We start from the raw sequence: 72,089 nt of genomic DNA, 5'->3' as shown, positions 1-72,089 counted from the left end.
GAAAACTTCCACATAATTGTAAATGGGACAATAGTAGTAAATTACTATTTGGATAAAGAAAAGATACAAGGTAGCACAACATAGTTTACCAACTTACAAACAGACACATTCAATTTGGTGCTAAGTCATGAAATATTCTTCTGCAATTTATGAAAAATATCCAATAGGCATGTAATGGCCAAAAAGTACAAATGATACAAATATCTATAGACATGACAATGTACAAATTGTGACATAAATCTATCAGAAACTAGAAAATCTATGTTGGTCTTATAGTTCCAGCTTGCTAAAAGATACAGGTTTTGGGTGGGAACACAGATAAATCCAGACCTGGCAGGGTTTCCAGAAAGTATGGGAACTAGCAAAGAGTATGCCTCTGGATGGCAGTGGGTCCAACATGAAATAAAACAGTGCCTTAATCGGTATGTTGTATGCTGGGATGGAAAATATAGGAGCAAGGGATATTTGGAGAATCAGACAGCTAAGTATTTGACACTAACAAAATCTACCAGTATCCCATAGGGCCTCAGGTACCATGCAAGGGTTTGAGGGATTCCAGTATTTAATTAAATCAAAATGTGACAATGGGAAGAATTAAGGACAGCCTCAGGGATAGATGAACTGGGGATGTTGCAACAGGACATGTCTCAGTTAACCTGATGGGTTCAAAATGCAGGAAGTGGGTATACGGGACAAGACAATACCCTAACTGTAAGAATAAAGGTTTCGGCAGGGTAGGGCCTCATGTTCCTAAGTGTTGAAATAGAGCTCTTTAGTTTCTTCCTCCTACATGTAAGATTCTTTTAGAGGTTAAGATGATGCTGGGCCTGCAAGCTAAATTTAAATGGCTGGAATTAGGGAGAGAAAATAAGTTACATAGGCTCGGAACCAGGAAAAGCCAAACTAACGGTTTGCCTAAATAGAATTGAATGTTGGAACTGAATATTTTAATATGTAAACATTTTACTGATACCAAAATGTGGCTTACCACACTCCCCCCAATCTCACACTGCCCACCCTAACCTGCAGTGGCTATGGGTCCCTTGATTTCCATGGAAATATAGAGAAAAGAGACACTGATCTGGCTTGCAGGTATTTAGTAAGTTGTTAGCCTCACATCACATACTAGTATCATGTAAGTAGTCCATCTGAAGTAGGAAGCTAAGGGGAAAAACCTTGAAAAACACTTAAAATCTTAAGCCACATCTCCATACTACACCACCTTTCACAATTTCTTCTCAGATAAGCATCATCCCCATCAGTGAAAAAACTTGTATTTCATAATAATAAAAACAGGCCTAAATATTAAATGTGTGTCTTTGGAGGTCCCATCTATGGGATATCTTCCTGGTACTAGAAAAGTCGCCAGAAAGATCAATCTTTGCACCCCTCCCTGAAAGCTTACCACCAAGGAAAATGACTTAGATCCATAGATTTCCTCCCTCAAACCAGCTTACCTCAAACATAAATCATTAGCAACTCAGCCTTTACTCACATTATCACAGTCACAAGAGTGGTTAGGGAGCAAAGCACTAACCACGGGAACTAAAACAGAGGTCACCCAGGCCAAGCTGGGCTGATGGCAGATATCTGCTCCTTACGCTTGGGTGCATAATGCGACTCGCCACAATGCCTTTTTCACAGACCCTTTTTAAAGTTTCTCCACAAAATCCAACAGGTCATGTTCGTTCATGATGCTTCGAGATAAACAATCGTCAAGAGAAAAACATGCAATATGTCTTACAATGTTGCAGTCCTTAAAAATATGACAAGGAGATAACCATGTAGACAAAACCAGAGCGTTTAAAATAATCTGTATTCTACAAACATACCAGTGAATGCTATTAATAAGGTAATATGACATAAAACAAAATGAGAAATATATGTAAGACTGTTCCCTTTAGTGTACAGAATTCATGGCAGTTGCTGCACTATCGAGCTACTTACATCTATGACTATCTGTTCTGGTAATACAAAATGAGGCCAAAGTGTGTCAACTTGTTTCCCACAGAAACCAAAAAATCTACATGAATCACTTTTCTCCTGTGCCCTTTCACCTTATCTGCTCCCAGTTCTCCACGAATGTCCTCTTCCTTCTCTAATTATTCTCCTCTTCATTTTGCTTGGCCTTGCACCCAAGCATGCAAGACAGAGAATCCTAGAGGTCCAAGATTCTAGAGTGGCTGTTTGCAAGGGGGAGGAGATTACAGTAACTGCCACACTGTATATACTTCTGTGCAAAGAAAAAGGGACAGTATTCAGAATGTCTCTCACATATAAAAGAGCTAGATGGCAGGATACCTGTGTGGCCCAAAGAATCAGAACAACCAAAGGCTGGAAGAGGAAAGGTCTGCAACCAGCTCTGTCTGCTAGCTCTCTGGTATTTGCTTCCAACAGGCAGAGTATATTTTGTGAAGCATCAAGCACTGAAAAGAAGACTCCTGCTGCTGGAAGATGACAGCAAGTAACATTCATGAGGGTAAGAATGCAAGATCAAGGTTTGTCCTAGACACAATGCCCATAATGGAAAAAAAAAAAAAAAAGAAAGAAAGCAGAAGAGAAATGTTAGTCCAACCTGGCCCATCCTCGCCCTGCCCAAGGAAGGTAGGAGTCAAGGAGACGAAACTAAAAAAGAGCCTTGGACCACAACATTCTCCACAAGGTACACTCAACAAACTTCACCCTACTCTTTAACCAAGTTACAAAAAGAGCTTCTTAATCCCTACACCTGCTCCTTAAAAGCTGCTATAAGTTCACTAATTAGACAGATACGATTTCAGAACAACTGTAATAGTTCAAACTAGATGGCTCTTTCCTTCCAAAGGATATTAATTAAGATATATATAGCTCTAAGTATATGATACATAAAATATTAATACTCTGTAGGATATAAGTAACTGTTAGTAAATTATATTAATGAATGTCTGTAAGAAATGTTGCAATGATTTTCCTAATGTAGGAGCCTGGGGGAGGTAAATTGGTCTTCTAGGATTTCCTCCCCAGAGCTCAGAAATTTAGGTGTTGTTTTAGCTATCCTACACTCTCTCCATCCACCCCCGCCTTCCTGTTGGGGATTAGACCTCCCTATTGGCTATATCATACCTTGAAACTGCCTGCTTTGTGACATCATTCTCCTACCAAACCCACTACCACTTGGTAGAGTCTTGGGGTTTCCGTTGAGTTGTCTGTAAATAAATTTGGATCATCACAAGTGACCAGTGACCAGTAACCAGTGACCTTTGTACTGGACACATGCGCCATTCAGCTGCAGCCACTCAGAAATGCTCTGGTGTTGTCTCCTCATCCCTTGTATCTGCAGTTGATGCTTCTTCTTCTTCTCTGACCATGTCAGGTAAGAAAAGAAACTTTTCAGTTTTTCATTAGATTTATTTTGCCCCTAAATTTACTAGTAGATTCAAAATAGCACGGAATAATGAGGGAAAGTATTGAACTAGAGCTCTGGAGACCTAATTTCAGTTTTGATTTTGGCATTTACTAACTGTGTGACTTTGGACAAATCATTGACTCTCTCAGAAAGCCTGATTTTTTCCTTATCTGTTACATTAGGATAATACATTGGTTGACCACTCTGATCCCTTTCTTTTCTAATATTGAGCCTTAAAGGGTACCCATGTAGAAAATGAAAGCAGGGACTTCTCAAGAGTGTTTCAACAGAAAGACAGAAAAGCCAGGTGACAAAGAAAACTAGCAATATATACCAAGATGTTTCATCTCTAATGGTCTCCCTCCACTAATATTTCGACTAGTTGAAAAGAGAAAACAGGGAGAGAGGATGGAGAGTACTCGGCTATAGGGAGGTCCAGAGTCAAATGTAAGGAAGTTTAGGATAGTTTTCATCAACTTTTCACCAGAAAAGTCATACTCTGTTCTTTTTCTTTTACTGCCTCTCTGAATACAGTTGGTACTTGACAGTTTTGAATATAAATATCTTAGAAATATGTTCTAGAAATGATGCTTCCTATATACAAGAAACCAAAGTGGTTATCTAAGGGTCTGCTTTTCAATGTTTTATTCTTTCTAATTTTTAAACTATGTAGATGTTTCTCCAATTAAAAATTTTAAACGATATCTTCTAAATTGAATCAGAAGGACTATTTCCTTTGTGTGATATGTAGGTTCTAAGGCAAGGTTGCTTTTCATCTTTACAGTTCTTTCCTTCCTAACACAGAGAGCACATTGATCAACAGCCATCATTCATTTTTAGATCTTAGCTACCTAAGAAGAAAAAGTCAAGCCCCACATCTCTAATTCCACATTGAGGGAATTCGCTGGCGGTCTAGTGGTTAGGACTCGGTGCTTTCACTGGCAGGGCCACGCGGCACGGCAAAAAAAAAAAAAAATTCCACATTTATCTAGAACAATATTGTGGAGTCCTTTCAATGTTCTTACGTTTGAAAATCTCTTTTAATTGGATTCTAGTGATGATGGTGTTTTTAGGTTTTGGGATGTCATCTTCTTGGATGCTGAAGATGATTATAATCTAAGCTCTAGGATAAATACAAAAACCTTCTTGATACTTTTTAAGCTTCCTTTCTGCTTATTATATATTTCTATTCTTTGAAACATATATTTCTACCAGGCTTAATACCTGTTACTTGCTGTGTAAAAATATGAATGAGCACAATAATGAAATTCTTTTACACTTATTATTTTGCTGTTTGCTTTGTACCAGTTTTCACTGAAATACTTGCCTGCATATATTGTGGCTACCTATACATTCACATTGATTGAATTTTGTTGCTTGTTATGCATTTTTACTGATATAGCTTCTCTGTCTGTATGTATTGGCTAGGAATTCATTCAAAATCACCTTCTATTGTGTTTTTTGGTTAATAGTATTCACTAAAATACAGTGGACAAAATTCACTTTCATAACATTGCACGTATGGTACAGAAGGTCATTTGTTAGTAAACTCATTATGCTTTGATACTTGCCACATACCCCAGTTTTCATAACTATGTATTTCGTCTTCATTATGTAATATGTTTTTCATGATTTTTCTTTGTCTTTCTAGAACTTATTGCATCTTCCTGCATATAAATCATACACAATATATCAGTTTATTCATGTATTAATTATTACTGCTATTATTATTGGTGGTGGTGTTATAACCACTTTATAGATGAGTAATCTGAAGTAATCAGATAACTTTTTTCTTTCCAAAAGCACTTAAGAAATTCACTTTCGGGTAATCATTTTGAGGTAGGGTGAGAAACCAGGCTTGAAGAGGGTAAAAATGACTCTTTAAATTTACCAGGTGGACTGAGCTATATGTGAACTCTAGGTAATAGCGTGGGAACTGCACAAGCAAAGTGAGACACTGAAGATTACAATGGTAATAGCTGTACTGTTTTCTAATGGACAAAAAAACTGCCTATAGTATAAGTTCTATTTCTCCTGCTTTCTGGCAGTATCATGCTCAGAGTAGCGTCCTGCCAAGGAAGTCAGGATACTTAGGTTCTGAAACCTGGCTAGGATACTAACATAATGAGAGAATTTGAACAAGTCAACCCGACCTCTCTGAGCCTCAGTTTCCTTCCTCATGACACTGTGAAAATAGAAGTTCTCTAAGGACCTCCTAGTTCTAAAATGCTTCCAGTCTAGGAAACAGCATAGAAGTCAATACTAGCGCAGGCTGAAGGGAAAGATAGGGTAGGGAGAAGGTTGCTTCCAGCCTAGAGAACAATGTCTGAACCATACCACTTGGGTCTTCTGCCCATCTGTGCCCAACATGGGAGCACAGGCAGTTAATACAGAAGAGTGTAAAACTGCTCAGTCCTTACAACCATCATAACGGTCTGAGTTTTGGTTTCTCAGTAAGTATTGACATTAGAGGTGTCCTGATAGCAAGAATCTTAAGATAATGCTGTTCCTCAAACATAGTGAGAATTTATCAATCTCCCTGATTTTTTCATTACCCTCTTGTTCTTACAGAAAATTTCCAAAATCCACCTGTACTTGGAACTCTAAATTCTCTGCAGCACTCTCTTCCTGTGGTGAGGAATGCAACTTCCCTAACAGGAAGTGTCTGCAACTTCTCCAGAGTCTCTGCTCCTGCCGTCAGTTCGGCATCAGCTACGGCTACCTCTTTCCAGACACTCATGGGTAGTGCCTACCTTCACCAACAGTCTAGCACAACTATGTTATCTGCAGTTACTGACCAGAGCCAGATCTCCACTTCAGCTGCTTCCTATCCAGGTGTTCTTGACTGGGACATCACAGGAAGCACTGAAAAGAATTCTTCTTCACTCGGAGACTTTACTCTGGCCATCACTGACCAGCACACAGCTGCTTCCTCCATGTTTATGGCAGCCCAGTATGATAAAACTGCAGACCCCAATAACATGGTCCCTCTATATCCATCACTTTCTGCCAGGCTTGCTCAGGGAACACCATCTCAAATTCCAAATCAGGGACACAGCCTGTCACTTCCCTACCAGGAAGGAAGCCAGGTATATTACTATAACTAAGGCACATTGGGGTCTTTACTGTATGGAGAACTTGGCTCCTGCATGCAATCCTATGGCTCTGTGTCATACACATGAAGTAGGGCCTCTGTGCAACCAGAAATGGTAATGGTACTAAAGGAGATTCAACCCACAAATATCCAACCACCAGCTTCCACCTCTGGAATCTACTACCCTGTGCCTGCTCAACCCATCACAGAAACAAGTTTTCAAGGTGAGTACAAACAGCAAGAAAGTTGAACAATGAGGTCAGCATTAAAAAATGGGATCAAGTCTACAGCTGGAAAGTGGTGTACAGACAGGTAGAATTTAGATCCTGAGCCTTTAATAACCACTACCTTCGCTCAGGGCTCTCTGTTTTTAGACTGTATATTAGAACACCTAGGGCTTCCCTGGTGGTGCGGTGGTTAAGAATCCGCCTGACAATGCAGGGGACACGGGTTCGAGCCTTGGTCTGGGAAGATCCCACATGCCGTGGAGCAACTAAGCCCATGTGCCACAACTACTGAGCCTGCATTCTAGAGCCCGTGAGCCACAACTACTGAAGCCCACGTGCCTAGAGCCCGTGCTCCGCAGCAAGAGAAGCCACCGCAATGAGAAGCCCGCACACTGCAACCAAGAGTAGCCCCCGCTAGCCACAACTAGAGAAAGCCCGTGTACAGCAATGAAGACCCAGTGCAGCCAAAAAAATTCATGCATAACATAAATAAGTGCAAAAAAAATAAATAAAAATAAATTAAAAAAAAAAGCACACCTAATTGAGGTGGGAAGGTGGGAGGGACTCTCTAAAGGTCATCTATGCTACATGTACAAGAACCCCGAGAACATACCAATAGGTACCACATTTTTCACTGTTGTAGCCGATCATTCCCCCTGTACTACCACAGTGTATCACTCCCTTCCCTGATCTACTGCTAGAGTCTCTTTGGAAGGTGTTTCAGATCTCTTATTATGATAGTGCCAGTTTACCTGTCCTCACTTCCTTAAATTATACGAGGATTTAAGACCTTGTGGTCCGGGATCCTGTCCAGAGCAAGTAGGCTAAGACTCTGTCTTTGTTTATATGTTTCATCAGGAAGGGCTCTACTCCCTCTCCTAGTTCATGGTGTGAAGTGTTCTTAGCCTTTCAGGAAAGTGGGGAGAATTGAAAGGACTCTATATGAGAATGCTAGGCTTTGTAAAACATTTCATTTTTAAAAAAATAAGACTCATTTTTTATTTGACTTCTAACAATCCTATGAAATACAAAGAAAGCCAAGAAATCAGTGACATGAAATGATCACCAGTAAGAATTACAACAGTCTCCGCTTATCTCGTAGCATAGGGCACTGTGATTCTTAAGAAGAGTTAGTAGAAATGCCTTGCCCATCTTGCCCCTAAGCACCAACACAGCAATCACGTACCTTGAAAGGTACGTGATTGCTGTGTTGGTGTTTAGGGGGAGCATCTCACTTACCAGGGAATGACTTCTACCTTGATTCCTTTGTAGGGATGGAGACTTCCCTGGTGATGAAAAATTCCCTGGGATTGCAGCCTCCAAGCCAGACATTTTGTGTGACACAAACTCAAGAACTCCCCAAGTCCTGCAGGGGCAGAAATATTCAGATAATTGAGAGTAACCCACCACCTGAACTTGGGGACATTTCAGGGACAGCTCCAGTCCAGAGTGCCAGTAGTCTCCTGGCCCTGCCTCCAGCTCCAAGCCAGGGAAAAATAGACAGGAAGCACTTGGAGGATATTACAACCAAGCTTTCAAAGCCTCTGGATGCCTACCAGATCCCAAGAGAAAACCAAGAGCCTCCACTACTCCCTTTAGATATGCCTGATATTCACCAGCTCCTGGCCTGCACGGATCCCCTCAGCCAAGAGGAGAAGCCTGGTTCTGAAAATGCTGATCTGGGAAAGAACAGCCTGAGTCTTGAGGACCGAGGGACAGTTGAAAATGGGATGGAATCTAGCAGTGGTTTTGCAGATATTACTACACTGGCGGAGGATATTCACCTTCCCCAGCTCTTTAATTCTTTGAAAGATCTTGATCAATCCAAAGGTCCCAACGTGATCAAAGCCAAAGACACCAGAGCCATTAAGGCAAATCAGGTGCAGGAAAAGACAAGTGTCATAAAGGTTCCCTCTGATCAACCCAGGAAGAACAAACATAAAGCCTCTGAGCCTATCAGTGGTGCTCCCAAGGCCAAAATCCAGCCAAAGAATCCAGAGGGGGAGAAGTGGTTCTATGCAATGCTGCAGTCAGTGACAGGGCTCCTGTGAACATGGTCAAGGATTCTAAAGGCAAACCTCAGAAAGCTGCATCCAGAAAGATCAGCAAAATGAAGAGCCATGGACAGGAAAGGACCACAAGGACCAGAGGAAGAAAGAAGGCTGAAGAGAATAAGCAGTCAGGGAACAAATTCAAGGCAGAAGAGAAGCCAACAATTCCCCAGACGAAGCGAAAGCAACACCAAACTGAGCTTATCCAAGAGAGCTTTAAAAAGCCTCGAACCTCCATAGGCATGCGCATGCTGGAGTCTGTGAAGGTTTTTCATGCACTGGAGAAGAAGAATGATAAGAGAACTGGGCTCTCCTCCTGTTGGGTCTTGGGAAATTCAAGCAAACCTAAAGACCCCCAGCCACCCCCAGCTATCCAGCCATGGCGGAATACCCCACGTGAGGGTAAGGGTCCTGAGAAAACTCAAGTCGAAGCTCAGAAACCAGACAGCAGTGCTGAAAGAGAGTGTCCGTCTCCACCCCAGTATGAGTTGCTGCCTCCTGGGAAGGTCAAGTTGATACCTCTGCCTTTTTCTGCCTGGGACAAGCCCCAAGGTCAACCTGCTCCTTGGAGGCCACAGTCTCTGGCCTCACATCAGCCTGCTGTTGCTGACCGTGCCCACCCTGCTTCTACTAACTCAGCTCAACCTGCTGCAGTCAGTTCTTCCCAGCCAGCTCCTGCCTCTTTGTCAGGTCCTGCCAAACCATCTCAGCCAACTGTGACCAACCCAACGTAACCAGGTTGGACCGACCGTACCCAGCCTAGTGTCCCTCAGTCTGCTGCTCCTAGGCCTGCACCCTACAAAACTTTATCTTGCACCTCTCTCCAGCGAGAGCCTGTTCCCCCTGCTGTGACTAAGCGCCAGTCCCCAGCCAAGCTCCAAACCCCATTTCTACTCCAAGACTTCAGCAAGCAACCAGTTCCATGGAGGGAACGCAATGTTCCTGAGGCAGTAATGTCAAAGCCCATCGAAAAAGAGCAGAGGCCAGAGCGGGAGGCCATGAAGAGGCGGGCCCAACAACAAGGTGAGAATGCTGCCAAATACACCTCTTTGGGGAAACTGCAATTTTTCATTGAGAGGGAAAAAGAAATGGAAATTGCTGACTACTACGGATATTTAAAGTAAGAGCTGCTAGGATTGTTGGTGCCACCTTGGGGACCAGCTGTTCTTCCATGTATAGATAAGATAGGTATAAATTTCTCTATTTATTTTGATGTATTTTCAAACAATAAAACTGAATAAATAAATGTAATAGAATTAATAGGTGAGTAATAAAATTTTTGAATTTTGAGATGCTAACTGTGGTGTGTGTTTGTTTTTTGTTTTTTTTTTTGATGGGGTTGGAATCAAAGTCTGCATGAGAAAGGAAGGACTGAAAGTTGGATGGGACAATGAAGGAAAGGGGTAAAAACTGAGGAAAGAAAAAGGAACTTGGCCCAGGGCTAGGAAGGCCAAAAGACATTTATGGATTTATGAAAGGAAGCAGGAGTGAGGATGAAATGGCAAAAGTAAAAAGCAGGGTCAGAGGTCAGGGTTGAAAGAACCAAATCTGAGTAGAGTTGAAGATGACAGAAAGTGACTCTAGGTTTACTAGGAGAAATAGAAAAGGTCTCTTGGGGAGGTTGGCCTTAAGTCTCACAACCACCAGATAGGTATTTAAGAAAACAGGAGGTTCAGGACACATCTCTGAAAGGTTTGAGTTGCCTTATTCAGGTGTGATTATAGTGGGGGGATAGGGAAATCTACGAGAGAGGTGGCTAGGGCTCAGAGTTATCCTAGGGGTAGCTGACAACAGGGGCAGAACCAAGCGAACTGCTGCATCAGGAGGCCCACGAATAGGGCCTGGTATGTACATCACCCTGTACTCAACACCTAAGCACCAGGGCAGCTAATGCACTATTCAGTTAATCCTGGCAACGACAGGCAAGGCCAGTATTCCTGTGCCACTTCACTTAGAGAGGTGCAGCAAAGGGCTGAGGTCACGTCGCATGTGGAGGTACAAGGCCTCAACTGGAGGCCCAAATGCCTCCGAAGTCCTCAGTATTTACAAGTGCCTGCAGGCGGCCAACCTGGCTTTCAGAGCACAGCATCCTGAGGTTACTGGTGGACGAGATCAAACTTCTGGACGGGCCTAAATATTATCTTGAGGGGCTTCCTCCATTGACCAGGGCGTGTGCCGCCTTCTGTAAACATCACCATCAACTGAAACGCACAAGAAAAATCCGACGGAAGCGTCCACTCTCACGGGTGCAAGCGGTGGAGGCACGCACACTGGGCAGTCGCTCCAACAGCCACAGGACCCAGATGCCCAGCGGTTCACGGGTTCCCTGGGAGGCCTTGTGGGGCAGGTTGAGGGAGTGAGGATGGGAGAGAGTGGCAGGGGTGGGCGTCAAAAGGAATATAGTGGGGAGAAGGGAGAGATGGAGACAGTGGATAGTGGATAGTGACCATGGGAAAACTGGCAATTTTCATTTTCAAAATTAATTTTTTGAGATGTTATTCACATGCCATAACATTCACCTTCTGAAACTGCAAATTCAGTGTCATTTCGTACATTCACAAGCCTATGCAACCATCACTGTCATCTAACCCATCACGTTTTCATCACCCCACAAAGAACCCCACGTAACCATCAGCAGGCCCTCTTCATCCCCTCCTCCTTCAGTCCCTGCAACCATTAATTTCCTTTCTGTCACTATAGTTTTGCCTTTTCTGGACATTTCATGAAATAATACAAATGTGACCACCGTGTGTGGCTTCTTTCACTTAGCATAATGTTTTCAAGTTCGTCCATGTCGTAGAATGTGTCAGTACTTCATTCCTTTTTATGACTGTATAATATTTCACATATACACCACATTTAAAAAATCCATTCATCCATTGATGGGCATTTGGTTTTTTTACACTAATAATCTCCATTTATTGACAGTTTATTCTGTGCCAGGCAGCACCAGGCTAAGTTACTGACCTTATTTCACAGATGAAGAGGCCTGGAGAGTGTGAAGAGTTTGCCCAAGATCAAGAGCTAGTAATTTGGGGAACTGGGGTTTGAACTCAGGCGAACTTCAGAGGTAATAAATTCACATGACAGAACATTAGAAAAGGTACACAAGGGTATTCAATGAAAAGTCACCCTTTTCCCCATGTTCCCCAGCCACACATTTCCCTCCTCAGAGACATCTGCTTTTGCCATGCTGTGGATCCTTCCAGAGAACAATTTATACCTCAACATGTATGTATCACAATTTATTGACTAACCTGTCCCACTGATTTGAAATGTCACTTTTATGGTATAATAGATTCTTTTTTTTTTTTTTTTTTTTGCGGTACGCGGGCCTCTCACTGTTGTGACCTCTCCCGTTGTGGAGCACAGGCTCCGGACGCGCAGGCTCAGCGGCCATGGCTCACGGGCCCAGCCGCTCCACGGCATGTGAGATCTTCCCGTACCGGGGCATGAACCCGTGTCCCCTGCATCGGCAGGCAGACTCTCAACCACTGCGCCACCAGGAAAGCCCTATAATAGATTCTTATACATATTTATATTACTCTTTTCAGAGCTGTCCTGACTCTTTTTTGCCTATCTTTTATGTTTTCCATTTCTCTAAAATTCTTTTTATCTTCAAAAATAATTTTTCGTTTTCCTGTTTGTTTCTCTTAAGGTATTATGTTCATTCACTCATATGATTTTATTTAAATTATTTACTTTTGGAGGTGTCGGGTATTAGTCACAGCATGTGGGCTCTTCGTTACAGTGCGTGGGCTCTTCCTTGCAGCTCGTGGGCTCTCTAGTTGTGGCGCGTGGGCTCCACAGCACGTGGGCTCAGTAGTTGCAGTGTGCGGGCTTAGTTTGTCTGCGGCATGGGGGATCTCAGTTCCTCAACCAGGGATCGAACCTGCATCCCCTGCATTGGAAGGCAGATTCTTAACTACTGGACAACCAGGGAAGTCCCCACTCTTGTATTATTTTAAATTTAGTCCTCATTTCTGAATTTTTTTCCTTTATTTTGAATTCTGTCCTGAGTTCTAACATCTTACCTAATTCTGGTTTATGCTGTTCGTTCACCTTTTTTTCATTATGGTAAAATATATATAAAACAAAATTTAGTATTTCAACCATTTTCAAGTATACAATTCAGTGACATTAAATATATTCACAATGCTGTGTGACCATCGCCACTATCCAAATTCAAAATAATTATGTCTAAAGATTGAGCAGGACCTCAGAAAGATGGAGGCAGAATCTCTCCAAACCCTTTCATGGAAGAAGATCAACTAAAACCAAACACCCGTTGGTGGCATTTATCAGCATTTACCGTTTCCAGAACTTTTTCACCATCCCAAACAGACTCTAGAGCCATTAAACAATAACTTCCCATTCCCTCTTCGATCCATGTTCTTTCATCTTTTCCACTGTTTTTCCTAACGTCTTTTAGCCCACTTTGAAATAATAGGTTACAGTTTTGATCTGTTTTGTGGACTTGTCTTTTCCAAATTTATTTTATTGTCTGAAGAGATGCTATTCTTATTCTCTTTTCCCTTACACTACCTCTGTACGGGATTTGATCCCAATCCTTTTCTTTTATTGATTTTTGGATGAAAATAGGTTTAAAGCACTTTGAAAAGGAGGTGCGAGGCCATGTGGAAACATGTTCCTCATGGCTGTTTCATCAATGCTTCACTTATTCTGGTGTTTTTTTTTTTTTTTTTTTTTTTGGTACACGAGCCTCTCACTGCTGTGGCCTCTCCCGTTGTGGAGCACAGGCTCCGGATGTGCAGGCTCAGTGGCCATGGCTCACTGGCCCAGCTGCTCCGCGGCATGTGGGATCTTCCCGGACCGGGGCATGAACCTGTGTCCCCTGCATCGGCAGGCAGACTCTCAACCACTGTGCCACCAGGGAAGCCCTACTTATACTGTTTTGAAATAACTGTTTTCCAGGAGGCATAAACCAGTGGGCTTTATCATTGGACAGAGTGCAGAGAAAGGACCCCACGAAAGCTGATCACCTTAGCAAAAATGATTTAGTTATGGTTTCACCCAAGATTGGTCACAAACCAGCCTGGGAAACTCAATGAACCAGAGACAAGGTATAATGCCATCTTTCCTTCTCTCTGCCTCAGCTCTCAAGGATTGGTCACCTACATGTTATTAGTAATTATTAGTTGGTTTCTGTTCATAATTACTATCAGAAGACACAGCACTTATGGGCCTAATTATACTGCCCAGCTACGCACTATTCTTCTTCATTTTGGCTTCCTGTCCACCAGCAGGAACCTGATTTATTTTTGTTCTCCCTTCACCACAGCCCAGTAATTTCTGTGAATGACTCTCTGTCTCACCAGAATCTGTATCTCTCACTCTGCCCCAACATCCCACCCCATCATTCGTTCCCCGAAGTGTACTCTAGAAATTTAGGTAAACTGGATATTTTACCACTGTTCACCATCTCTTATGAAACCAGAAGAAGAGCAGCTTTCTTAGGGAATGATGGAGAACTTGTAAAGATAAAACACCAGTCTGCAGGAGAAAGGGGAGAAGAGAATGATGGAAATAGTTTCCGGAAAACTATTTTTACATTTTGTTTTGTTTGTTCCTGGTAAATAAATTGAAATCTTCTAAACATTAAAAGAAAATCTAAACCACTAAATTCAATAATACAGGAATATAACTTTTTAAAAAAATTTCTTTGGCTACGCAGCATGTGGGATCTTAGCTCCCCAACTAGGGATTGTACCCATGCCTGCTGCACTGGAAATGCAGAGTCTTAACCACTGGACCACCAGGGAAGTCCCAGGAATATAACTTTTAGAGGAGAAGTTATAAACCCCTTGGTTATATGAACTGGAGATTTTTAGTAAGAAGTCAGATATTTTAAATGACTTGGAGCTTTAAAGAAAGGAAGAAAGGAAGGAAGGAAGGAAGGAAGAAAAAGGGACTTCCTTGGTGGTGCAGTGGATATAGTATCAAAAATAAAGTAATTAATTAAAAAAGAAAAAAAAATGCTGAAATCCACTGACTAATTATTCAGGCTGTTATATCCCGCTATTTCCAGATACATCCCTTTAAAAACTTTTGGTAAAAGGTTATCTTATGTCAGAACAAATGAATTACAAACTTTTCTTTTTGTCCAAAATTTGAGAAATTCCCCTACACTTCTACCTTCAAATTTTATAAAAAGGGAAAAGTAGTGACAACCGTTATACTTACATCCAATTGCATCATCTGGCCACATACCTTCTACATCAATCAAATATCTACAAAACAACAAAATTTGAGTTATTTGTAAATAAAAAGAAAAGAAAATCAAGGTTTTGCAAAAAAAGGTCCAATTTCACTTTACAAATATAGATATAAAAATCGTAAGAAACTATCAGCACATCTAATCAATAATTATTAAAGAATGATATACACCAGGACTACAAAAAGGCATTATTCCAAGGATGCAAGGCTAACGCAACTTTAGAAACTCTATTAATATAATTATTTACATTAATACAACAACTTAACTAATAAATGAAAGAGAATAAAATACAGGACCAAACTGGCAGATGTTAAAAAGTTATCTGATAACATGCAACAGTTTCGGTGAAAATGCTCTGTACGCTAAAAAGAGGAGACTTAATATGACAGAGTATTCATCAAGAACCAACAAATAACAAAAGACAAATTAGGATAAATATTAACATCATATCTAAAAAACCCTATCTAACCAACCATAGGAGCCAGAAACTTAGGAATCACCATCACTGACAGCTATTTCTCCCTCACCCTCATCCTCAACCCACCACCAGTGCTAACAATGATACTGCCTACATACCTCTAGAATCTATCCACATCTTTCCACCAAAATGACCACCATACCCTGGTTCAAGCCACCATTATGCCCAATTTCTACAAAAGTCTCCTAACTTGTTTCCTCACTTCCATTCTTTTTCCCTGCAGTGTATTCTCCACTCGGTAGCAAAATGATAGGTTGAAAATGCAATTGGGTATGTTCCACACACTCATCTTCAACAAAAAAAGTTCAATGGTTTCTTATTACTCCTAAAGTCTGAAACCTTAAACATAAGCCTGCACGATTGAGCTCCTACCCTCACTTGTAGCTCCATTATAATCACATGCTCCCCCAACAGCCCCACCTTCCTGGCCAGTTCCTTCAACACAACATATGCTTTCCTCTTATAGGGTCTTTTGTTATTCCTTATGCTCAGAAATCTCTCCGAAACGTCCCTATCTGCTTAATACCTACTCATCCTTCAGATATCAGCTGAAACATCCCTAAATAAACCTTCTCTAATCTCCATGATGAGATCAAATCCTCCCTAAAATATGCTCTCATGGTACCATGTTCCTCTCCTTGGCACTTGTCAGAGTTGTAATTCTACATGCAGAGTATGATTCTTGAATATCTATTCTTCCCTCTCTGGACTGTTAGAATTCACAAAGGACAGGTCAAGTCTCTTCACTCACAAAATTTCACAAGTCTTTTTGCTAGCAACCAGCACAGTGTTTAAACATAACACATGCTCAATAAGTATTTCCTGCATGAACCACCATAAATTGGTACAGTGTAGCAACATCCACAAAAAGCATAAGGGCATCAATTCTTTGATGCAGAAGTCCCATTCTGAGTGAAGTTAACTGAGATAAAGCATATATATTCAAAGGTGTTCACACAGCAATGTTCATTACTATGACGTTTTATAATATCAAAAACTTCGGACTTTTATATGTTCATCAGTGAGCAAAGCAACAATGCAGCCTTAAAAAAAAATAAACAAATGGGACCTAATGAAACTTAAAAGCTTTTGCACAGCAAAGGAAAGTATAAACAAGACAAAAAGACAACCCTCAGAATGGGAGAAAATATTTGCAAACGAATCAACAAAGGATTAATCTCCAAAATATATAAATAGGTCATGCAGCTCATTATTAAAAAAACAAACAACCCAATCAAAAAATGGGCAGAAGACCTAAATAGACATTTCTCCAAAGAAGAATACAGATGGCCAAGAGGCACATGAAAAGCTGCTCAACATCACTAATTATTAACGAAATGCAAATCAAAACTACAATGAGGTATCTCCTCACACCAGTTAGAATGGGCATCATCAGAAAATCTACAAACAACAAATGCTGGAGAAGGTGTGAGGAAAGGTAACCCTCTTGCACTGCTGGTGGTAATGTAAACTGATACAGCCACTATGGAGAACAGTATGCAGGTTCCTTAAAAAATAAAAATAGAATTACCATGTGACCCAGCTATCCCAGTACTGGGCATATACCCAGAGAAAACCATAATTCTAAAAGACATATGCACCCCAATGTTCAATGCAGCACTACTCACAATAGCTAGGTCATGGAAGCAACCTAAATGCCCATTGACAGATGAAAGGCCAAAGAAGATGTGGTGCGTATATGCAATGGAATATTACTCAGAGATAAAAAAGAATGAAATTGGGTCATTTGTAGAGACGTGGACGGACCTAGAGACTGTCATACAGAGTGAAGTAATTCAGAAAGAGAAAAACAAATATTGTATATTAATGCATAAATGTGGAATCTAGAAAAATGGTACAGATGAACCGGTTTGCAAGGCAGAAATAGAGACACAGATGTAGAGAACAAACGTATGGACACCAAGGGGGGAAAGCGGGGCAAGGCGGGGGTCAGTGGTGGTGAGATAAATTGGAAGATTGGGATTGACATATATACACTAATATGTATAAAATAGATAACTAATAAGAACCTGCTGTATAAAAAATAAATAAATTTTTAAAAGTCAAAAATAAATAAATAAAAAATTAATTAATTAATTAATAATTAAAAAAAAAAAGAATGAGGTTGGAAGACTGTCAAAACAGCACACAGATCACATACTCAAGCCCCGGAAGATGGGGAAGTGCCGTAAGTCCCCCACTTTGGATGACATCTCCCTGCCTCACAAGTCTCAGTCTGACTGGGCTAGCTTTGGCAAGGGGACGGAGCTGGATCAGGAGCCGCTGCTGCCATATCTGGATCAAGTTCCAGTTTTAGTCTATCATCCAACACCTAGCCAGACTTGCCTAGCAACTCAGCTGAGAGGAACAAAATAGGATAGCTCAAAAGAACAGGCCTCATACAGCATCAGCCTAAAGCAGTTTATGACCCTGGAAGAAATGGATCAGAAAAAATGATCTGGGGGACTTCCCTGGTGGTGTACTGGATAAAGACTCTGCACTCCCAATGCAGGGGGCCCGGGTTCATTCCCTGGTCATGGAACTAGATCCCACACGCATGCCGCAACTAAGAGTTTGCATGCCACAACAAAGGAGCCCACTGGCTGCAACTAAGACCCAGCACAACCAAAAAAAAAAAAATCAATCAATAGAATAAAACAAATATTATAAAAAAAGATCCGGGAGTGTGTGATCTGTATGATGGACTTTGTTTATGAGAACCCAATTTGATTTCTGCTGTGTATGCAGATCACCTGGGCTGTACAGATGACTGGCTGATGAGATCCTTCACGTGCCCCTCCTGCATGGAGACAGTTGATGCAGCACTGCTTTTGTCCTACGAGACTAACTGAGCCAGTGTCTCTCACCTGACTTCAAGAGAACCATCATTTTTGGTGGTTTTGATCTTTTGTCATTGAGCCCAAAGAGCGGGGGATTAGGAATAAGATCATGCATGAAAGTTTCCTAAAAATTCCTGAACGGCTGCAGATGTTGGGGAAAAGTACGTAATAGTTCAGAAATTTAGGGGGAAAAGTAGGATGCTATTTTTATGTAAAGCCTTCGCTCAGTGTTTAAAAATATAATTGTATTTAGATCTTGTTATTGCTCCAGTACATACGATTTGTGTAAAGTGTTACAGCAGCTATATATGTTTCAGTTGTGTGTCGAAGATTAGGATAAAGATAGTGGTTGTTTTTCCTAAGTGAGATATCTTTCTTCTTTCCCCTACCCAAATTCTTTTCTGAAGTTGCTGGCATTTAGGTCAAGGTTTTATTTAAAGCTACATTTTATAACACTGGCACAAAAAAAGTAGTTTTAAGCTTTTCTGCATAGTTCTTTTTTTTTTTAGAATAAACATAGAGCATTTATTTTTTACTTTATAGGAACTCCACAAGTTAAGGTCCCATTGTTCTTTTGCTGTGATTGTTGTTCCTATTGATGCTGCTGTTTTCTGTCTTTGCTGGTTCTTTCTAATCTACCATTTGTCATTATTGGCATACGATCATCTCAGGGTCACAAGATGGCTGCTGTAAAACCAAGTATCATATTCTAACAAAACAAGGAGGAAACAGAAAAAGAGTCCCAACGGTCATTTTCCTAATGCATATTTATCTTTCTTCAGAGAAAAATATCATTCTCATAAGCACAATAACAGTCTTCCCCTAATTACTCATTTGCCAAAACAGATTGATATGACCATTCATAAGACAATTCATGGCAAGGAGGGATATGATAATGATTGCCTCAGTCTAACAAGGATTTATCCACGAAAGCTGAATTCTTCTCTCCTCAAAGAAATCAACACTTTTCTACATACAAAACACAAGTCTCTTGAAGGGTTCTTCATAAGTGCATTATAGAAGAATTTAGTATGTCATAAGCACTTAAGGATTTGACATTCAACTGTAGTAGTATCCATGTTGGTTAATTTTCTTACAAGTCCCATGATGAGTTTGAGAAAACCTGAAAGAATTAGAGTATCAGGTTCTATTAAATCCTTACATGTATCTTGCTTAAGTTTTGGTTCATTAATTTATATCCAACTACATAAAGCAAATTTGGAGGGAAATAAATAAATAAATAAATAAATAAGATTGAGGTCTCCAAATATTTTCATAGGAAGATGTCCACCATATATTAAATTATAAACCAGAATGTCTAAATACTATACCATTAAATCAAATGTACAGTCAGTGCTGTATATCCAACAGTTCCATATCCTGCAGATATGGAAGGCCGACAATACTACATCATTTTACATATGGGACTTGAACATCGGAGGATTTTGGTATCCATGGGAAGTCCTAAAACCAAACCCCTGCAGATACCAAGGGACCACTGTATATGCTTCTATCTGCATTTTTTACATCTGAAAAAATATGTGCTAAATTATTACTGGTGGTAACCTCTGAGTAGGGGGCACAATTGCCTTCCACTTCATACATTTCTATGACTGCATTTTTTGCATTCAGCTTACATTAGCTTACCTTACTGCTGTAAACAGAACAATTTAAACATGGTCTGCCTCTTGGGGTTGGCAACTCACCTGCAGATATGGTAGCCAGCCCTGTTTAAATTATGGGTACAGTGGACACCAATAAGTCTGTCTATAAAACAGGGAATATGGAATTAAGTAAGCAAAGTAAATACACTAAAACCAAGTTATACAATTTTCTGAAGAGTAGCCTTTATTAGTTACCACAACACTACCACTATCCTGAAAAGGAAAAACTCTGAAGAAAAGAGTGTTTTTGCAGGAATGTACTATCAAGAATTAACTACTATATGTCAAAATTCATTGTCTCTGGGAAATTTTGCATAGCCTCCAATCAGATGCAGTAGCGTGGACTGGAGAATGCCCATCAGGAATTTATGTGACTATAGAAAAAGGGAGTGGATAAAAAAAAAAAACAGGTTACCAGAAGAATAGCATCTGTTTTTGAGTGAAACAGATGGAATGCCTTCACTTTCATGCTCAATATTAAAAAGAACAAACGGTTTCTGAAGGGCTCTTGGGGTCCCAAAGCACTTCCATTCCTTCTCTCATTCAGTGCTCCTCACATGCCACGGGTCTATGTGCTTGTGGAGTTCCCAGGTTAACTAGTACCGTTTTTGTTTCACAATGAAAAAGTAAGGCTTGAGACGTAAGCCCAAGCTGCACAGCAGGCAAACAGAAAAAAGACTAGAATTGAGTCTCAGGTTTTCCCAACTATGCCACAGTATTTCGTGGTCCAGCACTTAAAAAAATTATATGAGAAAGTAAATAAAACACAACAACACGTAGCTGATCTCTGCAAAAGATATGTCTGTGACTATGTGGTGATTGGCATTCGTCATCTCCTGCCTGGATTACTATCGCCCTACAATTCTAAAAATCTCTTCTATTTCAACTAATCCACAACATGGAAGATGTTATCTTTCTAAAATATAAACTTGGCTGGATTGCTCTGTTGCTTAAACATCTTCACTTAGCACAGAATAAAGCCCAAGTTTTTAGCACAGCATTGAGAACTCTTTACAAACAAGTATCAGTCTCTCTCTCCAACTGCATTATAAGTTCAAACTATGACTTACGGGCTTCACTGGTGGCGCAGTGGTTGAGAGTCCGCCTGCCGATGCAGGGGACACGGGTTCGTGCCCCGGTACAGGAGGATCCCACATGCCACGGAGCGGCTGGGCCCATAAGCCACGGCCACAGAGCCTGCACGTCCGGAGCCTGTGCTCCACAACGGGACAGGCCACAACAGTGAGAGGCCCGCGTACTGCAAAAAAAAACCCACAAAAAAACCACGACTTACAAGGACCTACATCATCCACCTCCCTCCTTTGCCCTGCCAGCCTCCCTGATCTCATTCTCTACTGCCCTGCCCTCACTCACTTTCCCCTGTCCAGCCACACTGGCTTCCTTACTATTCCTCAAATATGCCAAGCACAGTTGTGCCTCAGGGACTTTGCACCTACTATTCCTTCTGCTTCAGAACACACCCTCCCACCCCATCTCCACTCTCCCAGAACACACCCTCCCACTCCATCTCCACTCTCCCACATAACCAATGGCTTGTTTCTCACTTCAAGGCTCTGCTCAACCGACATCTTATTAGAGGGGACTTCCCTGATCACCTAACACATTCCCTTACCTCTTCATCTTGTTTTGTTATTCTCCAAAGCATTTACCACCACTTGACAATCCATATATTGACTTATTTATTCATCTCTCTCCCCCACTAGAAAGTAAAGTACGTAAGGGAAAGAACTTTGTTCTCTTCCTACTTCCTAGAACAGTGCCTTCAACTTAGAAGGTGTTATACAAATATTTGCTGAAAATGAATGTATGGATTCTTTGCCCTTTCACATTACCCTCTAGTCACACCAGAGGCTGCCCTTCCAGAGCGCAAGTTCAAGCCCTGTGCCTTTTGTACCTGTTCCCAATACCTGGGCTGTCCTTTCCTCATTCCGCAAAATCCTCTTACCCCAAGCCCAGCTCAAACGCTGTCTCCTCAGTCAGGCCTTCCTCAATTTCTCCTCTATATTCCTGATGCACTTGATTCTTTTATCATAATTAACCCACTTATAGTCACTACATGTTTATCTTCCTAGATAACTGTAAGTTGCTACTGAACAAAGACTTCTACTCACCTCTGTATCCCTGTGCCGTAACAACAAACCTATAAGGCTCTCGGTGTTTACTGAAACAATTTATTTTCTGAGTCTCTACCAATTCTAGGGAGTAGATAGTATAGTCTCCTCATTATCAATGAGCCTGGCATCTGTGGGAGGGGCTTATAGCAGAGGAAGTCACCAAAGGATCATAACTAAGGTCCTGAGACTGCAATGGCAGAGAGTATGGTGAAGTTAGCTCACTGGAGGCAGAAGACCCACAGAGGAGTCAGCATATGCAATGGACTACACTTGGTATAACATGTGAACAATCAAGGTTTACAAACGTGTTCTCATGCACTTGTAAGGATCTTCTAGCCCATGGGGAACAGACAGAACACACACACAAAGGAGCCTGGAGGAAGCAAGTTCGCCAGCAGCTGCACCCTAACATCTTAAGAGGTAACATTTCTGTGACTACAGCTTACACAAATCAGATAATTTGCCTCCTTTCTAGACACCCTGGTTATCACACGCAAGGCCAAGCCTGTAAAGTTTTAAAGCTAAAGTACAGGGACAATCTGTGAATAGGGCTTAAGATATTTAAGAGCTAGTACCTGCATTAAGCCACCAGGTTATAGAATGAAAATTTATCTTGAAATTCCAGTCTCTTCCTCTCTCTCTCACCTCCTTTCCCCTATCTTCCCACCTCCATCTCTATTCCTTCTCCCCTACTCCCTGTTTTATGTATATATGTGCATCATTTTATATATACACGGAATATTTACTGTCTGTTAGATTTATTTAATAAAGTGCACACTCCTCAGGCTCAATTTAGAAAGAGGACAAAATGAACACTTTCTCATGGGGGTGAGTGGCATTCCAAAGACAAAAGATTCCTCAGTCTTAAAACATGGCAAACACCATGTTCCTTCTGATAGATAGATGCTAGAAAAAGGCATGTGGATCCTTAAAATTCACATGCTTTTAAGACCTACTATCAACAGAGTAGATCCTAAAGCAGAAACAATAAAACACCAGCCTTTTAAGTTCTTCCTGCCTGAAGATGAGAATAAGAGGTGGTAGTGTACTTCCTCACTTGCACCCAAAGTGTAAAGGCAGCAAAAATATCTTAAACAAGTATGATGAGGAAGCCACTCTTCTGGTCCACTTGTTTTGCTTTGCCTCTAGGGATCTGTCTCACTGCAAACCTTTGCTTTATGTTTTCTCTTTTATATACGCTAAGAACCTGAGAGTCTTAACCTTTTCTTCCACCGCTCAACCAATAAATAGGACAAAAGAACATTTTTATTTTTTTATGTATTTTCCATTCAAATTTTTAAAAAAGAGATAAGTAAGCTAGTTCAGTTCATATTTCTCACAAAATCACTTTCCAAACTAAATTGTTTGTGACCATGAACAGGAAAAACACCGTCCTCTATTAGCACCATCTGACATTTCCACCTTAATGTTACCAAGCACAACAGGCCTAATGTCAGAAGTATTAAAAATGTTAAAAATCCCCAACCCCACTCAAAATGCATACCAAAGTTCTGGTAAAGGAAAACAAAAACAAAAACAACTCACCATTATCTTTATTTTCTTTCAGAAACCCATTAACAGCACACTGGAATTTAAAACTAGTGTCGTCATCTGGCACCTGATACCCAATTGTACAAATTTCTAAATAAGGAATAGTTTCTGGTAAGTCCTATAAGGCAAAACCATGAAAGTATGTATTATTTCCTTTGTAGGGAAAGAATAAAATATTCATTAGAGAAGGCAGAATATAAACCAGGAGAGTACATTAAACTTAGTATGTCAGTCATTCTGATAAGAGCCATTTTTTCCAAAGCTGTTTTAACCAGTAATTATCACTTGATTTTCATTAAAACTGCAGAATGGACAGTTACTAGGCATGCAAAAGGAAAAGCAAATCTATGTGAATGAATGCACATGTAACTCAAAATGATATAAACAGTTCTACTTACATTTATGTTCTATCTTACATTTCAAGGGCCATAAAGCAGCTGTGATTTAAGTAGAATAGTAGAATAGAGTCAGAAGAACTTGGATTCGAATTAGGAAATAGAGCAAATTTCAGGCATTGTTGACAAATGGTATGCCTGGCATGGGAGAAATAGACTATCAATAGAAGACAGAAAAGGATAAGTGAAAATTCTCTAGTTCTGAATTTAAATGGAAAGTAGCAGTATGAACCTATGACATATTTTAAAAATATTAAAAACAAACATACATATTTCCTAGCTCTGACCACTGAAAAAGTCTAGAAAAAACTGATGTCATGTCAAAAGGACTCAGGAGTCACTGAGAAGCTCCAACTGGCCAAAGATAGGGTCTCAGTTAGAATAATAACTGTAACAGAGTCCACGGTGATATGAATAAATAAATTTTACAAAACTGGTCACCACTGGAGGATATTTGTGAATCAACTCATTATTTTGAAAACTGTTAAACAAAAGAAGAGAATCATGCCTCTACAACTGGGCAACCAAATAGCTGATGAGGGGAATCTTCTCCCCATAGAAATATACCCAGCTAATAAGTGAAAAAAAGAACAACAGAATTCACCAACATTTGAAGCCTCAAGTGAATTAATGGATGTAGGTATGAATCATCAGTGACTGCTAATATCACAGAAAGAGACAATTATATGTCTCCATGGAAGAAAACATCATCACCTACGAAACTGTCTTGCCAAAACAAAACATGCAAGCTTCATTCTGATCAACTACCAATTTACAGGAAATAAAAGGATTGAAGAATATGTTAACAACACATGGAATATAATCATCAAAATCTAGATCGGACAAATTACCTGGTTTCTTTAAAAATAAAATTCAAGGAGGAAAAAAAAAGTGAGAGAGATATGGAGGGAGAACCAAGAGATTAAACAAGACTTAAGAGACCTAACAATCAAGGCAATGTGTGGACCTTATTTGGATCTAATTCAAAATTCTTAAAGACAATTTTTTATGACATTGAGGAGACAACTGCAAATTTGAGCAGTCACTGGGTATTTAATATTAAAAAATGATATTAAGGAATAAAAGTCCGATATTTTAAATACACATACCCAAAATGTATAGCTGGGGCTTCCCTGGTGGCGCAGTGGCTGAGAATCTGCCTGCCAATGCAGGGAACACAGGTTCGAGACCTGGTCTGGGAAGATCCCACATGCCACGGAGCAACTAGGCCCCTGAGCCACAACTACTGAGCCGGCGCGTCTGGAGCCTGTGCTCCACAACAAGAGAGGCCTCAATAGTGAGAGGCCCGCGCACCGTGATGAAGACTGGCCCCCGCTTGCCGCAACCAGAGAAAGCCCTCTCACAGAAACGAAGATCCAACATAGCCAAAAAATAAATAAACTAAATAATTAATTTTAAAAAATGTATAGGTGTAATTACATGTTGTCTCGGAGCTGCTTCAAGATAATATGGAATGGGGTGAAACAGGTGGGGATATAGATAAAACATGACAGCCATCAGTTGGTAAATAATAAAGCTGGATGAGTTCGTGGGTATACAAGGAACACTCACAGTATTTTGTATACTTTTGTATATGTTTAAAATTTGTGATAATTGTTTAAAATCAAGACGACACTGTAGAAAACAGTTTGGCAGTTTCTCAAAGTTTAAACGTAGAGCTACCGTATGATTCAACAACTCTGCTACTACCTACACTGCCCATCTAAAAGAACTGAAAGCAGGGGTTTGAGCAAATATTTGTACACCAATGATCATAGCAGCAAGATTCACAATAGCTACAAGGTGGAAACAACCCAAGTGTCAATCAACCGATGAATAACAAAATATGGTATATACACACAGTGGGATTTATTAAGCCAAAATAGGAATGGTATTTTGTTACATGCTATAACATGGATGAACCTTGAAAACAATAGGTTTAGTGAAATAAGCCAGACATAGAAGGATAAATATTGTAGATTCCACTTATACGAGGTACCTAGAATAGGCAAATACATAGAGACAGAAAATAGAAGAGCGGTTACTAAGGGCTGGTGGGAGGGAAAATGGGGTTGTTACTTTTTGATGGTTACAGAGTTTTTGTTGAGGATGATGAAAACGTTTTGGTTATAGACAGTGGTGACAGTTACACAACACTGTGACTGCATTTAATGCCACTGAACTGCATATTTATAAATGGTTAAAATAAATATGATTTATGTATATTTTACCACAGTAAAAGAAAGAGGAAAACTCAGTTGAAATTTCAATTCTTCCTTGTCCGAGAGTCCGTTTCATCATCTTTAAAATTAGTAATTGTAGTTGTCTATCCTCTGAGTTTAGTGCAGAGTAAGCACTCAGTAGGAGGTATCAGTACTACTTCCACTTCAACAGCAAAGAACTCTTGTGAAGAGTAACTAAGTCAATGGATATGAAAGAACCTTATAAATGGCAAACTGCTATACAAATGTTAACAAACATTAGGTGTTACTGTCTCCCAAGGCCATGGAACAGGTCAGGAGAAGGATAATTCTTTTGCATTGGTATGTCCTACATGGGCCAAGAGAACACATGGGTTTCTGTATTATATCAGAAGATATTAGGAAAAGAAAGCATAAAACGTAGAGAACAATTGTCTTTAACAGTGATGCTTAAACATGCTCAGGCAACAGCTTAAAATAAGTGCTAAAGACATAATGGACATACTTTTCTTTCCTTTTAGGCTACTACTATTCTTACTAAAAGTTTACTTCATTTTCAAAATATAGAACATGGAAGCTTATAGACTTTCTTAAGCATCTCTAGAGGCTACTGCTGAAGACTATAGTTCAATTCATATCTTTAATCTAATTTTGAAACAGCAATTACAAATGCGTATTTAAGGAAACGACTAGCTTCCCTTTTTGAACCCATGAAAGAAGGTCAGGATTCACCTTAGCATAAGATGATAACTACTGAATTACTATGAATTTTTACAGTATCAGAAAGAAGGTCATTTTCAATTACGGGTTCCATTTACCTCTGGCTTAAAATAGCGGCGAGTATATGTTAAGTCAATAATCAGCCCAAGTTCTTCATTGTGTTCTTGGAGTTTGTTAAGGGGGGAAAAAACGTTCTTCTGGAGCAAGATTCTTTTCAAAACTCTGTCAGAAAGAATAAAATAAGAAAGAACATGCGTTTAAAATCCTTTATTATATTATCCATTTATTCAAACCCTGTGATGCTAACATATGAGATTCAAAGTAAAGTTTTTTCCTCTGGAGTTTACAAGCAGTATTACGATCCTTTCTTCCAGAGAGATTAGATGGAAGAAAATAAGCTCACTTCTATATAGTTATTTCTATATCTGTTTATTTCATGTTGGTCTCCTAACCAGACTGTAAACTCCCAGAAGGCAGGGACTACATCAATTTTGCCTACCGCTGTACTGCCAGCTCCAAGCAGAGTGCCTGTAAATAGACACGTAAATAAATACTTCTTGAATATCTACCTATATCAAGGATGGTTTTCACTGCTAAATAATCTTTTATGTATTTGGCTTATTTATGTACTCTGTTCGATTGATCTGTTTGGTTATTCAAGTGCCAGCAACACACTTTTCTTTTTAAATTAGGAGACTATCTTTAGAGCAGTTTGAGATTCACAGAAAAACTGAGCAAAATGTACACAGTTCCCACTTATACCCTCTCTCCTTCATCCCACACAGCCTTCCCCATTATCAACATGCCATACCAGTGTGCTTCATTTGTGAGAATTCATGAACCAACACTGACACATCAGTATCAATCAAAATCCATAGTTTATTGCATTCATGGTACAAGTAACTGACTATTTCTTTATTTCTAGTATAGTCATCCCCAAACATTTACATACTGAGATACATATTACTCTCTTATTAATTACATTATTCTTTACTTATAGTTAGGGCATTCCACTGGTTTTGTTTTTTTTAAATTAAGTACAAAAGTAGGTTGTATTTATCTATGAATTCCATTTCTGGATAGTAAAGGCGGTATTAAAAAGTATTTGCTATAAAAAGGGAAAATGGAGTACGATGGGGTTGAGAGTCAGGGCTCTATATGGTGAATTCAGATTTCTGGAAGAATACGGTATTAACTTTTGCTTACCTTTTTTAAAGGAACTTTGAATGCAGTGAAACGAGTCCCAGGCATCCGCTGTCCAACTGGGAGATAGTCTTTCCACCTATTTATATATATTTTGTTAGGCAAATTTTATGTTTGGCTGTCTCCTTGCATAGGATGAATGCGCCTTGAAAATGGAAATCATATCCCTCTATAGTAGGTCCCTCTTCTTTCTGCTTTGCACTTTGCTGCTCCACTTATTCAACCCCACCTTGTAATAAGCTATACTTCCCTCGTTCCTGTTTTCCCATCTTGAAAACAGATAAAAGGCAACAAAACAATGCAAAGGTCTCAAAAAATTAGGGATATCTAAAACCAGAGATGCCCAGAACTTCTGTATCTCTAATAAAACCTAGCCCGGTGTTGACTACTATGGTATCATTAACACATACATGTTGACTGAAATAGTTTGAACTCAATTCTTCCCCTTCACAGTTTAGTTTTAGTCCTCACACAAAACATGATAATAAAATTCTTTAATGCTAGGAATCACAGTGAAAAATAATATCTGAACTGACTTTTGTAAGATGAGTTAGAACTAAGGTTAATTCAGTATATCTGAAGCATAGAAAGTGAGGGCAATAGTGGCACAAGATAGGGCTAGAGAAGCAGAGAGGATTCTAGACCACGCAGAGTCTTAAAGGCCAACAGTTTGTATTCTATTCTCATACAATGCTTTTGAGCGATGTCTATGAGCAATGTTCCAACTTGCTTTTAAGGTTTCTTGTGTGAAGAATGGATTGGAAGGAAACAAGAAATATGGACAGTACTTAGGACCTAATTGCAGCACACAGGCAAGTTCAGTATTAGGATGCTGAGGAAAAGGTGACAGATTCGGAAGAAATTCAGGAGATAAACTGAAGCGGGTTTAATGGGGTATGAGATGGAGGAAAGGAAGGTCTTAGGGAATTAAAGGGTTTACTGCACACATGAGCAAAGTCTCAAAATTAATCATTTGAACGTACAGAGGTAGATCTCTCAAATGACACTGGTTAGGAAGCAACAGTACGGCCTTTATAATTCCTAGAGACAACACAAATCAACCCTTTCGATGGAAAATTCGGCAGTACCCGTGCGTATTTTCACTCAACCTTAGTTCCAGGTCCTCTTACTCACGTTTTCTGTGCCAAAACAACACAGCTTGAGGAATTGAAGGGGATTCCATCCTGGTAATTAAGGAGTGTCCCCAACACTGACAGTCCCATCTTAAAAAGCAGTCCCTCTGCATTTTACCCGAGGAGCTATGGCCAGAGCCTCCCTTTGAAAACGATGAGGGGAAATCAGAACATCACACACTGTCCCTTTCAGCTACTGTGAACTGAGCCGCGAGACGACCAATACCCCCTAGCACAGCGCGGACGGGGCAGCGCGCGGGGGCAACAGTCACAGGTGACGGCACAGGAGACGAAGCCCAGGCCCAGGGGCTCTGAGCTCCACCAGCAACGCCCAGTGGCCAAGGCGTATTACCTTTCCGGGATGTGCTTTCCGCCCTTCCTCCTGGCCGACGAACCTCCGGAAAAGCCACGACGCTGACACCAGCGCCCACGGGCATGATGCCACTGGCTCACGTGACCCCCAAGACGCCGCCCACCCAACGCCAAGAGTGCTGAAGTCGCCAACCCGGCGCACTCGGTGCCAGCACAAGGCCCCGAACCACAAGCGCCAAGGCACAAGCCCACACAGCTCGCGGACCTCCTTCTACTGCGCATGCGTCACCGCCCGTCCAGATGACGTCCTCACGCCGAGACACTTCATTAGTAAAGAGGAGTCTGACGCCTGCAATTCCCTCCTTAGCCGGAAGATGGTAGCAGAGGTCCATTAGTTCGTGTGTGCACCCCTCAGAACTCCAATCATATGGGACATGGAAAGTTGTCCCACTCTCCCAGTATCTTGTGTGGTTCTTTCAGATATTTCCGAAGTGCTTACGTTCACACTTGTATCTTGTATGTAAGTATTTCTACGTAATGGAGATCCTGTATTTTATACAAGAGCAGCATACTATACATAGTCTACAATCTGTCTTGGATAGTGATTTTGCCAGTCAATTTTTGCGTACACCCATTCGATTCTCTTTAATAGCTGCGTCACATTACATACTTTACATGGCCAGTCCAATATTGACGGACTTTTAGTTGTTATCAGTTTGGGGGTATTTTGTTTGTTTGTTTTGTTTGTTTGTTTTTGTCCTCTGTTATAGATAGGCTGCAATGTGAACCTCTTTATACATGTGTATAGCTATATACAAATTTCTAGACATAGAAATTCTGGAATGAAAGAGATGCAAACTTAAAATATTGAAAGATTTTCAATCCATCTAATCTGCCTAATCAACCTTCAAAAATACTCTATCAACTTATACTCCACTCACAGTGAAACATTTATTGGGTTTCTATTATGTGCCTGGTATCATGCTGGAGGTTGACAGTATGGATTTACATTTTAGACAATACCAAAATATGCCTGAGAGAGATAAGAGTGGAGCTCAAGTATAACATTTCCTCACAGTATCAGGCATAGGGATCTGTACCTGTTAGAAAAACTATGAATCCTGCCACAAGTGGAACAGCAAAGAACAGCATGTCCTACAGTAGGTCCGAAGGTATAATAGCATACTAAATTCCATTGTTATTTATAATAACCTATGTTTTTTGTTAGTTTTACTTTTCAGTTTCTAATTTCTGAAAGTATCTGACATACACTGTTAGTAATCTTCTTCACAACCATTTGAGCTGGGTAAACTGAGTCAGGAAGGTCAGAATTATTGAATGAATGAATGAATGAGTAAAAAGTTCAGTGGCTTTAATGTATCTGGGACAGTCCATAGTCTAACCAAGTTTCAATCCACAAGCATTTATTTACAATTCTGAAAACTTCCACATAATTACAAATGGGACAATAGTAGTCAATTACTACTTGGATAAAGAAAAGATACAAGTTAGCACAACCTAGTTCACAAACTTACAATTAGGCACATTCAATTTGGTGCTAAGTCATAAAATATTCTTTTGCAATTTATGAAAAATATCCAATAGGCATGTAATGGCCAAAAAGTACAAATGATACAAATATCTATAGATATGACAATGTACAAATTGTGACATAAATCTATCAGAAACTAGAAAATCTATGTTGGTCTTATAGTTCCAGCTTGCTAAAAGATACAGGCTTTGGGTGGGAACACAAAAAAATCCAGACCTGGCCATAACGGGGTTTCCAGAAAGTATGGGAACTAGCAAAGAGTAGGCCTCTGGATGGGAGTGGGTCCAACATGAGATGAAATAATGCCTTAATGGGTATGTAGTATGCTGGGATGGAAAATATAGGAACAAGGGATATTTGGAGAATCAGACAGCTAAGTATTTGACACTAACAAAATCTACCAGTATCCCATAGGGCCTCAGGTACCATGCAAGGGTTTGAGGGATTCCAGTATTTAATTAAATCAAAATGTGACAATGGGAAGAATTAAGGACAGCCTCAGGGGTAGACGAACTGGGGATGTTTACACCAAGACATGTCTCAGTTAACCTGATGGGTTCAAAATGCAGGAAGTGGGTATACGGGACAAGACAATACCCTAACTGTAAGAATAAAGGTTTCGGTCAGGGTAGGGCCTATGTTCCTAAGTGTTGAAATAGAGCTCTTTAGTTTCTTCCTCCTACATGTAAGATTCTTTTAGAGGTTAAGATGATTCTGAGCCTGCAAGCTAAAGTTAAATGGCTGGAACCAGGGAGGGAAACTAAGTTACATAGGCTCGGAACCAGGAAAAGCCTAACTAATGGTTTGCCTGACTAAATAGAATTGAATGTTGGAACTGAATATTTTAATATGTAAACATTTTACTGACCCCAAAATGTGGCTTACCACACTCCCCCCAATCTCACACCGCCCACCCTAACCTGCAGTGGCTATGGGTCCCTTGATTTCCATGGAAATATAGAGAAAAGAGACACTGATCTGGCTTTCAGGTATTTAGTAAGTTGTTAGGCTCACATCACATACTAGTATCATGTAAGTAGACCATCTGAAGTAGGAAGCTTAGGGGAAAAACCTTGAAAAACACTTAAAAGCTTAAGCCACATCTCTATACTACAACGCCTTTCACAATTTCTTCTCAGATAAGCATCATCCCCATCAGTGAAAAAACTCGTATCTCATAATAATAAAAACAGGCCTAAATATTAAATGTGTGTCTTTGGAGGTCCCATCTATGGGATATCTTCCTGGTACTAGAAAAGTCGCCAGAAAGATCAATCTTTGCACCCCTCCCTGAAAGCTTACCACCAAGGAAAATGACTTAGATCCATAGATTTCCTCCCTCAAACCAGCTTACCTCAAACATAAATCATTAGCAACTCAGCCTTTACTCACATTATCACAGTCACAAGAGTGGTTAGGGAGCAAAGCACTAACCACGGGAACTAAAACAGAGGTCACCCAGGCCAAGCTGGGCTGATGGCAGATATCTGCTCCTTACGCTTGGGTGCATAATGCGACTCGCCACAATGCCTTTTTCACAGACCCTTTTTAAAGTTTCTCCACAAAATCCAACAGGTCATGTTCGTTCATGATGCTTCGAGATAAACAATCGTCAAGAGAAAAACATGCAATATGTCTTACAATGTTGCAGTCCTTAAAAATATGACAAGGAGATAACCATGTAGACAAAACCAGAGCGTTTAAAATAATCTGTATTCTACAAACATACAAGTGAATGCTATTAATAAGGTAATATGACATAAAACAAAATGAGAAATATATGTAAGACTGTTCCCTTTAGTGTACAGAATTCATGGCAGTTGCCGCACTATCGAGCTACTTACATCTATGACTATCTGTTCTGGTAATACAAAATGAGGCCAAAGTGTGTCAACTTGTTTCCCACAGAAACCAAAAAATCTACATGAATCACTTTTCTCCTGTGCCCTTTCACCTTATCTGCTCCCAGTTCTCCACGAATGTCCTCTTCCTTCTCTAATTATTCTCCTCTTCATTTTGCTTGGCCTTGCACCCAAGCATGCAAGACAGAGAATCCTAGAGGTCCAAGATTCTAGAGTGGCTGTTTGCAAGGGGGAGGAGGAGATTACAGTAACTGCCACACTGTATATACTTCTGTGCAAAGAAAAAGGACAGTATTCAGAATGTCTCTCACATATAAAAGAGCTGGATGGCAGGATACCTGTGTGGCCCAAGGAACTAGAGGTAGCAAATTATGGGGAAAACAACTGTAACCAAAGGCTGCAAGAGGAAATGTTTGCAACCAGCTCTGTCTCCTAGCTCTCTGGTATTTGTGTCCAACGGGCAGAGTCTATTTTGTGAAGCATCAAACACTGAAAAGAAGACTCCTGCTGCTTGAAGTTGACAGGAAGTAACATCCATGAGGGTAAGATCAAGGCTTGTCCTAGAAACAATGCCCATAATGGAAAAAAAAAAAAAAGAAAGCAGAAGAGAAATGTAAGTCGCAAGTCCAACCTGGCCCAGCCTGGCCCAGCCCAAGGAAGGTAGGAGTCAAGGAGACGAAATTAAAAGAGAAGAGCCTTGGACCACAACACTCTCCACAAGGTACACTCAACGAACTTCACCCTACGCTTTAACCAAGTTACAAAAAGAGCTTCTTAATCCTTACTTTTGCTCCTTAAAAGCTGCTATAAGTTCACTAATTAGACAGATATGATTTCAGAGCAACTGTAATAGTTCAAACTAGATGGCTCTTGCCTTCCTAAGGATATTAATTAAATAAGATATATATAGCTCTAAGTATATGATACATAAAATATAATACTGTGTAGGATATAGGTAACTGTTAGTAAATTATATTAATGAACGTCTGTAAGAAATGTTGCAATGATTTCCCTAATGTAAGAGCCTGGGGGAGGTAAATCTGTCTTCTAGGATTTCCTCCCCAGAGCTCAGAAATTTAGGTGTTGTTTTAGCTCTCCTACACTCTGTCCACCCAACCCCACCTTCCTGTTTGGGATCGGACCTCCCTATTGGCTATCTCATACCTTGAAACTGCCTGCTTTGTGACATCATTCTCCTATATCATATAAGTGACCAGTGAGTAGTAACCAGTGACCTTTGTACTGGACAGATGCGCTGTTCAGCTGCAGCCACTCAAGACATCCTCTGGTGTTGCCTCCTCATCCCTTGTATCTGCAGTTGATGTTTTCTCTTCTTCTCTGACCATGTCAGGTAAGAAAAGAAACTTTTAAAAGTTTTTCATTAGATTTATTTTGCCCCTAAATTTACTAGTAGATTCAAAATAGCATGGAATAATGAGGGAACGTATTGCACTAGAAGTCTGGAGAACTAATTTCAGGTTTGATTTTACTATCTGTGTGACTTTGGACAAATCAGTGACTGTCTCACAAAGCCTGATATTTTCCTTATCTGTTACGTTAGGATACTACATTGGTTGATCACTCTGATCCCTTTCTTCTCTAATATTGAGCCTTAAAGGGTACCCATGTAGAAAATGAAAGCAGGGACTTCTCAAGAGTGTTTCAACAGAAACACAGAAAAGCCAGGTGACATAGAAAACTAGCAATATATACCAAGATGTTTCATCTCTACTGGTCTCCCTCCACTAATATTTCGACTAGTTGAAAAGAGAAAACAGGGAGAGAGGATGGAGAGTACTGGGCTATATAGGGAGGCACAGAGACAAACGTAAGGAAGTTTAGGATTGTTTTCATCAGCACAGACCAACAGGAACCAAGAGATAGGAAACAATATAAGAATGAAGAGGGAAAGCATTGAGGAGCTCTCCAGAAAAACGTAGTTTGCAATGGAATGTTGATGGGAACCAAAGATTTTAAATTAAAGCAGAAACAGCATAGAGTGAATTCTGCTCAGAGCAGGGCAAAACAAAGTTGATTGTAGCAAATCCTTATTTTAACAGACTAAGAGGAAAGTAAGGACAGAAGAGGGTATCACCAGGAAAGGCAGCCTACCAGAAAAGTCATACTCAGTTTTTTTTCTTTTATTGCCTCTCTGAATACAGCTGGCACTTGACAGCTTTCAATATAAACATTTTAGAAATATGTCCTAGAAATGATGCTTCCTATATACAAGAAACCAAAGTGGTTATCTAGGGGTCTGCTTTTCAATGTTTTATTCTTTCTAATGTTTAAACTATGTAGACGTTTTACCAATTAAACATTTTAAATGATATCTTCGAAATTGAATCAGAAGGACTATTTCCTTTGTGTGATATGTAGCTTCTAAGGCAAGGTTGCTTTTCATCTTTACAGTTCTTTCCTTCCTAACACAGAGAGCACATTGATCAACAGCCATCGTTCATTTTTACATCTTAGCTACCTAAGAAGAAAAAGAAAAAGTCAAGCCCCACATTTCTAATTCCATATTGAGGGAAATCGCTGGGGGTCTAGTGGTTAGGACTCGGTGCTTTCACTGCCAGGGCCACGCGGCGTGGCAAAAAAAAAAAAATTCCACATTTATCTAGAACAATATTGCGGAGTCCTTTCGATGTTCTTAAATTTGAAAAATCTTTTTTAATTGGACTCTAGTGATGATGGATTTTTTAGGTTTTGGGATGTCATCTTCTTGGATGCTGAAGATGATTATAATCTAAGTTCTAGGATAAACACAGAAACCTTCTTGATACTTTTTAAGCTTCCTTTCTGCTTATTATATATTTCTATTCTTTGAAACATATATTTCTACCAGGCTTAATACCTGTTACTTGCTGGGTAAAAATATGAATGAGCACAATAATGAAATTCTTTTACACTTATTATTTTGCTGTCTGCTTTGTACCAGTTTTCATTGAAATACTTGTCTGCATATATTGTGGCTACCTATACTTTCACATTGATTGAATTTTGTTGCTTTTTATGCATTTTTACTGATATAGCTTCTCTGTCTGTATGTATTGGCTAGGAATTCATTCAAAATCACCTTCTATTGTGTTTTTTGGTTAATAGTATTCACTAAAATACAGTGGACAAAATTCACTTTCATAACATTGCACGTATGGTACAGAAGGTCATTTGTTAGTAAACTCATTATGCTTTGATACTTGCCACATACCCCAGTTTTCATAACTATGTATTTCGTCTTCATTATGTAATATGTTTTTCATGATTTTTCTTTGTCTTTCTAGAACTTATTGTATCTTCCTCCATATAAATCATATACAATATAACAGTTTATTCATGTATTAATTATTACTGCTATTATTATTGGTGGTGGTGTTATAACCACTTTATAGATGAGTAATCTGAAGTAATCGGATAACTTTTCTCTTAAGAAAAGAAATTCACTTTCTTAAGAAATTCACTTTCAGGTAATCATTTTGAGGTAGGATGAGAAACCAGGCTTGAAGAGGGTAAAAATGACTCTTTAAATTTACCAGGTGGACTGAGCTATATGTGAACTCTAGGTAATAGCGTGGGAACTGCACAAGCAAAGTGAGACACTGAAGATTACAATGGTAATAGCTGTACTGTTTTCTAATGGACAAAAAAACTGCCTATAGTATAAGTTCTATTTCTCCTGCTTTCTGGCAGTATCATGCTCAGAGTAGCGTCCTGCCAAGGAAGTCAGGATACTTAGGTTCTGAAACCTGGTAAGGATACTAACATAATGAGAGAATTTGAACAATTCAACCCGACCTCTCTGAGCCTCAGTTTCCTTCCTCATGAAATGAGACTGTGAAAATAGAAGTTCTCTAAGGACCTCCTAGTTCTAAAATGCTTCCAGTCTAGGAAACAGCATAGAAGTCAATACTAGCGCAGGCTGAATGGAAAGATAGGGCAGGGAGAAGGTTGCTTCCAGCCTAGAGAACAATGTCTGAACCATACCACTTGGGTCTTCTGCCCATCTGTGCCCAACATGGGAGCACAGGCAGTTAATACAGAAGAGTGTAAAACTGCTCAGTCCTTACAACCATCATAACGGTCTGATTTTTGGTTTCTCAGTAAGTATTGACGTTAGAGGTGTCCTGATAGCAAGAATCTTAAGATAATGCTGTTCCTCAAACATAGTGAGAATTTATCAATCTCCCTGATTTTTTCATTACCCTCTTGTTCTTACAGAAAATTTCCAAAATCCACCTGTACTTGGAACTCTAAATTCTCTGCAGCACTCTCTTCCTGTGGTGAGGAATGCAACTTCCCTAACAGGAAGTGTCTGCAACTTCTCCAGAGTCTCTGCTCCTGCCGTCAGTTTGGCATCAGCTACTGGTACCTCCTTCCGGACACTCATGTGTAGTGCCTACCTTCACCAACAGTCTAGCACAACTATGTTATCTGGAGTCACTGACCAGAGCCAGATCTCCACTTCAGCTGCTTCCTATCCAGGTGTTCTTGACTGGGACATCACAGGAAGCACTGAAAAGAATTCTTCTTCACTCGGAGACTTTACTCTGGCAGTCACTGACCCACACACAGCTGCTTCCTCCATGTTTATGGCAGCCCAGTATGATAAAACTGCAGGCCCCAATAACATGGCCCCACTATATCCATCACTTTCTGCCAGACTTGCTCAGGGAACACCACCTCAAATTCCCAATCAGGGACACAGCCTGTCACTTCCCTACCAGGAAGGAAGGCAAATATATTACTATAACCAAGGAACATTGGGGTCTTTACTGTATGGAGAACGTGGCTCCTGCCTGCAATCCTATGGCTCTGTGTCATACACAGGAAGTAGGGCCTCTGTGCAACCAGAATTGGTAATGGTACTAAGGGAGATTCAGCCCACAAATATCCAACCACCAGCTTCCACCTCTGGAATCTACTACCCTGTGTATGCTCAACCCATCACAGAAACAAGTTTTCAAGAAATCCCTGATACTCACCAGCTCCTGGCCTGCACTGATCCCCTCAGCCAAGAGGAGAAGCCTGGTTCTGAAAATACTGATCTGGGAAAGAACAGCCTGGGTCTTGAGGACCAAGGGACAGTTGAAAATGGGATGGAATCTAGCAGTGGTTTTGCAGACATTACTACATTGGCAGAGGATATTCACCTTCCCCAGCTCTTTAATTCTTTGAAAGATTTTGATCAATCAAAAGGTCCCAACGTGATCAAAGCCAAAGGCAACAGAGCCATTAAGGTGAATCAGGTGCAGGAAAAGACAAGTGTCATAAAGGTTCCCTCTGATCAACCCAGGAAGAACAAACATAAAGCCTCTGAGCCTATCAGTGGTGCTCCCAAGGCCAAAATCCAGCCAAAGAATCGAGTGCCTGTTAGGGGGAGAAGTGGTTCTATGCAATGCTGCAGTCAGTGACAGGGCTCCTGTGAACACGGCCAAGGATTCTAAAGGCAAACCTCAGAAAGCTGCATCCAGAAAGATCAGCAAAACGAGCGAGCCATGGGCAGGAAAAGACAAAAAGCACCAGAGGAAGAAAGAAGGCTGAAGAGAAAAAGCAGTCAGGGAACAAATTCAAGGCAGAAGAGAAGCCAACAATTCCCCAGACGAAGCGAAAGCAACACCAAACTGAGCTTATCCAAGAGAGCTTTAAAAAGCCTCGAACCTCCATAGGCATGCGCATGCTGGAGTCTGTGAAGGTTTTTCATGCACTGGAGAAGAAGAATGATAAGAGAACTGGGCTCTCCTCCTGTTGGGTCTTGGGAAATTCAAGCAAACCTAAAGACCCCCAGCCACCCCCAGCTATCCAGCCATGGCGGAATACCCCACGTGAGGGTAAGGGTCCTGAGAAAACTCAAGTCGAAGCTCAGAAACCAGACAGCAGTGCTGAAAGAGAGTGTCCGTCTCCACCCCAGTATGAGTTGCTGCCTCCTGGGAAGGTCAAGTTGATACCTCTGCCTTTTTCTGCCTGGGACAAGCCCCAAGGTCAACCTGCTCCTTGGAGGCCACAGTCTCTGGCCTCACATCAGCCTGCTGTTGCTGACCGTGCCCACCCTGCTTCTACTAACTCAGCTCAACCTGCTGCAGTCAGTTCTTCCCAGCCAGCTCCTGCCTCTTTGTCAGGTCCTGCCAAACCATCTCAGCCAACTGTGACCAACCCAACGTAACCAGGTTGGACCGACCGTACCCAGCCTAGTGTCCCTCAGTCTGCTGCTCCTAGGCCTGCACCCTACAAAACTTTATCTTGCACCTCTCTCCAGCGAGAGCCTGTTCCCCCTGCTGTGACTAAGCGCCAGTCCCCAGCCAAGCTCCAAACCCCATTTCTACTCCAAGACTTCAGCAAGCAACCAGTTCCATGGAGGGAACGCAATGTTCCTGAGGCAGTAATGTCAAAGCCCATCGAAAAAGAGCAGAGGCCAGAGCGGGAGGCCATGAAGAGGCGGGCCCAACAACAAGGTGAGAATGCTGCCAAATACACCTCTTTGGGGAAACTGCAATTTTTCATTGAGAGGGAAAAAGAAATGGAAATTGCTGACTACTACGGATATTTAAAGTAAGAGCTGCTAGGATTGTTGGTGCCACCTTGGGGACCAGCTGTTCTTCCATGTATAGACAAGATAGGCATAAATTTATTTATATTGGTATATTTTAAAACAATAAAACTGAATAAATAAATGTAATAGAATTAATAGATGAGTAATAAACCTTTTGAATTTTGAGATGCTGCTAACTGTGGCGTGTTTTTTTGTTTTGTTTTTGATGGAGTTGGAGTCAAAGTCTGCATGAGAAAGGAAGAACTGAATGTTGGATAGGAGAATGAAGGGGTAAAAACTGAGGAAAGAGGAAGGAACTTGGCCCAGGGCTAGGAAGGCCAAAAGAGATTTATGGATTTATGAAAGGAAGCAGGAGTGAGGATGAAATGGCAGAAGTGAAAAGCAGGGTCAGAGGTCAGGGTTGAAAGAACCAAATCTGAGTAGAGTTGAAGATGACAGAAGGTGACTCTAGGTTTACTAGGAGAAATAGAAAAGGTCTCTTGGGGAGGCTGGCCTTAAGTCTCACAACCACCAGATAGGTATTTAAGAAAACAAGAGGTTCAGGACACACCTCTGAAAGGTTTGAGTTGCCTTATTCAGGTGTGATTATAGTGGGGGGATTGGGAAATCTACCAGAGAGGTGGCTAGGGCTCAGAGTTATCCTAGGGGTAGCTGACGACAGGGGCAGAGCCAAGGGAACTCCTGCATCAGGAGGCCCACGAATAGGGCCTGGTATGTAAATCACCATGTACTCAACACCTGAGCACCAGGGCAACTAATGAACTATTCAGTTAATCCTGGCAATGACAGGCAAGGCCAGTATTCATGTGCCACTTCACTTAGAGAGGTGAATATAATCATCAAAATCTAGATGGGACAAATTACCTGGTTTGTTTAAAAATAAAAGTCAAGGAGGAAAAAAAAAAAGTGACAGAGACATGGAGGGAGAGCCTAGAGATTAAAGAAGACTTCAGAGACCTAACAATCAATGGCAAAGTGTGGACCTTATTTGGATCTAACTCAAAATTCTTAAAAACAATTTTTATGACATTTAGGAGACAACTGCAAATTTGAGCAGTCACTGGGTATTTACTATTAAAAAATGATATTAAGGAATAGAAGTCCTAGATTTTAAATATACATACCAAAAATATATAGCTGGGGCTTCCCTGGTGGTGCAGTGGTTGAGAATCTGCCTGCCAATGCAGGGGACACAGGTTCGAGACCTGGTCTGGGAAGATCCCACATGCCGTGGAGCAACTAGGCCCCTGAGCCACAACTACTGAGCCTGCACGTCTGGAGCCTGTGCTCCACAACAAGAGAGGCCGCGATAGTGAGAGGCCCACGTACCGCGATGAAGACTGGCCCCTGCTTGCCGCAACTAGAGAAAGCCCTCTCACAGAAACGAAGATCCAACACAGCCAAAAAATAAATAAACTAAATAATTAATTTTAAAAAATGTATAGGTGTAATTACATGTTGTCTCGGAGCTGCTTCAAGATAATATGGAATGGGGTGAAACAGGTGGGGGTACAGATAAAACATGACAGCCATCAGTTGGTAAATATTAAAGCTGGATGAGTTCATGGGTATACAAGGAACACTTACAGTATTTTGTATACTTTTGTGTATGTTTAAAATTTGTGATAATTGTTTAAAATCAAGATGACACTGTAGAAAACAGTTTGGCAGTTTCTCAAAGATTAAACGTAGAGCTACCGTATGATTCAACAACTCTGCTACTACCTACGCTGCCCATCTGAAAGAACTGAAAGCAGGGATTTGAGCAAATATTTGTACACCAATGATCATAGCAGCAAGATTCACAATAGCTACAAGGTGGAAACAACCCAAGTGTCAATCAACCGATGAATAACAAAATATGGTATATACACACAGTGGGATTTATTAAGCCAAAATAGGAATGGTATTTTGTTACATGCTATAACATGGATGAACCTTGAAAACAATAGGTTTAGTGAAATAAGCCGGACATAGAAGGATAAATATTGTAGATTCCACTTACACGAGGTACCTAGAATAGGCAAATTCATAGAGACAGAAAATAGAATAGAGGTTTCTAAGGGCTGGTGGGAGGGATAATGGGGTTGTTCTTTTTGATGGTTACAGAGTTTTTGTTGAGGATGATGAAAATGTTTTGGTTATAGACAGTGGTGATAGTTACACAACACGGTGACTGTATTTAATGCCACTGAACTGCATATTTATAAATGGTTAAAATAAATATGATTTATGTATATTTAACCACAATAAAAAAGAGGAATAACTGAGTTGAAATTTCAATTCTTCCTTGTCCGAGACTCAGTTTCATCGTCCATAAAATTCGTAATTGTAGTTGTCTATCCTCTGAGTTTAGTGAAGAGTAAGCATTCAGTAGGAGGTATCAGTACTACTTCCACTTCAACAGCAAAGGACTCTTGTGAAGATTAACTAAGTCAATGGATATGAAAGAACCTTATAAATGGCAAACTGCTATACAAATATTAACAAACATTAGGTGTTACTGTCTCCCAAAGCTATGGAACAGGTCAGAAGAAGGATAATTCTTATGCACTGGTATGTCCTACATGGGCCAAGAGAATATATGGGTTTCTGTACTATATCAGAAGGTATTAGGAAAAGAAAGCATAAAACGTAGAGAACAATTGTCTTTTACCCCGATGCTTAAACATGCTCAGGCAACTGCTTAAAATAAGTGCTAAAGACATAATGGACATACCTTTCTTTCCTTTTAGGCTACTACTATTCTTACTAAAAGTTTACTTCATTTTCAAAATATAGAACATGGAAGCTTATAGCACTTCTTAAGCATATCTAGAGCCTACTGCCAAATACAATAGTGCAATTCATATCTTTAATCTCATTTTGAAACAGCAATTACAAATGTGTATTTAAGGAAACGACTAGCTTCCCTTTTTGAACCCATGAAGGAAGGTCAGGATTCACCTTAGCATAAGATGATAATTACTGAACTACTATGAATTATTACAGTATCAGAAAGAAGGTCATTTTCAATTACGGGTTCCATTTACCTCTAGCTTATAATAGCGGCGAGTATATGTTAAGTCAATAATCAGCCCAAGTTCTTCGTTGTGTTCTTGGAGTTTGTTAAAAAAAAATCCAAGGTGGAAATACATTCTTCTGGAGCAAGATTCTTTTCAAAACTCTGTCAGAAAGAATAAAGTAAGAAAGAACATGCGTTTAAAATCCTTTATTATATTATCCATTTATTCAAACTCTGTGATGCTAACATATGAGATTCAAAGTAAAGTTTCTTCCTCTGGAGTTTACAAGCGGTATTACGATCCTTTCTTCCAGAGAGATTAGACGGAAGAAAATAAGCTCACCTCTATATATTTATTTCTCTGTTTCTTTATTTCACGTTGGTCTCCTAACCAGACTGTAAACTCCCAGAAGGCAGGGACTACATCAATTTTGCCTACCGCTGTACTGCCAGCTCCAAGCAGAGTGCCTGTAAATAGACACATAAATAAATACTTCTTGAATATCTACCTATATCAAGGATGGTTTTCACTGCTAAATAATCTTTTATGTATTTGGCTTATTTATGTACTCTGTTCGATTGATCTGTTTGGTTATTCCAAGTGCCAGCAACACACTTTTCTTTTTAAATTAGTAGACTAGTTTTAGAGCAGTTTGAGATACACAGAAAAACTGAGCTAAAAGTACACAGTTCCCACTTATACCCTCTCTCCTTCAAACCACACAGCCTTCCCCATTATCAACATGCCATACCAGTGTGCTTCATTTGTGAGAATTCATGAACCAACACTGACACATTAGTATCAATCAAAGTCCATAGTTTATTGCATTCCTGATACAAGTAACTGACTATTTCTTTATTTCTAGTATAGTCATCCCCAAGCATTTACATACAGAGATACATATTACTTTCTTATAAATTACTATATTCTTTATTTATAGTTAGGGTATTCCATTGTTTTTGTTGTTTTTTTAAATTAAGTACAAAAGTAGGTTGTATTTATCTATGAATTCCATTTCTGGATAGCAAAAGTGGTAGTAAATAACTTGCTATATAAAGGGAAAATGGAGTACGATGGGGTTGAGAGTCAGGGCTCTATATGGTGAATTCAGATTTCTGGAAGAATACGGTATTAACTTTTGCTTACCTTTTTTAAAGGAACTTTGAAAGCAATGAAACGAGTCCCAGGCATCCACTGTTCAACTGGGAGATAGTCTTACCGCCTGTTAATATATTTTTTGTTAGGCAAATTTTACGTTAGGCTGTCTCCCTGCATAGGATGAATGCGCCTTGAAAATGGAAATCATATCCCTCTATAGTAGGTCCCTCTTCTTTCTGCTTTGCACTTTGCTGCTCCACTTATTCAACCCCACCTTGTAATAAGCTATACTTCCCTTGTTCCTGTTTTCCCATCTTGAAAACAGATAAAAGGCAACAAAACAATGCAACGGTCTCAACAAATAAGGGATATCTAAAACCAGAGGTGGCCAGAACTTCTGTATCCCTGATAGAACCTAGCCTGGTGTGGACTACTAAGGTATCATTAATACATGCGTGTTGACTGAAATAGTTTAAACTCAATTATTCCACTTCATAATTTACTTTTAGTCCTTATACAAAACCTGAATAATAAAATTCCTTGATGCTAGGAATCACAGTGAAAAATAATATCTGAACTGACTTCTGTAAGATGAGTTAGAACTAAGGTTAATTCAGTATATCTGAAGCATAGAAAGTGAGGGCAATAGTGGCACAAGATGGGGTTAGAGAATCAGAGAGGATTCTAGACCACACAGAGTCTTAAAGACCAACAGTTTGTTTTCTATTCTCAAAAGAATGTTTTTGAGCGATGTTTATGAGCAATGTTCCAACTTGCTTTTATGGTCTCTTGTGTGCAGGATGGATTGGAAGGAAACAAGATATATGGACACTAGTTAGGACCTAATTGCAGCACACAGGCAAGTTCAGTATTAGGATGTTGAGGAAGAGGTGACAGATTCGGAAGAAATTCAGGAGATAAACTGAAGCGGGCTTAATGGGGTATGAGATGGAGGAAAGGAAGGTCTTAGGGAATTTCAGGGTTTACTATACACATGAGCACAGCCTCAAAATTAATCATTTGAACGTACAGAGGTAGATCTCTCAAATGACACTGGTTAGGAAGCAACAGTACGGCCTTTATAATTCCTAGAGACAACACAAATCAACTGTTTCGATGGAAAATTCGGCGCTACCGGTGCGTTTTTTCACTCAAACTTAGTTCCAGTAACTATTACGCACGTTTTCTGTGCCAAAACAACACAGCTTGAGGAACTGAAGGGGATTCCATCCTGGTAATTAAGGAGTGTCCCCAACACTGACAGTCCCATCTTAAAAAGCAGTCCCTCTGCATTTTACCCGAGGAGCTATGGCCAGAGCCTCCCTTTGAAAACGATGAGGGGAAATCAGAACATCACACACTGTCCCTTTCAGCTACTGTGAACTGAGCCGCGAGACGACCAATACCCCCTAGCACAGCGCGGACGGGGCAGCGCGCGGGGGCAACTGTGACAGGCGACAGCACAAGAGACGAAGCTCAGGCCCAGGGGCTCTGAACTCCACCAGCAACGCCCAGTGGCCAAGGCATATTACCTTTCCGGGATGTGCTTTCCACCCTTCCTCATGCTGACGAACGAACGTCCGGGAAAGCCGCAATGTTGACCCCAACGCCCGCGGGTATGATGCCACTGGCTCACGTCACCCCCAAGATACCGCCCACCCAATGCCAGGAGTAACAAAGTTGCCAACCTGGCGCCCCCGGTGCCAGCACAAGGCCAAGAACCACAGGCGCCTAGGCACAAGCCCACGCAGCTCGCGGACCACTTTTTTACTGCGCATGCGTCACCCCGCATCGAGATGACATCATCACGCAGGCGGAATAACGCACTTGATTAGTAAAGAGGATTCTCATGCCTGCAATTTCCCTCCTTAGCCGGAGGCTGGTAGCACACGTCCATTAGTTCGTGTGTGTACCCTTCAGAATTCCAATCATATGGGACATGGAAAGTTGTCCCACTCTCCCAGTTTCTTGTGTGGCTCTTTCAGATATTTCCCAAGTGCTTACATTCACAGTTGTATCTTGTATGTAAGTATTTGTATGTAACAGATATCCTGTATTTTATAGAAGAGCAGCATACTATGTACATACTATATACTTAGTCTACAATGTGTCTTGGATAGTGACGCTGTTACCTTTCTAAAATATAAACTTGGCTGGATTGCTCTGTTGCTTAAACATCTTCACTTAGCACAGAATAAAGCCCAAGTTTTTAGCATAGCATTGAGAACTCTTCATAAACAAATATCAGTTTGTTTCTCCAACTGAATTATAAGTTGAAACTATGACTTACAAAGACCTACATCATCCACCTCCCTCCTTTGCCCTGCCAGCCTCCCTGATCTCATCCTCTACTGCCCTGCCCTCACTCACTTTCCCCTGTCCAGCCACACTGGCTTCCTTACTATTCCTCAAATATGCCAAGCACAATCGTGCCCCAGGGACTTTGCACATACTATTCCTTCTGCTTCAGAACACACCCTCCCATCCCATCTCCACTCTCCCAGGACACACCCTCCCACCCCATCTCCACTCTCCCACATATCCAATGGCTTGTTTCTCACTTCAAGGCTCTGCTCAATCGACATTTTAATAGAGGGGACTTCCCTGATCACCTACCACAACTTTGTTCTCTTCCTACTTCCTAGAACAGTGCCTTCAACTTAGAAGGTGTTATACAAATATTTGCTGAAAATGCAGACTCATCCACCAGAACACAGGCACCTGTTCCCTCCAACATGAAGCCTACACAACCCACTGAAACAACGTTAGTCACTGTGGGCAGACAACAAAGCCTATGGGATCTATGAACCTGCAGCCTGTGAAAAGGAGACACAAAACACAGTAAGTTAAGCAAAATGAGAAGACAAAGAAATACACAGCAGATGAAGGAGCAAGGTAAAAACCCACCAGACCAAACAAATGAAGAAGAAATAGGCAGCCTACCTGAAAAAGAATTCAGAGTAATGATAGTAAAGATGATCCAGAATCTTGGAAATAGAATGGAAAAAATACAAGAAACGTTTAACAAAGACCTAGAAGAACTAAAGAGCAAATAAACAGTGATGAACAACACAGTAAATGAAATTAGAAATTCTCTAGAAGGGATCAGTAGCAGAATAACTGAGGCAGAAGAACAGATAAGTGACCTGGAAGATAAAGTAGTGGAAGTGACAACTGCAGAGTAGAATAAAGTGAAAAGAATTGAGAACAGTCTCAGAGAACTCTGGGACAACATTAAATGTACCAACATTCAAATTATAGAGGTCCCAGAAGAAGAAGAGAAATAGAAAGGGACTGAGAAAATATTTGAAGAGATCATGGTTGAAAACTTCCCTAATATGGGAAAGGAAATAATCAAGTCCAGGAAGCACAGAGAATCCCATACAGGATAAATCCAAGGAGAAACATGCCAAGACACATATTAATCAAGCTATCAAAAATTAAGTACAAAGAAAAAAATTAAAAGCAGCAAGGGAAAAGCAACAAATATCATACAAGGACATCCCCATAAGGTTAATATTTCAGCAGAAACTCTGCCAGCAAATAGGGTGTGGCACAGAATTCTCTTGCATTCCTATACACTAATGATGAAAACTCTGAAAGATAAATTAAGGAAAGACTCCAATTTACCATTGCAACAAAAAGAATAAAATACCTTGGAATAAACCTACCTAAGGAGAGAAAAGACCTGTATGCAGAAAACTATAAGAAACTGATGAAAGAAATTAAAGATGATGCAAACAGGTGGAGAGATATACCATATTTTGGACTGGAAAAATCAACATTGTGAAAATGACTATATGACCCATAGCAATCTACAGGTTCAATGCTATCTATCAAACTACCAAGAGCAGCTTTCACAGAAATAGAAGTAAAAATTTCACAATTCCTATGGAAACACAAAAGACCCCAAATAGCCAAAGCAATCTTGAGGAAAAAAAATGGAGCTGGAGGAATCAGGTTCCCTGACTTCAGACTATATTACAAAGATACATTAATCAAGATAGCATGGTACTGGCACAAAAACAGAAATATAGATCAATGAATTAAGATAGAAAGTCCAGAGATAAATCCATTCACATATAGTCACTTTATCTTTGATAAAGGAGGCAAGAATATACAATGGAGAAAAGAAGGTCTCTTCAATAAGTGGTGTTGGGAAAACTGGATAGCTGCATGTAAAAGAGTGAAATTAGAACACTCCCTAACACCAAACACAAAAATAAACTCAAAATGGATTAAAGACCTAAATATAAGGCCAGACACTATCAAACTCTTAGAGGAAAACATAGGCAGAAAACTCAGTGACATAAATCACAGCAAGATCCTTTTTGACCCACCTCCTAGAGAAATAGAAATAAAAACAAAAATAAACAAATGGGACCTAATGAAACTTAAAACCATTTGCACAGCAAAGTAAACCATAAACAAGATGAAAAGATAATCCTCAGAATGGGAGAAAATATTTGCAAATGAAGCAACTGACAAAGGATTAATCTCCAAAATATACAAGCAGCTCATTTAGCCCAATATCAAAAAAACAAACCACCCAATTCAAAAATGGGCAGAAGATTTAAATAGACATTTCTCCAAAGAAGGTATAGATTGCCAACAAACCCACGAAAGGATGCTCAACATCACTAATCATTAGAGAAATGCAAATCAAAACTACAATGAGGTATCATCTCACACCAGTCAGAATGACCATCATCAAAAAAATCTAGAAACAATAAATGCTGGAGAGGGTTTGGAGAAAAGGGAACCCTCTTGCATTGTTGGTGAGAATGTAAATTTATAGAGCTACTATGGAGAACAGTATGGAGGTTCCTTAAAAAATTAAAAATAGAACTACCATATGACCCAGCAAACCCACTACTGGGCATATACCCTGAGAAAACCATAATTCAGAAAAAGTCATGTACCACAATGTTCATTGCATCTCTATTTACAATAGCCAGGGCATGGAAACAACCTAAATGTCCCTCAACACATGAATGGATAAAGAAGATGTGGCACATATATACAATGGAATATTACTCAGCCAGAAAAGGAAACGAAAGTTAGTTATTTGTAGTGAGGTAGATGGACCTAGAGGCTGTCATACAGAGTGAAGTAAGTCAGAAAGAGAAAAACAAATACCGTATGCTAACACATATGTATGGAATCTAAATATAACCAAGAATGGTTCTGAAGAACCTAGGGCAGGACAGGAATAAAGATGCAGACATAGAGAATGGACCTGAGGACGCAGGGTGGGGAAGGGTAAGCTGGGATGAAATGGAAGAGTGACATAGACATATATACACTACCAAATATAAAATAGATAGCTAGTGGGAAGCAGCCGCATAGCACAGGGAAATTAGCCTGATCCTTTGTGTCCACCTAGAAGATTGGTATAGGGAGTGTGGCAGGGAGATGCAAGAGGGAGGGAATATGGTGATATATGTGTACCTATAGTGATTAACTTTGTTATACACTAGAAACTAATACACCATTGTAAAGCAATTATACTCCAATAAAGATGTAAAAAAAAATACAGGGGAGACAGAAGAAAGAGGCCACAAACACACATATAGAATGATCTGGTGCATGATAATAAACAGCAACAGAAGAGTAAAACAACAAACAAACTTCCTAATATTGATGTAGTGAGGAAAGAATGACCTTTTCAATAAATGGTACTGCATCAATTCAGTATCCATAAGGAAAAAAAAACAAGTCTTGAATTTCTACTTTATATCACCACCTAATTCAATTTCAGATGGACGGTAAATATAAATATAAAAGGTAAAATGAAAAACAAAGACCTCTAAATATCCATCAAATGATGTATGGATAAACAAAATGTTTATATCTATACCATTAAATATTATTCAGTCACAGAAAACTAGAAAGTACTGATAAATATAACATAGGAAAGCCTTGAAAATATTGTTTAGTGAAAAGAAATCAGTAACAAATTACATATATTATTTGATTCTATTTTTATTAAATGTCCAAAATAGGTAAATTAATTGTGTCTAAAAGTAAATTTGTGGTTGCTTATGGCTTGGGGATATCGGGAATTACAAGAGTGATAGCTAAAGTGTATAGAGTTTCTTTTTGAAGTGACAAAAATGATCTAAATTGTCTGTGATGATGGTAGCCCATATCTGTAAATATGTGTAAATATCTGTAGCCCATATCTGGTAGCCCATATGGTAGCCCATATCTGTAAATACGTGTAAATCTTTAAATATAAAAAGAAACCTTAACTGTTCTCTAAACAATTAAATGAGTAGATTGTATGGAATGTGAATTTCATCTTAGTAAAGCCACTATTAAACAAAAGTAAAAACTTCTAGAGTAGTAAACAAAGATGAAACCTTTCATGGCCTAGGTCTGTAGTCAAATGTTTTGAGGGAAGTTTATGAGGGAAGTTTATCATGATACAGTCCTACTTCAAGAAAAGAAAAATCTCAAATAAACAACCCAACTTTCTAGCTAAAGGAATTAGAAAAAGTAGAGGAAAAAAAGCCCAAAGTAAGCAGAAGGAAGGAAATAATAAAGGCCAGAGTGGAAATACATAGAGACCAAAGAGTAATAGAAAATATCAATAAATTTAACAGCCAGTTATTTATAAAGATAAACAAAATCGATAAATATTTAGCCAGACTCCTCCAGGTAAAGAAAGAAGACCCCCCAAAATAAAATTAGAAATTAAAAAGGAGACATTACAACTGATATCACAAAAGCACAACCATAAGAAAACACTATAGACAGTTACACACTAACAAACTGAACAACCTAGAAGAAATGGATAAATTCCTAGAATGTACAATCTCTCGTGACTGAATTAGGAAGAAATAGAAAATATGAAATGACCAATTACTAGTAAAAAAATTAAATCAGTAATCAAAAACTCCCAACAAACAAAAGTCCAGCATCAGAAGTCTTCACAGAGGAATTCTAGCAAATATGTAAAGACAGTTTCTCAAACTATTTCAACAAATTGAAGAGAGAGGAGCACTACCAAACTCATTTTACAAGACCAGCATATGTGATACCAAAACAAGACAAAGACACTACCAAGAAAGAAAACTACAGACCAAATCTCTAATAAACACAGATGCAAAAATCACAAACAAAATAATACCAAACTAAATTCAACAATATATAAAAAGGATCATATATCATAATTGAGTGGGATTCATTCCAGGGATGCAAGGATGGTTCAATAACCAAAAAACAATTAATGTGATACACCACATTAACAAAATGAAATATAAAAATCATACGATCATCTTAATACATGCATGGAAAGCATTTGACAATATTCAACATCCATTCATGTTTAAAACTCTCAACAAAGCTGTTATAGAGGGAACCTCCTTCCACATAATGAAGGTCATTTATAACAAGCTAACATCATACTCAAGGGTGAAAAGCTATAAGCTTTTCCTCTAATATCAGGAATAAGACACATGCCCACTCTCACCACTTCAATTTTACATAGTAATGGAAGTCTTAGTAACAGTAATCAGACAAGAAACGAAAAGAAAAGGCACCCAAGTTGGAAGGGAGGAAGTAAAACTGTTACTATTTCCAGATGACATAATATTATATATAGAAAACCCTAAAGACACCACCAGAAAACTATCAGAACTAGTCAATGAATTCTGTTAACTTGCAGGATACAAAGTTAATATACAGAAATCTGCTGCATTTCTATACATTAACAATAAACGGAAAGAAAAATCAAGAAAACAGCCCCTTATAAAATTATATGAAAAGGAATAAAATACCCAGGAATAAATTTAACCAAGGAGGTAAAAGAATGTACTCTAAAACTGATAAGAATTGATGAGGGAAATTGAAGAAAATAAAAATAAATTGAAAGATATTATGTGTTCATGCACTGGAAGAATTAATATTGTTAAAATGTTCATACTACTCAAAGCAATCTACAGATCCAATGTAATACCTATGAAAATAACAAGGGCATTTTTCACAGGACTAAAAAAAAATAATCCTAAATTTGTGTGAAACCACAAAATACCCTGAATAGTCAAAGTAATTTTGAGAAAAAAGAATAAACATGTAGGTATCACACTCCCTGATTTCAGAGTATAGTAAAAGCTATAGTAATCAAAATAGTGTGGTACTGGAACAAAAGTAGACACATAGATCAATGGAGCAGAATAGAGAATCCAGAAATAAACCCATGCACATATGGTCAATGGATATACAACAATGAGGTAAGAATATATAATGAAAAATAGACAGTCTCTTCAATAAGTAGTGCCACTAAAACTGTATAGTTACATGTAAAAAATGGTACTAAAACATTTTCTTTCACCATGTACCACAATAAACTCAAAATGGATGAAAGACTTATATGTATGACCTGAAGACCTATAAGACATGAAACCCTAAAAGTCCTAGAAGAAAACATAGGCAGGATGCTCTTTGACATTGGTGTTAGCAATATATTTTATATCTGTGTCCTTAGGCAAGGGAAACAAAAGCAAAAATAAATGGGACCTAATTAAACTTAAAAGATTTTGCACATCTAAGGAAACCATCAACAAATCAAAAAAGACAACCTACTGAATGGGAGAAGATATTTGCAAACATGACATCCAATAAAAGTTTACTATTCAAAATATATAAACAACTCAACATCCAAAAAACCAAATGACCAGATTAGAAAATGGGCAGAGGACCTGAATAGGCACGTTTTCCAAAGAAGACATAAAAATGGCCAACAGGCACATGAAAAGATGCTCAACATCAGGGAAATGCAAATCAAAACCACAATGAGCTGTGACCTCACACCTGTCAGAATGGTTATCATCAGAAAGACAAGAAATAACACATGCTGGCAAGAATGTGGAGAAAAGAGAATCCTCTTGCACTGTTGGTGATAAAGTAAATTGGTGCAGCCACTATGGAAACAGTATGGAGAGTCCTCAAAAAATTACATATAGAACTACCATGAGACTCAGCATTTTCTCTCCTCAGTGTTTATCCAAAGAAAATGAAAACACTAATTTGAAAAGATATATGCACCCTCAATTGATATAGCAGCATTATTTATAATAGCTGAGATATGGAACCTGAGTGCTGTAAATCAACAGATAAACAGATAAAGAAGATGTTATACACACACACACACACACACACTGGAATATTACTCAGACATCTAAAAGAATGAAATTATGCTATTTGTGACAACATGTATGGACCTGGAGTGTGTTATACTTAGTGAAATAAGTCAGACAGATAAAAACAAATAATATATATTTTCACTTATGTATGGAATAAAAAATAAAACAAATGAACAAATATAACAAAACAGAAACAGATTCATGGATACAGAGAACAAACTAGTGTTTTACTAGAGGACAGTGAGGTGAGGGTCCAGGCAAAATAGGTGAAGGGGATTAAGAGGTACAAAGTACTAGGTACGGAATAAATGTTACAATCATTTGATATACAGCACAGTTAATATAGTAAATATTTTGTAATAACTTTTTGTGAAGTATAATCTATAAAAATATTTAATTACTATGTTTTACACCTGATACTGATATAATATTGTATGTCAAGGATACTTAAATAAAAATAATTAAGTTTCATCACAAGAAAAATATTTTTGTAACTATATATGGCGATGGATGTTATCTAGACTTATTATGGTGATCATCTTTCAGTGTATACAAATATCAAATCATTATGTTGTACAGTTGAAACTAATGTAATGTTAAATGTCAATTATACCTCACTAAAAAGTTAATTAAAAAGAAAAGAAATAGCATAGAGGAAACTCTGCTGAGGAGACTCTTAAACAATTTGCAATTTACTCTCTGAATATCAAGTACAGTATGGAAGTAGAAATATACTCGCAGTTCATATTTCTATACCCTTTATACACCATCTTCAGGTACTTTAGTTCTTCCTTTGGTAACTAAGGTGTAAATAGGTGGCGAGATTTCTATGTTCTATTACTAGAACCCTTCGTATAAAGCTAAAATATCCCATTGTGCTTAAACTAAAGCCATACATTTGTAATGATGAAATTGCAGGTTTCACCAAACTAAAATGACAGATATGAAGGATAGGGTTTTGGGGAGGTGCTAAAGAGACTTTTGTAGTAAATCAATGTGTCTAGATTTCAGCAAAAAGTTTAAACACAGAATTAGACTAAGGATGAGACCAGGTTACCTTTGGGGCAAAAGGCACTGTCTTTGACTTACAAATGTAAGGACTGTCGTACACATCCTAAGGATTCAAAGCCAGTTATTGAATCTCTGATTCAATTTTAATTTGCAAATGTTTCTAGGTGAATGGTATGTATGTATGTTTTTATGTATCTATGTATCCCTGAAAAACAGGAAATGTATAGGCAGGACAGTGTGATGATTTGCCTCTCTATTCTCCTCTCACATAAGTCAGGTCTGTGAGGCAATTTATAAAACCTCTTCATCATTCACAACTTTTTTTTCAAAATTATATGGAAATATACATTTGAGAATTAGCTTTGACATAGAACCAAGAACATTCAGGAGAATTCTATTTGAAGATTCTTTTCAGGTATTCTTAAGAAAAACTATTCAAGGTAAGCATCTTATATAAAAACCTCTCTCCCTAAAGGAGCTCCCTCAGAACATAAACACTTAGTTTCTCTCCTCAAATCTAAATATTTACCTGCAATGATCCTCTTTGCGCCAATCACTCCTTTCTATTCCTGAGATTTAGGTACATCTTGCTTACCTCATAAATATGTTTCTGAAAAGTTCCTGCAAATTCAATGTCTTAAAATGAATTATATTTTAAGTGCACTAGGGGAGTTCATTATTTACAGAAACCTTGAGATAAATCCTTTTGTAATTTGAGCAAACATTTAATAAGTAAATAATCATCGTTTCATTATGCTTGGTTTATTTGTAGTGGTGTTAAAGTGAGGGTTGAACTAAATTGATGCCTTGACATATCTAGTTATAGCTCTCCAGATTTCTCCATGTTTCTCTTCAACAGAGTTGTGTGTATTACGTACACCAAGTTCCTATCAAGAATATTCATTTTTCAGTGTGCCCAACCTACTATTAGGCCTCAATATTCATCCCATTAATGTACTCATGATGATAACAATGATAAGTCTCAGACCTATCCTAGTCTGCTAGGATATCTGAGTATGTTTTTTGACTCATTTCCTTCAGCTTCTCCATTTAATGCTGAAGTTCTCCAGGAATCTAACTGATGTATTCAGTTAAGTTTTCTAAACTTTACCTTTTTTAGTGGATCCCTGAAGTAGAGGTTGTTATTTCTGTCTTAGTATCTATTTTCCAATTTCTATGTAGTAATTAAATCTGCAATTTTTACCTGAGCAATAGCTCCCCAGGAGGAAAAATTAAAACACAGCATTTTCCAGATTCCTTTGAAGGTAGAATGTCATGTGACTAAGTACTACCAGTAGAATGTAAGAAGAAGCATTGGGTCCAACTTCTAGAGAGAGTTCATACCAGAGTAACATACTTTAGTTTCTTCTTTTCTGCTGGTTGGAATACAGACACAATGGAATTTGAAAAGAACACCAGATGCTAAGTATTGCAGAGAAATAAATTAGAAGGAAATTGGGTCCCTTTAGATTTATTTGAGATGAAAAGGAAATGCATTAACATTATTTAACTCACTATTGTGTTGAGGGATCTGTCACTCACAAGAATTTAGTAGCAATTTGTTCATTCCTGTTCTCCACTTTTTAGCTATGTGAACTTTCGCAAGTTACCTAAGCTTTTAAAGACTCTTCCCTTTGACGTTTATAACATGTAGGATTATCCATGCAGAGAGATTAGTTTGTGTCCTAGCATATAATAAGTACTCAGTAAATTCTAGTTTTATTATCTAACTGTTTCTATGGCTTAACCATACTTAAGCTTGGGATTATTAATTCTATATTTCAAAATTCATATTGAATAAATATTCAACACCTGACATCAGGACATATAGCTGCCTACCGTGATAGCCCTAAATACTTCAAGCTCATCATGTCTGAAAACCAACTCATCATACTATTTTCAACTTACATTTTTCCTGAATTTTCTATTTTAATGAATAGAAACTGTACATCTAGTTATGTAAACAAGAATGTCAATTATTTTAGGCTACTTATAATCCAAAATATAGTTCCCAAAAGCTATAGGTTGTCTTTATAATCTTTAATATACATTCTCACTCCTCCACTTCCCTTGTTTCTAGCTCAAGTATTTATCTTATTTGCATTATTGTAAGGAGCTCAAAATTGAGTTTCCTTCCTATATATCACCATCAAGGAACTTTTTATAGATGAGTACTTAATTAGGCAATCATTCTACTTAAAAGCACTTCTAAGGCATGATCTTGGATAGAAATAAAATCCAAACTTCATACTACAATCTTCAGTTATGCTCTATACCTTCCTAAGTTTTAATTTCATTCCCGTCTCTTTCCCAAATCAGACCCTTAATTTCATCTATAAAAATCAAGTCTTTTATTGTCACTTTTCCATCTCTACTTTGAATCACCATGTTTCAATAAAACATTTATGTAGTCATTCATTTTTGTAAGAACTTGACAGGAACTAACTGTTTTAGTCTGCTGAACAACCTTATGAGGTAGATATAATTATTATTGCCAGATGAGGAAAGTGAGACACAGGGAGGTCAGAGGCTTATTTAAGTTCCCACAACCAGCCAGGTAGACCAGAGATTAAGCCTGCTTGGTGCTTACCCTCTTTAACACGGGGCTTTGTTACTTGCCATACTAAACCCCAAGTGCACTGTGCATTCTATTTTTCTATTTCTTTTTCTAAAATGTACACTTTTTAAAAATATAGCTTACAACCTGGAAAATCCCTTAATATTCGCTTCAGTTCCCACTCCTGCAAAGGTTTTCTGACACTTCCAGGAAAAGTAAGTCACCCTCTTATTTGTGTTCCTTTAGCACAAGGTCCATGTTTGCCTCTCAGCCCTTACCCTCTACTGTTACTATTCCTTTGTCTCTCTGATCAGGTTTTGAGCGTGTTATTCAATATCATATCCCAGTACTTAAAGAGAGCAAGGGACTTAGTAGGTACTCTACAATCATTTGCTGAACAAATTTTTTTAAAAAAGAATAGTAAATTAATGAGTGAAAGAAAAACATCATGATGATGACCTATGACCTACACAAAGACACACACACTTGTACATGCAACAAAACAAAAACTATACTGTGCAGTGGGAAAAGCAATTTACTGAAGGCAATCTGTTGTTTAGATTTACCTTTGGAGCTAAAAATCTGTATTGATTTTATGAAATGATCTTTTTTCTGGGTCTTATATTAGTTTTTAAAGCAGCTTATTTAGCAGATCACACTAAGAGATTAAAAAATAAAATTGACAAATTATGCCAAGACAGAAATATTCTACATACTCTCAGTTGCATGGAGCAGTTACTCTTCTTGGTGGACACAGCCACTGAATGATGCTATGCACAAGGAAATTTGGACACTTTCTTCAAGCATCAGCTTTTAATAAAAGGACAACTTTTTTTGCAAGGACATGAGCATAGGGTCAATCTTCACCAAAACTAATACAGCAGAGAGCTAGCAATTATACTGCTGTTAAATTCCACCCACGCTCATGAACCCCAAGCCTACCTTATCTGCTAGAAAAGAATCCAGGCAGAAATGTGCCTTCGCTCCTGAACTGTATTAATTCTAGGCTCAGTTTATCACCTAGCGACAGCTCCAACTCTTTGATTGCCACTGCCCATCTCTACTTTGAATCACCATGCCTAAAAAGGCGCTTCTCAGGGATTTATAACCCCCTGGACCACTTCACAGTAGACTTTTCAAAGCAAAGTATACTCAAGTAGATAGTTGTTAATCTATTACATATCTAAATAATGTGATTTATTTAGCCACCTTGGCATTTGGTATCTAGGAACACTTTGAGTTCTATTAATAGATGAGTTCAGGAAAGGATCTATTATTGTACCTTTATTTCGATAAGAAAGAAAATCTTAGAATTATGATGTAATCTTCTCCAAAATAATATATAGAAATGGAAGTTTAAGAAGCTGGAGAAAAACTTGTGCTTTTTGTTAAGCTTACTGGTAACATTAATGTGTTTGTGCTACCAACTGAAGTGCCACTGACATTTAATCAAAGCAGGAAAAAATCAAATACATATAAATTGACTAAACTAGTGAAACTATCAGACCTGAAAGGGTAGAACCTGAGAGGGTAGAACACAGATAACAAGCTGCAAGCAGCCACATCAAAAGCATAGGAGAATAGGAAGAAGTATAATAACTTCATGGAGGTTCTAGAGGCCCAAGTTCAACAGCAAGTGGCCAGAGTATTTCAAAGATATCCTGTTTGAATTTTCATGACACACCTGCAGAAGATTTGAAAGGAATTTGGAAGATGAAGATGGAAATAGAGAAACTCACCAATAATTCACTGGTGCAGGAGGTATTATTTTGGTCAATGCTGTATTTATTTTTATCTTTTTCATGAAAAATGTTCATTGATATTTGAAGAATGAAAGATGGGAGTGGAATTATTGGCCTCTTTCTGAGTTTCAAGTGATCTTCTGTCCATTACTCCCCATCTCCTGATAGGTCTTTATTATTAGGTCTGGTGGGTTCAGGGGAGGAATTACTTCTCATAGGAACTACAGCAGGACCTAGAGATAAAACCTCCAGTGTAAATCTGCAGTACATTGATTCAGAAGAAAGAGGCCAAAAATCTCAAGAAGAAATTAAGTCTTTTCTGTGCTAAAGGAAGTGAGAATGGTGGTCTTCATTAGAATTAGGGCATAGGACCTCAATAAAGGGGAAGGTATGTCTAGTGTGGTTGTCATATGCTGGTGTATCAGTACCCTAGAATTTCTTCTGCTTAGTTCTTAGATATTAAGAATTCTTTAGGTAGTATTATGTTCTGCCCCCTTTGGTTGCAGTATTCTTTTGGTTATCTTATTTCTGTATAATAAGTCATCCTAAAACTTAGTAGTTTAAAACAGCAATTTATTATTATCTCTGTGGTTTTGTGGGTTGACTGAGCTTACCAGCCCAGTGTTTGCTCAAGGCCTTATACGTAGCTTCAGTCAGACAACAGCTGGAGCTGGAACCATTGATAGAATGGACTAGTTTAGATAACTAAGATCACTTATGTGGTTGAAGTTTATGCTGGCTGTTAGCTGGAAGCTGGGACTGTCTATGGGAACACCTATACATGATTACTCCATGCACCTTGGATGTCCCAGCATGTTTACTGGATTCTCAGTGTCACTACTACCAGATTATATTAGATAACAGTCACTGACCCCATGTCATACAGATTCAAAGAGGGAGTATGGAGATATAGATTTTACTCTTGATGGAAGAGCAGCAAAGTCACATTGCAGAACAAAGGAATGGTAGATACTGTTGTGGTCATCATTGGAAAATATAATCTTCCACAATTATTGATATGCAATCTCTGGGTTGTTAAGCTTCAGATAGTATGTGCCAAATCCTCCATATATTACAGCCTTGTCTTTTAGATCTCTTTCTGCTTTATATGTTCTACTTCATGAAAAATTCTGAGCTTTCATGCTCTTTTGAGCATCATTCTTTCAGCCTCTTCCCCTATCAAAGTTATCTGATCTTGTTTCCATTCTGTCAGGATGGGTAATCATACATGATGTGGGACATTTTCCTTTCTTTTTCTATATACATCTTCCCAGGTCTTTGCTGATAAAATGAGACTCTGAGGAGATTTAGCATAATGTGACTGTTAAAAGGTAAACTGAGGTACATTAAAATTTTGAAGATTTTATTTGAGCAAAGATCTATTTGAATCAGGCAGCAACAAGCCAAAAAATGATTAGAAATATTCCATCAGCAGGAGCTAAGGGAAAGACTTTTATCGGGCAGACTGGAAGCAAAACAAGCAAACAGGGAAATGATTTGATTGACTATAACTTAAGCTGTTGCCCTATTTGGGAAAGTCTAATTGGCTATTTGTGATTAGTTTTTCTTAAATTTTGATTTATTAACCTTGAGGCATTTATAAGAATTGAGACTAGCTTAGGTTTTGGTTTGCTTACCTATGCTGCCAAGTCATAAGACCCACCTTGTTTAATAGCCTAATGGCCTCCTTGTTCAAGTACTTTAACAGAATGTATGCTTTTCATTGCTGGCTAGAATTTAGTCTATACAAGGCTGTGGAGACCTTGAATGTGTACTGTAAAAACTTTAATAAAATACCGTTTGCTTTTCAGTTTTAAAGTTTTGAAACAAGGCCAGGCATAAGAAGGCAACTACTTTAATTTCCCCTGATCAGGTAAAGATAAGCATTGATAGCCTTACAAAGCTTTGCAGGTGAAGCCGCCCTGAAATGGCAATTACAATCTCCAAAGGTGGAGGAGGAGGGAACACAGATGTACACAATTATTGACGAAGCCTTATAGACGCAAAAAAAATTCTGTCATCAGATCTACTTCTATTTCCCTCATGTCTCCCAAAAAGGTCCCATCATTGATCATGGAGGAGGAAATAAGCAACCATTTTATAGATCAAGATAGTTTCAAGCAATGGTTAAGCACTAGACTTAAAGCCAAAGGATCTGAGTTCAATCAAATTCCAGTCCTGTAACTTATTTTTTAAACTTAGTCATCTCTCTCTGCTTCAGTTATTTTGACTGTAAAATGAGGGTAGTATTAGTACTCATCTCCAAAAAATGTTATAAGAATTTTACATACCTGGCATATAGCAAGTACTATAGGTATTTTCTATAATTCTTATTTTGTCATTGACCACCTTTGAAGCACTTCCATGATGTTAGAGGAGAGTAACAGGGTGACCAATATGAGATGAAAGATATACTTTTGGTGTATTGGCTTGTAAATGTGTTACCTTTCCCAGAGAATATAATGCCCATGAAAGCCATAATCATATCAATGTGCTCATGTTGGGTCCATGACGTTTTAAGGAGGAGAGCATATGGTGGAATTTCAGGCACCATGGGAGGTCAGTGAGGGAAATATTTCTGTTGAAGAAGAAAACTCTTTTAAAGTTGCTGATTTTACCTACTCATGAAGCAGCTTTTTTCTTTTAGTATAAAAATAAAAGTTATTTGCAGGTTACTTGTCATTTTTCATTATAAAGATTTATTCTATAACTTTTAATTTATGAAAATGACACAAGGTCAGATGATGACTGATGGTTGTAGCTCCCAAAATGTAAAGAAGTGCTGACTAGAGGGAAATTGAAATTCAAAGTTCATGATCCCATAATCAGGAAGAATATGTTGGCTCTGAAAACCATTAATGAGAATAGATAGAAAAAGATGTATTTTTAAAGTAGTATTCTAAGTCAGATAATTACTAAGAAGCTAAGAAGAAAAACAATCACATCAACATGACTGCTATTCCAAAACAAACAAAATATAAACCAATACTGGAAAGCAATAGCCCCCAAACAATTTTCAGCACCTACTCTATTATAGTACCTACTTTACTTTACATAGTACATAGACCTATGAGATTTTATTAATTTAATTTTACATTGAGGGAAATCAAGAATCAGAGAAATCATGCAAGTTACCCCAATCCTGCAGATGGTGGATTTATGTGTCACAAGTCAAAATTGAATGTCTCTGGCTCTGTGCTCAGGCTCTGAAAACCCATTCTGTGTTCACACATCAGTGCTAACAACAGAAGTCCTGGTTTCTCATCCTGGCAGGAATGGTGATCCACAGTCTATCCTAAAATGTTTTTCTGCCTCATTTTTCATCATCTCCCCAGACCAACTTTACATTCCAGGCATAACAATCTTCTCCTCAAGCTTATTATTTGATTTGCCTAATCCTGCCCTTCGTTAATTCCAGTTTCCTACACATGGCATTCTCCTCTCCTCCACTCTGCTGATTTAAACCTTGACATTTCTCAGAACATCTTCAACATGATCCATTCTGTGCATCAACCTCTGAGCTTCCATATTTAGTACAACTACCCTTCCAATGAACTCCATGTGTCATTGTTAGAGTTCAGTTTGCCCCACATCATAGCCTCTTTTGTTTCTGTGAAGTATATAGCTTGCCTCCTTGAATAGGGCAGGGTCTTTATGCGTCCTTTTTGATCTTTATCTAACACATAGTAAGCTCTCAATAAATCCTGGTTAATTGACTATTCATCAGTTCTTGGTCAGTTCTGTGACCAAAAAAAAAAAAAAGAAAAGAAAGGAAAACAAACAAGCCTTAGGTTTAGTCTGTCATTGATACAGAATTCCATGAGAGAATTCACTTTTGGGAATGCAAGTGATTGGGAGGAGTTTATAGGAAAAGGAACACCAGCAGAGGACAAATTTCTCCTTCTACTTTGCAGAAAATGTCACTGTATTACATAGATGGGAGAAAGCAAAACTGTATAAATGCAAAGTACAACATAAATTTTTCCTAGCCATTTTGGGGTGCTAGTTAGTGCTAACATTAGGCAAAGTAGTTGATTCAATACTGAAAACCAAAGAGGTAAATTGACAGGTCTTTTGCCAGATGGCTTTCAAAATTTCCATGATAAGAATAAAAACTATGGCTAAGATAATCAATAAGAAAAAATTGCCCAAGTTCAAGCCAATAATTTGGAAATCTTCACATGCTTTGGCCAAAGATATATGAATGTGACTATGTTTCATGTATCGAAACTTGGGCTTGCATTTAATCTTTTGGTGACTCAATCTCATTATTTAGAAAACAAAGACATTCAACTAAACAGTTATCAAAGTTTGTTTCAGTCATTTTGAATTCTCTGTTTCTTTGAACAGGCTTAATCTCAAATAAAGAAGTAGGGAAACTTTATAATTGGCAATCACTTCCTGTTTTTCTAGAATCTATATCTCTCATTATACATCCCACCTTCCCAAAATAGAAAATGCTATCATGCTAACTTTTCGTTTATCACTGACAAATCCATACCTGTATTTTGCACTTTGTAACTTTCTTAGGTATTGTCTTATGTATTGTCTTATGGCTTTCACTGATGTGTGTGAGACAGAAGCAAAACTTATTTCCAAATGTGAAAACTGAGTTTTAAGGTAAGAAACTTGCTCACAGGACTTTAAAGTATTAGAACAAGTATTTGAATCCCAAATCCTTATTTCTTCCTTGGGAACATGTTCTATCTCAGGGTCCAACACTGTGTGGTTGATGCTCCAAACTGATCTAATCATACAGGGCCTGTGCCCTCTGTCCCACAGCTTTGCTATTCTGTTCTTCCTCTCTATTCATAGAAAGACTCTATTCTCACATTCCTTATTTAAACAGGATACGTTGCTTTCCTAAAATCTCAAGCATAAGCTAAAAGGGTCTGTATTAATTGACTAATGAAACAAAATTTTCATAATAAATATCAAATAGGATAATATCAGAGTCAACCCAGTAAGCCTAGGAATGTAACGGTAAAAATTTAGAGTTTCAGGGTTTAATTAGGAAAGGAAATAGTGCACACAGAGGGCTTCTGAGGTTTTTTTCCTTTCAAATCTCCAACATATTGCTTTGAACAAACACACACAGTGGCAGGCATTGAGAGTGGTTAGAAGTAAAGTTTCAACAGATGTAATAAGAAAGTCCTAGCTTTAGGAATACATATACATATATATATTCTATATTTTAAGTTAGACAAGATTGTAAATTGAAAGTACAATGTACAATACAATGGCATGTGGTCAAGTTCTGAACTTTGAGTTGGCCAGCTGAAGTGCTCAGTGAGAAGCTGAAAGCACGGGTGAAGATGACTATCAAGATATAGTTTTAGGAGGTAGATTTGATCTAATCTCTGAAAGATGTGAAGGTTCTAGAAATGGGTGACAATGCTGGCACTGAGGCTGACAGTTAAAGTGTTGGAAAACAGTACATGCAGTTTTTGTCAAAAGACTACACATGTAATCTTCACCTAATCTTCCTCCTCTTATGTTAGGATGAAAGATTGAATCAAGGTCTGCCCTTAGTATCATGACACAAGGTATTCTGCAAGAAATAAGAAAGAAAACTTAGTAGACAGGGAAAGATTGACTGTAATATGTGTTAAACTACAGTGTCCCAAGTAATACTGCTTTTAATTTGGGGTTTATCTCTTACTTTGTGTTCCAAAACAGTGTCAGGTCCTGTGATTTTCCAGTATTTAAAAACTTCAGAACACTACTGCTCCCCAGGAAGACAACTAAATTCGAGGAAACCAGTGAATTTTATAGAAACGGAAGCATAGGTAAATTGTTTTTTCTCTTGGGGGAGGAAGGAGGGCTGTTCAATAATTTTTACCTTCATAATAATTTTAAATACAATTCACCTCAGAGCCCAGATGACTGGTTTACATGGGTAGACATAACAGTCTAAACATTTTCAGAAATAAGTAGAGGAATAACTAAGGGTACTAAGAAGAGCCAAACACCCTCACCTTCAACCTCTGACATTCTTCAGTTTCCATTTCCCCTTGCCAGAAATATAGACTAACCTCTCTCTTTCTTAATTAATAGACTTTGCTTTTACAGAAAATTTGATCAGAAAGTACAGTTCCATATGCTCCCCTCTTCTCCTCCCCACAGTTTACCCTATTATTAACATTTTGCATTAGTGTGAACATTTGTTACAACTGATGAAAAATATTAATATTATTAAGTAAAAAATATTTTTGTGTGTTATATAGTTCTATGAGTTTTGAAAAATGTATAATAACATGCCCACCATTATAGTATCATAAAGAATAGTTTCACTGCCTTAAAAATCCCCTATTTACCTCTAACACCTCCCATTTATTTCTTAAAATGTGAAAACCTCTTGAACTGTACAGTGGGAAGGAGCTTACAGTCAGCTATTCTTGACCTTGCATAGTCAGACTTTTATAATGCAGTCCTTCCTGTAAGAGAGATTGCTTTTTTCCCCCCTAAATTTATTTATTTATTTATTTTTGGTTGCATTGGGTCTTCATTGCTATGCACAGGCTTTCTCTAGTTGCAGAGAGTGGGGGCTACTCTTCTTGAGGTATGCAGCTTCTCGTTGTGGTGGCTTCTCTTGTTGCAGAGCACAGGCTCTAGGCATGTGGGCTTCAGTAGTTGTGGTTTGAGGGCTCTAGAGTGCAGGCTCAGTAGTTGTGGTACACAGGCTTAGTTGCTCCACAGTATGTGGGATCTCCCCGGACCAGGGATCAAACTCGTGTCCCCTGCATTGGTAGGCAGATTCTTAACACTGCACCACCAGAGGAGTCCCCAGACTTTTGTAGAAGAGGTTGGAAGTGAAATACTGTTGTTATTTTTTTAATTAATTAATTATTTTAACTGAAAGATAATTGATGTACAGAGTGTTAATTCCAGGTGCACAACATAGTGATTCAATATTTATATACATTACAAAATGATCACCACAATAAGACTAGTTTGAAAGTGAAACATTAATGAATTATTAGTTCCTGAGGCATGCTAGATCCACATTCTTCCATTCTGCTCCATTATTATGCTGTATTTCTTAGGATAAGACTGAATGTAACTGCCAAGTGTTTACAATTCAAATGACGATCAAGCATCAGCCTTGAAATTATTTTAAAAAGTATCATAATTTCCATGGACAAATAAATTCTGACCTCTTCCCTCTATGGTTGGAATTTTGAGATGGGAAGACATATTTGAAGTTACATTTAATGGATGAGACTCTCTAAGCAGAGCTAGAGGCACATGGTAGGGGAAAGAAGAGAAGGATTGGGCACTAGTTGTTTTTGGCCAGATTTGGCTCCAGATTCTAAAATCGAGAGGTAAGTGAGTCTTTGAAGTTTTATTCTAGGATTCACAGATATTCTCAGCATGAAAAGTAGGGAAACAGGTTTTATGGGCAGAAGCTTTGCTCAGGAACAAAGTATTTTTGATAAAGGACATGGGCTCTGTAGTCAGATAGGCATGAGTTAAAACTGTGATTCTTAGATATGTGTGACCTTCCATACCCAATTTCTCCATCAGACACATGAGAAATAGTACATATATTTCAACTGGTTGTCATAAAAAAAAAGAGATAATGTTTGCCAATATTCTCATTAGATACTCACAAATATAATGTAATTTCCAAACAATGAGGAGTCATAGTGGTGAGTGGCTAAATGGGATGTTTTCACAAGAGTTAGAAAAGAAAGCAGGGCAAAAGTAGTGACCAAGATGGTGGAGTAGGAAATCCCTGAGCTCACCTCCTCCCACAGGCACACCAAAATTACAATTTACAGAGCAACTATCAATGATAATGGCCTGAAAACTATCAGAATATATAACCTACCACTAAAGATATAGAGAAGGAACCACAAAAAGTCAGTAAGGCCAGAGACAATGTATAGTCACGATCCGACCCCTGGGTAGGTGACCCACAAATAAGAGGATAATCACAATTGCAAGGGTGGTCCCCAAGAAGTGATGGTGGGGTGGGTCCAAGCCCCACATTGGGATCCTGTGCCTGGGAATCCTGTACCAGGAAGATTCGCCTCCAGAAGTTTGGCTTTGAAGGTCAGAAGGGCTGGATTTCAGAAGAGCCAAAGGACTGTATGAAACAGTGATTCTGCTTTTAAATGGTGCATACAAAATCTCACATGCTCTGAGACCCAGGGCAGAAGTAGTAATTTAAGATGAGCCTGGATCAGACCCAACTTGTTAATCTTGGAGAGCCTTCTGGAGAGGCAAGAGGCAACTGGGACTCACTCTGGGAACATAGACACTGATGGCAATGCTTTTAGAGAACACTTCTACCAGGAGTACACTGGTGCTGGCAAGCAGAATTTTGGAGTTTCCCTCTAGCTTATTAGCACCAGGACCCAGCCCCACTCACCACCCAGCCAGCACCATTTCTGGGACTTCCCAGACCAAGCAGCTAGCTGCATGGGGACACAGCTCCACTTAACATCAGATTGGAAACAGCTGTAGAGACCCCTAAGGCCCCAGGCGTCCCAGTATCCTGACACCCACAAGAGGGCCCAGGACTAAGCCCCATCCACCAGTGATCCAGCACTATCCCTGGGATCCCTTGAGTCCCATCAGGACACAACCTCACTGACCAAAAGGCTGGCATCAACTCCAGGGTTGTCAGGGTCCCACAGTCAGAGATCTTGGGGCCCAGTTTCTGCCACCAGTGGGCCAGCACCAACTCCAGGTCACTTTGGACCCCTCAGTCAGCCACTCAGGTATCTGGCCCCACCCACCAGTGGACTTGTTCTAGATGCAGAACCTAGCCTCACCAACCAAAGAACCAATGTCAGCTCTGAGAATCCTGAACCCAATAGCCAAAGACCTCAAGATAAAAATTCACCCACCAGTAAGCTAACACTAGTCCTGGGACCTTATCCACCAGTGAGTGGGTACCAGCTTCAGGTCTCACTGGGATATAGCCCCACCTACCAGTGAACAACATCAGCTATGGGACAACTTAGGACCTTCAGCCAACCATACCAGGATCCAGCCCCACCCACCAGTGTGGGATGGCACTAGCACAAGGCCCAGACCCTGTCCATCCACAAGTGACAAAAGATCTGGGAACACTGCATCCCTACAGATAGTCATGTCAGCACCCAGCTCACCTGCCAGTGGGCTGACACCAGATCCACGAACCAAGGGCCATGCATCCAGCCACTCCTTGACCTAACCCACCAAGCAACAGGCTGGCATCAGGACAAGGACTCCTTGACTCCTTGATAGATATATAAGTACATGGGCTGAACACAAGCCCAGTACATGGGCTGAACACAAGCAGATGGAAACCTCCACACTAGGCAGGCCTGGCAACAACCAGGCTAGGAGCCAGCCATGCCTATCACTGTGTCCATAGTAGTTAGCCCTATCACAGTAGAAGGGCCCAAACAGCCCACATAGAGAGCACCCCTAGAGCATATACCTCTGGTTATTGCACTGCTAGAACCTGTAGAATGTCTGTTATATAAGGTCACTTTTCCAAGATCAGGAAACATAATCAATCTATCTAAAACACAGAAATAAAAACAGAGAATTAGGCAAAAAATGAGGCAACAGAGGAATGAGTTCCAAAAGAAGGAAAAACATAAAACCTCAGAAGAAGAACTAAGTGAGATGGAAATAAGCAAATTACCCAATAAGGAGTTCAGGGTAGTGACATAAATATGTTCAGAGAACTCAGGAAAAGAATGAACAAACACAGTGAGAATTTTAACAGAGTTAGAGAATATAAGTAAGAATGAGACAGAGCTGAATAATATAATAACTGAAATAAAAATACACTAGGAGGAATCAACAGTAGATTAGTTGATACAAAGGAAAAGATCAGTGAACTCAAAGACAGAGTAGTGGAAATCAACCTAGCTAAACAGAAAAAGGGAAAACAAATAATTTAAAAAAGAGAGTTTAAGAGACTTCAGACAACATCTAGGGTACTAACATTTATATTGTAGGGATACCAGAAGGAGAAGAGATAAAGGGACAGAGAATGTATCTTAAGACATAATAGCTGAAAACATCCCTAAAATTGAAAAGAAACACATCCAGACACAGGAAGCACAGAGTATCCTAAACAAAATCAACCAAATGAGGTCTACACCAAAACATATTGTTATTAAATTGGTAAATTGTAATTAAATTGTAACTAAAATGGTAAGAATTAAAACTAAAAAGAGAATATTATATACATCAAGGAAAAAGCAACTAGTTATGTTCAAGGAAACTCCCATAAGGCTATCAATGGACTTCTAAGCAGAAACTCTCCAGGCCAAAAGGAAGTAATGAAAGGACAAAAACAAAAACCTAGAACTTAGAGAACTTTAGTTGGCAAGACTATCATTCAGGTTTGAAGGAGAAATCAAGAGTTTTACAGACAAGCAAAAACTAAGACTTCAGCACCACAGAAGTGTTTCTATAAGAAATTTTAAAAGGAAAGCAAAGGCCACAGCTAGAAATATAAAAAGTATGAAAAGACAAATAGTATTGTTAAAGGAAAATATAAAGTTAAAGTAGATTATCGATGACCTATAAAGCTAAGAGCAAGGTTAAAAGACAAAAGTAGTAAAATCATCTATATCCATAATATGTGGTTAAGGGATAGATACAAAACCAAAAAGATGTAAAATATGATATCAAAGATATTAATCATTGGGTGGGAGGAGGAAAAAATACATTCAAACTTAGATCATCAAGTTAAATTAATCATGTATATATATAGAGAGAGATTGCTAAAAATAAACCTCATGTTAACCACCAACCAAAATTTGTGATACATAAAGAAAAAAGAGAAAGGGATCCAAACTAACACTAAAGACAGATATTGAATCACAAGGGAGAGCAAAAGAAGAAAAAAGGAACAACAACAACAAAAAACTACAAAAGCAACCCCAGCATAATTAATAAAATAGCAATAAGTACATATATTTTAATAATTACTTTAAAGGTAAATTGAACAAATGCTGCAATCAAAAGATGTGGAGTGGATGAATGGATATAAAAATAAGACCCATATGTATGCTGGCTACAAAAGACTCACTTCAGATCTAAAGAAACACACAAACTGAAAAAACAAGGATTGAAAAAGTTATTCCATGCAAATGGAAATAAAAGGAATGTGGAGGTAGCAATAAATGTACCATACAAAATAGACTTTAAAACAAAGACTGTAACAAGAGCCAAAAAAGAACATTGCATAATGATAAAGGGATCTGTTCAACCAGAAGATATAATAATTGTAAATATATATGCACTGAATATAGGATCACCTAAATGTATACAACAAATATTAACACATAAAATATGAAAAAATGATAGGAACACAATAATAGTAAGGGTCTTTTACACACCATTTACATCAATGGACATATCATTCCAGACAGAAAATCAATAAAGAAACACAGCCCTTAAATGATACAGTAGAACAATAGACTTAATAGATATATAAAGAACATTCTATCCAAAAGCAGTAGAATATATTTTTCTCAACTGCACATGGAACATTCTTCATGACAGATCACATGCTAAGACACAAAACAAATCTCAGTAAATTAAGAAGGTTGAAATCATTTCAAGCATTTTTTTTGAACTACAATATTATGAGACTAGAAAAGAACTGCAAAAACCACAAATACATGGAGTGGAGGCTAAACAATATGCAACTTAACAATGAATGGGTCACTAAAGAAAGAGAAAAAGGAATCAAAATTCCAGGAGGCAAAATAAAACAAAAACACAGCTATCCAAAATCTACAGGACACAGCAAAATCAGTTATAAGAGGAAACTTTATAGCAATATAAGCCTACCTCAGGGAACAAGAAAAATCCAAATAAACGACCAAAGCTTATACCTAAAGGCTCTAGAAAAAGTAGAATAAACAAAATGCACAATTACTAGAAGGAATGAATGATAAAAATCCAGGCAAAAATAAATAGAAATAGAGACAAAAATCAATAGCAAAGTTCAATGAAACTAAGAGATCGTTCTTTGACAAGGTAAACAAAATTGATAAACCCTTAGCCAGACCCATCAAGAAAAAAGAAAATGAGAGAGAGCCCAAATGAATAAATCAGAAAAGAAAAAGAAGTTACAGCCAATACCGCAGAAATACACAGAATAATAAGAGAATACTATGAACAATTATACACTAATAAAATGTGCAACTTAGAATAAATGCACAAATTCCTAGAAATGTACAGTCTTCCAAGACTGAATCAGGAAGAAGTAGAAAATATGAACAGACCAATTACCAATAATCAAATTGATTCACTAATCAAAAAACTTCCGCAAAACAAAAGTCCTGGACAAGATGGCTTCACAGGTGAATTCTTTCAAACACTTAAAGAGGAGTTAACATCTATCCTTATCAAATTATTCCAAATATTGAAGAGGAATGTATACTTTCAAACTCATTCTAAAAGGCCAGCATCAGCTTAATACCAAACCAAAGACATTACAAAAAGGAAAAGCACAAGCTGACATCACTGATGAACATAGATGCAAAATTTCAACAAAATATTAGCAAACTTAATTCAACAATACAATAAAAGTATCATACACCAATATCAAGTGAGATTCATCCCAGTGATGCAAGAATGGTTCAATATCTGCATATCAATCAATGTGATACATCACATTAACAAAACAAAGATAAAAATCATATGATTATCTCAATAAACTCAGAAAAATACTTTTGATAAATTTCAACATCCTTTTAATATTAAAAACTCTAAAGGTTGATATAGAGGGAACATACCTCAATATAATGAAGGCCATATATGATAAGCCCACAGCTAATATCACTCAGTGATGAAAAGTGAAAGCATTTCCTCTAATATCAAGAATAAAACAAGAATGCCCACTATTGTCAGTTTTCTTCAGTATAATTTTGGAAGTCCTAGCCAAGGCAATCAGACAAGAAAAAGAAATAAATGGAATCAAAATTGGAAAAAAAAAGGTAAAGCTGTCACAGTTTGCCTATGACATGATATCATACATAGAAAATCCTAAAGACACCAGTAAAAAATTATTAGAACTCATCATATGAATTTGGTAAAGTTGCAGAATACAAAATTAATCTACAGAAATCCACTGCTTTCTATAAACTTACAATAAACTATCAGAAAGAATAATTAAGAAAATCCCATTTACATTCATATTAAAAAGAACAAAATACCTAGGAATAAATCTAAGGAGGCAAAAGACATGTACTCTCAAAACTGTTAGACGTACAGTAGCAAAGATTTCAAACTATACTACAGAACTACAGTATGATTCTGACACAAAAACAAACACATAGATCAATGGAAGAGAATAGAGAGCCCAGAAATGAACCCACAGTTCTATGGTTAATTAATCTAGGACAAAGCAGGCAAAATTATACAATGGGGAAGAAATACTTCTTCAACAATGTTGTTCGGCAAACTGAACAGTGGCATGCAAAAGAATCAAACTGGACTACTTTCTGACACCATATACAAAAATAAACTCAAAATGAATTAAAGACTTAAATGTAAGTCCTGAAATCATAAATATTCTAGAAGAAAACATGCATATTATGCTCTCTGATGTAGGTCTTCACAACGTTTTTTGGATATGTCTCCTCAGGCAAGGGAAACAAAAGCAAAAATATACAACTGTGACTATATCAAACTAAAAAGCTTTTGCATAGTGAAGGGAAATATCAACAAAATGAAAAGCTGGCAACAGAATGGGATAAAAGATATTTGCAATATGGTTTAAAAATTAGCAGAGTATCTTAATAGGCATTTTTCCAAAAAAGACATACATATGGCCAAGAGGCACATAAAAATATGCTTAACATCACTAATCATTAGGGAAATGCAAATCAATACCACAGTGAGATATTGCCTCACATTTTTCAGTATGGTTATCATCAAAAATACAATAAATAACAAATGTTGGTGAGAA

General features: G+C 38.6%; 1 long non-coding RNA gene and 5 pseudogenes across 6 annotated transcripts; 4 read left to right on the top strand and 2 right to left on the bottom strand.

The window, feature by feature from the left end:
- The first annotated feature begins 5,928 nt into the window (after window positions 1-5,928).
- On the top strand, window positions 5,929-6,729 carry LOC307196809 (uncharacterized protein C2orf78-like; annotated as a pseudogene). The gene has a single exon. The product of its transcript is annotated as an uncharacterized protein C2orf78-like (transcript).
- Window positions 6,730-7,980: 1,251 nt separating this feature from the next.
- Window positions 7,981-9,532, top strand: LOC307196807 (uncharacterized protein C2orf78-like; annotated as a pseudogene). Its single transcript has one exon. The product of its transcript is annotated as an uncharacterized protein C2orf78-like (transcript).
- Window positions 9,533-14,178: 4,646 nt separating this feature from the next.
- On the bottom strand, window positions 14,179-29,909 carry LOC307197258 (RNA/RNP complex-1-interacting phosphatase-like; annotated as a pseudogene). The gene is made up of 7 exons (XR_013831779.1): window positions 29,668-29,909; window positions 28,186-28,261; window positions 27,078-27,201; window positions 23,658-23,781; window positions 20,020-20,080; window positions 14,962-15,008; window positions 14,179-14,271 (listed from the first exon to the last, which is right to left on the bottom strand). The product of XR_013831779.1 is annotated as an RNA/RNP complex-1-interacting phosphatase-like (transcript).
- LOC307196808 (RING finger protein 11-like) lies at window positions 17,206-18,831 on the top strand (annotated as a pseudogene). The gene is made up of 2 exons: window positions 17,206-17,929; window positions 18,150-18,831. The product of its transcript is annotated as an RING finger protein 11-like (transcript).
- A 152-nt stretch (window positions 29,910-30,061) lies between the features above and the next one.
- On the top strand, window positions 30,062-39,737 carry LOC307197256 (uncharacterized protein C2orf78-like; annotated as a pseudogene). Its single transcript has 3 exons — window positions 30,062-30,147; window positions 34,292-34,392; window positions 37,260-39,737. The product of its transcript is annotated as an uncharacterized protein C2orf78-like (transcript).
- Window positions 39,738-42,632: 2,895 nt separating this feature from the next.
- Window positions 42,633-45,385, bottom strand: LOC307196810. Its single transcript, XR_013831229.1, has 4 exons — window positions 45,224-45,385; window positions 43,740-43,815; window positions 42,936-43,060; window positions 42,633-42,754 (listed from the first exon to the last, which is right to left on the bottom strand). It is a non-coding gene; the product is annotated as an uncharacterized lncRNA (long non-coding RNA).
- Window positions 45,386-72,089: the final 26,704 nt, after the last annotated feature.

The sequence above is a fragment of the Stenella coeruleoalba genome, assembly GCF_951394435.1.
Source record: "Stenella coeruleoalba genome assembly, chromosome: 14".
In the NCBI taxonomy this organism is placed as follows: domain Eukaryota; kingdom Metazoa; phylum Chordata; class Mammalia; order Artiodactyla; family Delphinidae; genus Stenella; species Stenella coeruleoalba.
The sequence above is the reverse complement of the archived record's forward strand: the minus strand, read 5'-3'. Positions and strand labels throughout refer to the sequence as shown.